The sequence below is a fragment of the Triticum urartu genome, chromosome 5A, assembly GCF_056163025.1.
Source record: "Triticum urartu cultivar PI428250 chromosome 5A, HENAU_Tu73, whole genome shotgun sequence".
In the NCBI taxonomy this organism is placed as follows: Eukaryota; Viridiplantae; Streptophyta; class Magnoliopsida; order Poales; family Poaceae; genus Triticum; species Triticum urartu.
Genome location: NC_141877.1, coordinates 475682855 through 475754513, shown reverse-complemented (window position 1 = coordinate 475754513; position 71659 = coordinate 475682855). Strand labels below are relative to the sequence as shown.

General features: G+C 49.2%; 2 protein-coding genes, 1 long non-coding RNA gene and 2 pseudogenes across 4 annotated transcripts; 2 read left to right on the top strand and 3 right to left on the bottom strand.

Moving 5' to 3' along the window:
- Window positions 1–7821: 7821 nt before the first annotated feature.
- On the bottom strand, window positions 7822–8824 carry LOC125556334 (auxin-induced in root cultures protein 12-like). The gene has a single exon (XM_048719085.2). The coding sequence runs from the start codon at window positions 8755–8757 to the stop codon at window positions 7963–7965; it is 795 nt and encodes a 264-aa protein (XP_048575042.1). The 5' UTR covers window positions 8758–8824; the 3' UTR covers window positions 7822–7962.
- Window positions 8825–22817: 13993 nt separating this feature from the next.
- LOC125527380 (cytochrome b561 and DOMON domain-containing protein At3g25290) lies at window positions 22818–24561 on the top strand. Its single transcript, XM_048691892.2, has 3 exons — window positions 22818–23672; window positions 23765–24019; window positions 24111–24561. Exons 1-3 carry the CDS (start codon window positions 23052–23054, stop codon window positions 24390–24392), a joined length of 1158 nt encoding a protein of 385 aa, XP_048547849.2. The 5' UTR covers window positions 22818–23051; the 3' UTR covers window positions 24393–24561.
- Window positions 24562–25791: 1230 nt separating this feature from the next.
- LOC147972063 (uncharacterized) lies at window positions 25792–27831 on the bottom strand. Its single transcript, XR_015603376.1, has 3 exons — window positions 26768–27831; window positions 26311–26506; window positions 25792–26218 (listed from the first exon to the last, which is right to left on the bottom strand). It is a non-coding gene; the product is annotated as an uncharacterized LOC147972063 (long non-coding RNA).
- A 23897-nt stretch (window positions 27832–51728) lies between these two features.
- Window positions 51729–53072, top strand: LOC125556332 (protein RADIALIS-like 3 pseudogene; annotated as a pseudogene). Its single transcript, XR_015603375.1, has 2 exons — window positions 51729–52066; window positions 52687–53072. The product of XR_015603375.1 is annotated as a protein RADIALIS-like 3 pseudogene (transcript).
- A 6684-nt stretch (window positions 53073–59756) lies between these two features.
- Window positions 59757–59895, bottom strand: LOC125511815 (small nucleolar RNA Z247; annotated as a pseudogene).
- Between the last annotated feature and the right edge of the window lie 11764 nt (window positions 59896–71659).

Sequence of the window (71659 nt, the reverse complement as noted above, 5' to 3'; positions counted from 1 at the left end):
TTCATACCTTGTAACACAGGCAAGAACCCCTTCTTAGATTGATCCATATTGAACTTCTTCAATATCTTATCAAGGTATGTACTTTGTGAAAGACCTATGAGGCGTCTCGATCTATCTCTATAGATTTTGATGCCTAATATATAAGCAGCTTCTCCAAGGTCCTTCATTGAAAAACTCTTATTCAAGTAGGCCTTGATGCTGTCCAAGAGTTCTATATCATTTCCCATCAATAGTATGTCATCTACATATAATATGAGAAATGCTACAGAGCTCCCACTCACTTTCTTGTAAACGCAGACTTCTCCATAAGTCTGTGTAAACCCAAACGCTTTGATCATCTCATCAAAGCGAATGTTCCAACTCCGAGATGCTTGCACCAGCCCATAAATCGAGCGTTGGAGCTTGCACACCTTGTCAGCATTCTTAGGATCGACAAAACCTTCCGGTTGCATCATATACAATTCTTCCTTAAGGAAACCATTAAGGAACGCCGTTTTGACGTCCATTTGCCATATCTCATAATCGTAGAATGCGGCAATTGCTAACATGATTCGGACGGACTTCAGCTTCGCTACCGGTGAGAAAGTCTCATCGTAGTCAACCCCTTGAACTTGTCGATAACCCTTAGCGACAAGTCGAGCTTTATAGATGGTCACATTACCATCCGCGTCTGTCTTCTTCTTAAAGATCCATTTATTTTCTATGGCTCGCCGTTCAACGGGCAAGTCAGTCAAAGTCCATACTTCATTTTCATACATGTATCCTATCTCGGATTTCATGGCTTCTAGCCATTTGTCGGAATCTGGGCCCGCCATCGCTTCTTCATAGTTCGAAGGTTCACCGTTGTCTAACAACATGATTTCCAAGACAGGGTTGCCGTACCACTCTGGTGCGGAACGTGTCCTTGTGGACCTTCGAATTTCAGTAGGAGCTTGATCAGAAGTATCTTGATCATTATCATTAACTTCCTCTCTAGTCGGTGCAGGCACCTCAGGAACATTTTCTTGAGTTGCGCCATTTGCCGGTTCAAGAGGTAATACTTCATCAAGCTCTACTTTCCTCCCACTTACTTCTTTCGAGAGAAACTCTTTCTCTAGAAAGGACCCATTCTTGGCAACAAAGATCTTCCCTTCGGATCTGAGGTAGAAGGTGTACCCAATAGTTTCTTTTGGGTATCCTATGAAGACGCATTTTTCCGACTTAGGTTCGAGCTTTTCAGGTTGAAGTTTCTTGACATAAGCATCGCATCCCCAAACTTTTAGAAACGACAGCTTAGGTTTCTTCCCAAACCATAATTCATACGGTGTCATCTCAACGGATTTCGACGGAGCCCTATTTAAAGTGAATGCAGCAGTCTCTAAAGCATAGCCCCAAAAAGATAGCGGTAAATCGGTAAGAGACATCATAGATCGCACCATATCTAATAGAGTGCGATTACGACGTTCGGACACACCGTTACGCTGAGGTGTTCCAGGCGGCGTGAGTTGTGAAACTATTCCACATTTTCCTAAGTGTGTGCCAAACTCGTGACTCAAGTATTCTCCTCCACGATCTAATCGTAGAAACTTGATTTTCCTGTCACGTTGATTCTCAACCTCACTCTGAAATTCCTTGAACTTTTTAAAGGTTTCAGACTTGTGTTTCATTAAGTAGATATACCCATATCTACTTAAATCATCAGTGAGCGTGAGAACATAACGATAGCCACCGCGAGCCTCAACACTCATTGGACCGCACACATCAGTATGTATGATTTCCAATAAGTTGGTTGCTCGCTCCATTGTTCCTGAGAATGGAGTCTTGGTCATTTTACCCATAAGGCATGGTTCGCACGTGTCAAATGATTCATAATCAAGAGACTCTAAAAGTCCATCTGCATGGAGCTTCTTCATGCGTTTGACACCTATGTGACCAAGGCGGCAGTGCCACAAGTATGTGGGACTATCATTATCAACCTTACATCTTTTGGTACTCACATTATGAACATGTGTAGCATCACGTTCGAGATTCATAAAGAATAAACCATTCACCATAGGAGCATGACCATAAAACATATCTCTCATATAAATAGAACAACCATTATTCTCGGATTTAAATGAGTAGCCATCTCGAATTAAACGAGATCCCGATACAATGTTCATGCTCAAAGCTGGCACTAAATAACAATTATTAAGGTTTAAAACTAATCCCGAAGGTAGATGCAGAGGTAGCGTGCCGACGGCGATCACATTGACCTTGGAACCATTCCCGACGCGCATCGTCACCTCGTCCTTTGCCAGTTTCCGCTTATTCCGCAGCCCCTGCTTTGAGTTACAAATGTGAGCAACTGCACCGGTATCAAATACACAGGAGCTACTACGGACACTAGTAAGGTACACATCAATTACATGTATATCACATATACCTTTTGTTTTGCCGGCCTTCTTGTCTGCTAAGTATTTAGGGCAGTTCCGCTTCCAATGACCGCTTCCCTTGCAATAAAAGCACTCAGTCTCGGGCTTGGGTCCATTCTTTGGCTTCTTCCCGGCAGCTTGCTTGCCGGGCGCGGCAACCTCCTTGCCGTCCTTCTTGAAGTTCTTTTTACCCTTGCCTTTCTTGAACTTAGTGGTTTTATTGACCATCAACACTTGATGTTCCTTCTTGAGTTCTACCTCCGCTAATTTCAGCATTGAGAACAACTCAGGAATGGTCTTTTGCATCCCCTGCATGTTGAAGTTCATCACAAAGCTCTTGTAGCTTGGTGGAAGCGACTGGAGGATTCTGTCAATGACCGCATCATCCGGGAGATTAACTCCCAGCTGAGACAAGCGGTTATGTAACCCAGACATAGTGAGTATGTGCTCACTGACAGAACTATTTTCCTCCATCTTACAGCTGAAAAACTTATCGGAGACTTCATATCTCTCGATCCGGGCATGAGCTTGAAAAACCATTTTCAGCTCTTCGAACATCTCATATGCTCCATGTCTCTCAAAACGCTTTTGGAGCCCTGGCTCTAAGCTGTAAAGCATGCCGCACTGAACGAGGGAGTAGTCGTCAACACGTGTCTGCCAAGCGTTCATAACATCTTGGTTCTGTGGGACGGGTGGATCACCTAGCGGTGTTTGTAGGACATAATCTTTCTTGGCAGCTATGAGGATGATCCTCAGGTTCCGGACCCAGTCCGTATAGTTGCTGCCATCGTCTTTCAACTTGGTTTTCTCTAGGAACGCGTTGAAGTTGAGGACTACGTTGGCCATTTGATCTACAAGACATATTGTAAAATATTTTAGACTAAGTTCATGATAATTAAGTTCATCTAATCAAAATATTAATGAACTCCCACTTAGATTAGACATCCCTCTAGTCATCTAAGTATTACATGATCCGAGTTAACTAGGCCGTGTCCGATCATCACGTGAGACGGACTAGTCAACATCGGTGAACATCTTCATGTTGATCGTATCTTCTATACGACTCATGCTCGACCTTTCGGTCTTCTGTGTTCCGAGGCCATGTCTGTACATGCTAGGCTCGTCAAGTCAACCTAAGTGTTTGCATGTGTAAATCTGTCTTACACCCGTTGTATGTGAACGTCTGAATAAAACACCCGATCATCACGTGGTGTTTTGAAACAGCGAACTGTCGCAACGGTGCACAGTTAGGGGGAACACTTCTTGAAATTATTATGAGGGATCATCTTATTTACTACCGTCGTTCTAAGTAAACAAGATGCAAAACATGATAAACATCACATGCAATCAAATAATAAACGTGACATGATATGGCCAATATCACATAGCTCCTTTGATCTCCATCTTGGGGCTCCATGATCATCTTGTCACCGGCTTGACACCATGATCTCCATCATCATGATCTCCATCATCGTGTCTCCATGAAGTTGCTCGCCAACTATTACTTCTACTACTATGGCTAACGTGTTTAGCAATAAAGTAAAGTAATTTACATGGCGTTTCTCAATGACACGCAGGTCATATAAAAGAATAAAGACAACTCCTATGGCTCCTGCCGGTTGTCATACTCATCGACATGCAAGTCGTGATTCCTATTACAATAGCATGAACATCTCATACATCACATATAGATCATTCATCATTCATCACAACTTTGGCCATATCATATCACAAATCACTTGCTGCAAAAACAAGTTAGACGTCCTCTAATTGTTGTTGCAAGTTTTACGTGGCTGAATTAGGGTTCTAGCAAGAACGACTTCTTACCTACGTTAAAGCCACAACGTGATTTGTCAACTTCTATTTACCCTTCATAAGGACCCTGTTCATCGAATCCGCTCCAACTAAAGTGGGAGAGACAGACACCCGCCAGCCACCTTATGCAACTAGTGCATGTTAGTCGGTGGAACCGGTCTCACGTAAGCGTACGTGTAAGGTTGGTCCGGGCCGCTTCATCCCACAATGCCGCTGAAGTAAGAAAAGACTAGTAGCGGCAAGAAAGTTGACAAATCTACGCCCACAACAAATTGTGTTCTACTCGCGCAAAAAGAACTACGCATAGACCTAGCTCATGATGCCACTGTTGGGGAACGTTGCAGAAAACAAAAAATTTCCTACTCATTTCACCAAGATCCATCTAGGAGTTCATCTAGCAACGAGTCATCGGATGCATCTACATACCTTTGTAGATCGCGCACGGAAGCGTTCAAAGAACGGTGATGATGTAGTCGAACACGACGTGATCCAAATCACCGATGACCAAGCGCCGAACGGACGGCACCTCCGCGTTCAACACACGTACGGGACGAGAGACGTCTCCTCCTTCTTGATCCAGCAAGGGAGAAGGAGAGGTTGATGAAGATCCAGCAGCACGACGGCGTGGTGGTGGATGCAGGGCGTCACAGTAGCAGGGCTTCGCCTATACTACGCGAGAGAGACGTAACGGGGAGAGAGGGAGGCGCCAGGGGCTGGGGTATGAAGTCCCTCCTCTCCCCCACTATATATAGGGGTGCTTGGGGGGCGCCGGCCCTAGTAGATGGAATCTACTAGGGGGGCGGCGGCCTAGGGTGGGGGGCTTGCCCCCCAAGCAAGGGGGCGCCCCCTTTAGGGTTTCCCCTCAACCCTAGCCGCATGGGCCCTAGGGAGGTGGCGCCCCAGCCCACTATGGGCTGGGTTCCCTCCCACTTCAGCCCATGGGGCCCTCCGGGATAGGTGGCCCCACCCGGTGGACCCCCGGGACCCTTCCGGTGGTCCCGGTACAATACCGGTGACCCCGAAACTTGTCCCGATGGCCGAAACAGCACTTCCTATATATAATTATTTACCTCCGGACCATTCCGGAACTCCTCGTGACGTCCGGGATCTCATCCGGGAATCCGAACAACATTCGGGTTACTGCATATACATATCTTCACAACCCTAGCGTCACCGAACCTTAAGTGTGTAGACCCTACGGGTTCGGGAGACAAGCAGACATGACCGAGACGACTCTCCGGTCAATAACCAACAGCGGGATCTGGATACCCATGTTGGCTCCCACATGCTCCACGATGATCTCATCGGATGAACCACGATGTCGAGGATTCAATCAACCCCGTATGCAATTCCCTTTGTCAATCGATATGTTACTTGCCCGAGATTCGATCGTCGGTATCCCAATACCTCGTTCAATCTCGTTACCGGCAAGTCACTTTACTCGTACCGTAATGCATGATCCCGTGACCAGACACTTGGTCACTTTGAGCTCATTATGATGATGCATTACCGAGTGGGCCCAGTGATACCTCTCCGTCATACGGAGTGACAAATCCCAGTCTTGATCCATGTCAACCCAACAGACACTTTCGGAGATACCCGTAGTCTACCTTTATAGTCACCCAGTTACGTTGTGACGTTTGGTATACCCAAAGCACTCCTACGGTATCCGGGAGTACACGATCTCATGGTCTAAGGAAAAGATACTTGACATTGGAAAACTCTAGCAAACGAACTATACGATCTTGTGCTATGTTTAGGATTGGGTCTTGTCCATCACATCATTCTCCTAATGATGTGATCTCGTTATCAATGACATCCAATGTCCATAGTCAGGAAACCATGACTATATGTTGATCAACGAGCTAGTCAACTAGAGGCTTACTAGGGACATGTTGGTGTCTGTTATTCACACATGTATTACGATTTCCGGATAACACAATTATAGCATGAATAAAGACAATTATCATGAATAAGGAAATATAATAATAATGCTTTTATTATTGCCTCTAGGGCATATTTCCAACAGCCCCACATGGCGGCTGGAGGCGGAAGGGGGTCGCCGGCAGCGAGAAATGTGAAGAAGGGGGGTGGAGAATTGCGTGGCTCGGCGGCGGCGGGGGGATAGGGTTCGACCCGCAAACGCGCCGCGAAACCGTAGATATGGTGGTCGGGGTGTGCGGTTTGCGGGCCGCGGCAATTTTTTTACGGGCCGGGCGAGTATGCGGGCTCTGTTCTGGCCGGAAAATTGGGCCGAGCCCGCATACTCGCCGGAATTTTGCGAGTTCGCGGTTTTTGCGGGGTTTGCTAGAGTTGCTCTTAGCCTCCAAGGAATTCACGACTAGTCTCACGGCTACATCATCATTCGATTACACAAAGAAAATACATACTATGCGTAAAATTGAAATTGGTGCATGTGTTCAAATAAATTCCACTCCAGAAAAGAGACACATAGACTTTGTATATGCAACCAAATTTTAGCAAGAATATTGACATTACACCAAAGAGACATACCTTACAAGAAGAAAATGAGTTATCCCTTTATTAGCTGAAGCCCACATGAATATTCAAATAAGGAAGGATTCAAATTCTCATTTTTTACTAAGATTTGATGGATTTTCATACTCCTTCCATTCCTAAATATAAGTCTTTTTAGACATTTCAAATGAACAACAACATACAGATGTATGTAGACATATTTTAGAGTGCAGATTCACTCATTTTGCTCCGTATGTAGTCACTTGTTGGAATCTTTAGAAAGACTTATATTTGAGAACGGAGGGAGTAACAAATATCCTCGCTTCTCTTCATACCCTGCAATTCACCCTAGGACAGAAAAACTTAACTCTCTTTGCCTAAGTGGGTGTAGCAAAACTCATTAATACTCCCTCCGTCTCAAATTTTTTGTCTTAGATTCGTATAGATAAACATGACTTGATACATCTGTATTTAAACAAATTTAAGACAAGAATTTTGGGACGGAGAGAGTACTAGCATATTAGAAAACCAACCAATTTGCTAACTACCTCGAATAGCCAAATTTCTGTGCAAGTTTATTATGTAGCAACTTGACCTCCAGGTTTCTGAATGGTGAACATTTGAGTGCAGATAGCAAGATCGGATCACCACAACGATTCTTTTCGAGTTGACTCCCTCGATCAAATGAATCATTGCTGGTCTATATATAGGTATCCCTCTTCACAATTCTATTATTTTAGAGACTGATTGTGCATTTGTTGTGGCGTCCCTTGCAACAGAGAACCTTGATAGATCAACGTTGGTTGATTTGAAGAAGGAAGCTTTGAGCTTATCCAAGTTGATAAATAACTTTCAAATGGCTAAGATAAGTCGGACCGCCAATGTGATGGCTCATTTAATAGCTAAGTTTAGTTTTGACAATAGATCCGATGATATTCTTGTTAATGATGTACCGCCCTGTGTGGTGAATTCTGTATCGAACGATTGTAAGTTTCGAGATGTTTAATTAATGTAACGTGGTGTTCAAAAAAAATGAATCAGAATATGCGCTTTGCTTAAAAATTAAATGCAAGCCAGAGGTTTGACCCAACACATCCGGCCACTGCCAGTACTCTCAACAAATCAGAACACCCTCTTTGAAAATGCAGCGATCACTTTTTATTTCAACCCAGACAAAAAATAAACAAGACAAGAGCAAAAATATGTATCCGTGTCCAAGAGATAATAAAACTAGCTCGATCGATCCTACTCCATGGACAGATTCATCTCACTCACATCACACAATCGCCACGAAACCCGCCAATGCCAGAAGCACGATCAGCACCGGAGCCGAGGCGTGGGTGGTGGACGCCGCTCCCGCTGGCGGCGACTTCTTCCCGCCTGACGGCGTGGGCAACGACGGCGCCTCTGCCTCCACGCTACCAGACTCAGCGGACGAGTCACCGCCAGCAGGAGCCGGGGCGGCCTCCGGCGCGCCGGCACCGGCGAGCACGAGCTTGCCCTTGGCATCCAGGTTCTCCTGCGCGAACGCGTGCTTGGCCGGCACCCCGCCGGCCACCGCGGACCCCACTTGCCAGATGTGGTTCACGGACTCCATGCCCTTGGGCAGCTGCAGCGTGCCGTAGAGCCGCACCTTCCCGCCGGCGCCCTCGTCGGCGGCGAGCCCGGTGGCCTTGAACGCGATGGGCGTGGACGTCGCGCTGAGGGGCTTGTACCCGGTGAGGTTGTACGTGTTGACGACGTACGTGGCGCCGCTCTTGAAGGCGAGGAGCGCCTGCGCGCCCTTCATGCCGTCGCCGGTGGGGTTGATCCCCCACGACACCCAGCCGGCGCCGCTGGCCGGCTTGGCCGCGAACGCCACGGAGAGCGACGAGGCCGCCGCGTCGTAGGTCCAGTGCAGCGCGGCGCCGAGGGCCGGGAGGTCCGCGCACGTCTCGTAGCTCTTGCCGGCCGGGAACTTCTCGCTCTTGCAGGCGCCGCCCGCGGCCGCCGCCGGCGGGACAAGGACCAGCAGGGCCGCCAGCTGGAGAATGGCGCGGCGGCGCCGGTGTTGCTGCGTCGCGGAGGCCATCTTCTGCGCGATCGAGTTGGTTAAAGAGCCTAAGGTTTTTGCTCTTGGAAGCAGCTTGGGAGTGTGAGGAGGGGAAGCGCCAACTTGGTGGTTTAAATAGCCAACGAGGAGGGTAGGTGCAACGTATTTGGAAGATCGTTATGACCAACCAGGAGTTGACCTGTGATCTCACGTTCACAACGGCTAAGGGAAATACTATAACTGATTTAGTTGAGTGGTATTACATCGAAAGTACAGGGCGACGTGTAATGTGGCAAGAACGCACATTTGAGTATTTTTCAAAGTTGAGGCACGAAGCTAGGAACATACGCAAATGGTAAGCATATGCGTCACATCGACCACAACGTTAATTGCTCCTTAATCACGCAAGTCAACCGTATTAACTAATCCACGGAAAAAATGTACTCCCGAAAAGTCCTAACAAGGTTTATGTTGGAGTCACGTTTCATTTGAATTTTTAGAAACAATGCAAGGAAACCCCGAAAACAAGAGATTCACCCCCTTAACAATTTCACATGCTCTTGCATGAGTGTCTAGACTTCCCTACTTAAAATAAACTAGTTACGCACGTCTCAAACAATTATCAAGTGAGTTCATATAGTATATTATTGAAACAAGTCTTGAAAAAAATATCAAAGGGATACAAAATGTTGTCATGCCAATCAAATTGTATTTTCAAATGTGAGACATCTTTGTGATCCAACAAATACGCGAAGAATCAAGTGTCCAGCCATGATCACCACCCTTTTTAAACGAACTGATTTCTGACTCTCTCCGAGATGAGTTTGCACATAATCAAAACGTCACTTCAAGGACATACAACTTGTATGATAGGAAATATAAGCCGACCTATGACCACAGCAATTTGTATCTTTACGTAAATGAAAAACGCTTTGCAATAACTAACTGAAATGTAGAAGTGGTGAAATAAATGCGATGAATCATTAGTCCTATCATGTTATCAGTTAACCCATTAACTGATAACATGCCATATGCAGCAGTGACTCAACAATGAATCATCTCCTCTCCTACCATGTTATCATTTAATGAGAACAACATATAAGAACCAAAGAACAATACAAACAAATCTCTATTTTGGAGAGCCAAATCAACAACCAAAGAACAATCCCTTCATGCAAAAATAGTGCTACCTCGTACAGAATGAACACTGCAACCAACAACTATAGATTCGAATTCATCCAATTAAAGAAAAAAATCCCTGAAAATTTAATGAAAAACTTGGTTCCAGGGGATAGGAGCCCCCACTTTCTCTTCTATTTTTCACCCAAATTTATTTTTTTGCCTCGGCCACATGTTAGCCCCCACTTACCTTCCCTGCCCCATCACCAAGGCAGGCAATAAACACAGTATTATCATACAAGAATGCACACAACTCTATAAACAAACAAATATATGTTTTCCTCTTCTTTTTCTTCCTTTTTCTTTATTTCTTCGTAATTCTTTCACTTTCTTTGTGGAGCGTGGAGGACTGGACTTCCCGGCGTTGGCGCATGGAGGTTTGAGGTGTGGTGCAGGAGGCCGATCCGGCGGTTCCGGTGGCATGCTTGGTTCTTCATCTGCGACGAAAAGATGAGCTGGTCTGTTATATTGCCTGAACTTTTCGTAGAAAGTGTGTGATAAGGTATCTACATATTAACAATTGCCAGAAAAGAAGAGTAAAAGCAACAAAAAATGCACTAAACCCATTGTCACACTTCAGTCGTACAAATCAATTTGCCCGATGAAGAAAAATATATACATTAATAACAAGAAACATTTAGTACTCATGCTAGCTTATCTGATGGGATATAGTGAAGAAGCACAAAGGATAAGCAGCATTTAGCAATGATAAGAGTATATTTGATACCTAAATTTACCTGCCAATTCATCACAGATATATTTAATACCACTATACAGAAGATGACAGAATTAAAGGGAGACCCAATGATTCCAGGCAATTACATTGATCACCCTACTGACATAAGATCGAGCAAAGAATTAACATCAGCTACGGATAGCAAACAATTTCTGTTAAAAGAGTAAATGAGCATGCCCCTGTAGCTTGCAAATGAGCATTACACAAGCTCTTGCATTTAATTAGAACCTGGGTTAGCAGGAAGAAACAAATAAAATGTAAATAAAGAATAGCTTACCTTCAGACTTTGGTACATGATTTTTCCTAAGAAGGCAGGGAAGATGAACACAATATGTATACTCAGTAGTCGGGCTTGATGAATTAACAACCTAACAACAGCAGCAAAATAATACATTAGATTCAGAAAATCATCTATTGTAGCAAGCCATGAATCGACCATTTGAATTATCTGTCGAGGATAATGACAACAACAAGAAAAACACATATTAAAATCACAGACCACAAATTGACACATAGGGTACACTCAAGTAAGTGTGAACAAATGTACTTGTCAGATAGTAGTGTCATACAACAAACTTTAGAATTTAGTACATCTCTGAAATCAGGCCAAAGTCTCATAACATAAAATCGTCTTCAGTTAGTAGTGTCGTAGATCAAATGTCAGTCATCTTTCCAATCACACATATGAGTAATTGCTTGAGAGATTAAGCCAGTTGTTTGCTCTAAAACAAAAGGGAAACCATATAGTAGACAGTCAGTTGCTTTCTACAAAATGAAAGGGAAACAAAAAAGAAATCAATCTCAAAGCCTACCGCCTGAATAATCTTGAGAATAGGAGGATCCTTTAATGTGTAGATCCTTCGCAAAGGCCCATTGAAATATACAAAGATCATCAACGCGCAAAGCATTCTCATATGAAAGTACTCTAAATCTTACATGCTACATTTCCTCAATACAGTAATTGGTCCACTTTCATGAACATCAATTCTATGGTTTCCATTGGTTGTAAGTACCATGATCTGACATTTTACAAAATTCAGCAATATTTCACAGATTGAAATGGTAGGTTATTCATCTACATAATCAGGAGAGGAGTATGTAGCAGAGGAGTTCCCGACACGGCACGGATCGTGTAACAAAGACATCAATAATACGTTCAATTTCTGGTACATACAGTGAGGGAAATCCTCTGCTTGCAAGAGAAACCAATCTTCTGAACCACTTGATAATCCAGTAATGAAATTTATATTTTATAGTCTACAAGGTCAAAGAGTTTGATGAGCATGACAGAATTTCAGTGGCATTGCAATAACATTACCAGATTATATTGGTCGTGCAGAAACCACTTTACTAACTCAAATGAAAGGGGGAAAAGCATAATGAGGATGAAGTTCTTGCGCAGAATGGCACATAAAAAATATACCACGATTTTTTATGCATTGAACCTGACACTCACAAGTCAAGAAATACCTCTCCAGTCAGAATTATTAAAACTGCAAAATACAATATCATGATTGCCTGAGATCCGATCATGAAAGGTCAATTATCATAATCTACTTTTCATACGTAGTAAGTGGTACTCAAGGTATGGTGTCACTGTGATAGCCCACTTAAAAATAATTTCGTTAAATAGTTGCAAGCTAAAGAATTTAAGATCATCTTAAATCATTCAGTTAAACATTTCCATGCAAAAGAGTTTCAGCCCCTCCCACTTAATCTTGTTTTACTGGCAGAGTTGGAACTCCACTCCTATGTACTCCCTCCGTTCGGAATTACTTGTCGCAGAAATGGATGTATCTAGACATATTTTAGTTCTAGATACATCCATATTCGAGACAAGTAATTCCGAACGGAGGGAGTAAACACAAACAACTGAGTTAAACATGCCACAAATGATTTTGTTACTACCTCAAGGCAGGTGTGCAGAAAGAATATTGCACTTCTTACCAATCTTGTGGATCTGAAGTTTGAAATCAACATTTGGACACTGGAACTTGCGAGCTGTGAAATCTGCCAAAGAAATGAGAAAAAAGCAACAGTAAATGATTGAAGAAAGAGAGGCCTATATCGGAATCAAAGTAGATCAAACATTGTCAACCAGTACATCCCGATACGTTTTGGTCGCCCCTAACCACACTGCGCTCTAGGAACTATCATTCACATATGCACGCTTCAGATTTCAAAGAACACAATTTGAAGAAACAAGATGTGAGATTGGCGACAACATCACAGTTATCGTCGTACACTCCGGGATCCAAATGTACAACGCAGAGGAAACACGACCTCACCCGCGCTGTACGAAGACGTTCCACCACTCGGAAAGCTGCCCTGGTCCTTGGCCAGGTGACGGTGCCACTCTGCCTCCAGTGCAGAGCATCGGACACGGTAGCCGCCACGGCACCGTTGCGCGCCTGTCCCACAAGAGCAGTCACGCCCCGCACCCAGCGTTGCATCCGTGGCCGCCCACTGCGTGTCGCGCCGCCGCCGCTGCTTGAGGGAGGAGAGGGTCCCCGCCGTCACCGGCGCAGGCCGAGCCCACTGTGTCCTGCGCCGCCGCTGCTGCCCGAGGAAGGAGAGGGACCCCGCCGTCGCCGGCGCAGGGCGAGCCAGCTGTGTCTTGCGCCGCCGCCCGAGGGAGGAGAGGGACCCGACGCTATCGACGCAGGCCGAGCTTCGTCCGGCGGCATCCTATGGCAGCGGCGAGGATAAGAGAGGAGGGAGGTGTGGGGAACGGCGGAGGTGGGGGCTTGATCCTCCCTAGAGCAGTGGCGGTGGCGGAGGGAGGGCGATAGGAACGACAGAGGCGGGGATAGATGGACGCTACGTCCTCGCATAGGGATTTTGAGTACTACTCGGGACGGCAGAGTTTTCGTCCGCCCAGAGAAAATGCTAAACGCGATTTTGGCTCAGGGTTAGTGTAAGCTAAACGGTTAGATTAAATTAAGTGATCTAATCAAGAGGCTGTAATTTCTCCGTGCTGTTGTGTGTAGATTAGTCTGGGTGTAGTTAGCAGTGGATATGTTTGCTTGTTTAATAGTAGTATAGATGTAAAGTTCTACCATTCGGTGCATACTGACATGGCCATGGTGTGAAACCAACCACGTCCAACCAAAGAGATTTTTTTTTGACAAAGGGTGGATTTTATTGGCTCAAAACGGAGCATCAAGAAGATACATAACTTAATGAGCACACACCCGGTCTCTGCATAACTAGGATGCACACAACCAACATCAACTCACACATATGCGAAAACTCACCGGCGACAAGCAAAGTCATATAAGACCAAAGCTATGAGTAGGCGAGGAAAAAAGGAAAAAAAGCCCCAAAGCGATCAGATCTAGGACCGACAAACTAGAACAGAGACCGTATCCGCACCAACCATCTCATGACACCACGTTGACGACGAGGTTCTTCAACAGCAACGCCTTCAGGAAGGGAGCAACGCTCAAGCACCGTCGTCGCCGGATTCAACCACAAGCTCGGAATTTAGGTTTTCACCCTGAAGAATCAGTCCGAACACCGAACAATGCCTTCAACAAGGTAACAACATAATAAATATCGCCAATGCCAACTAAAGAGATGGAATGATTTTTCAAAGTTATAAGGGGCGCGAAGCTAGGAAGATATGCAGATGGTAAGCATTTCTGTCACATCGAGCATGTCGTTAATTGCTCGCTAATTAAATCAGCCATATTAACTAATCCACCAAACAGTCGTACTCCTAGAAAAGTTCTAACAAGGTTAAACATCCTAACAAGGTTTATATTGGAGTCATTCATTGGATTTTTTAGAAGCAATGCAAGGAAAACCTAAAACAAGAGCTAGATTCACTCCCTAACATTTTACATGACCCTACATGAATGTTTTAGGCTCTCGTACTCAAAAAGAGTACAATGAACAAATGTGGGCGGTCAACTGGGTAAGCCTGTGCCCAGGAAAGAAAGGACTACGGAGGGATTGAGAGAAGCTTTCATAGTGGAAATAAAAAAAGAAAGGTTCTACTACTTGTATGGGTGGTAAGCCATCTCAAAAAGAATGAAAAAAAGGCATATGGTTTTGTCATCTGCATTTCTTTGTCCAACCTTACTCAAGTTCTCACCTCCCTCTTTCCATTTTAATTTTTTCTTCCATCTCCCATTTTTTTCCATTGGTTTCCCTGAAACCGCCTCAACTGCCCACACTAAACCCTAAACCAAATATTTTTTGTGTATTAAATAATGTTTTCTTTTTTAAGCCAATAAGTGTTTACCAAATAGTCCCTTTGTCCCATAATGTAAGAGCGTTTTTGACACTAGCTCTTATATTATGGAACAGAGGGAGTAATTTATAAAAAATATCCATTTTTACACAATCACATGAATATGGCAGGTAAATCTCAGATACGTACTAGAACATGCATGAGAAATTTTTCTAGTATATACAAGGAAGCACAACTATTGGGACGATGTTCCAAAAAAACCACAAAAGTAAGGATTTTTTTTTCACTCAATTAACCACAGTGCATGCCTTTGGTGGCGAATGGTGACAACCCACCCAAATCTGGCATTTCAATCCAGTTTATTTTAAATAGTTTAAAAATCACATTTCAAGGAACCCCATGCTTCATTTCTTGTGAATTCCTACAGAATTGACTTTTACCCCGTGTATGGAGAGAGAGAGAGAGAGAGAGAGAGAGAGAAGCAGTACCTGGAATGTGTAAAAAACACATTTTAAATAGTTCAAAAATCACATTTCAAGTTTCAAAAAATTGATCAAATGATGCATGGGATTGGTGATTTTTACAGAATTGATTTTTTGAGGAATGTGTAAAAACCACATTATAAATAGTTCAAAAATCACATTTCAAGTTTCAAAAAATTGATCAAATGATGCATGGTATTGGCGATTTTTAAGAATAGATTTTTGAAGCATGGGTGCATTGGGGACCTTATTTTAAATAGTTTAAAAATCACATTTCAAGATTCAAAAATTGCAAAATTAATTCTACATGATCATATGGATATATGTTACACATGTGTAAAGTTTGGTGATGAAATAAGTAAACATGTGAGCTACAAAAATGACAAAATTGTGATATATAAATGGTAAATAATACATGCACTGTTCATCTTCCAAAATCACAATTTTTTCATTTTGGTGTGACTCGCATGGTTACTTATTTTATCATCAGAATTTGCACATGCGTAGTATACATCCATACGAATATGTTGTTGTTTTTTTTAAAAAAAATTGAATTTCAAAATATTATTTTGGTACTATTCTAACTATAGTCTCGCTCGAGCTCGTCAACCAAAGTGACTTTTTGTGCAACCCCGTGCTCCGTTTCTTGTGAATTCCTACGGAATTAATCAAATGATGCATGGTATTGGCGATTCTTCTAGAAATGATAAAATGATATGCACCAGTTTCTCTCCCATTTTCTACGGACCATGAAAACCGTTGGAACATATATCTACACAATTCCAACCAAACCAATAAAATTCCCTCCCGAAAAAGTTTCAACCAATAAAATCACGTGACCTCTGAATGGACTCTAGGTCAAGATTACTCTGTTTGATTAGACTAGTCACAACGAGAGTAACTTAACTAGTACTAACATTACACATTTCAATACAAGATTGCTTATATGGCAGCTAATTAATGAGGAGAGAGGGGTTTGTGGTAACTTAGCTAGTTACTGTAACATCACATATTTCAAGACATAATGAGTCTATAGCCTAATAAATGATCTCTTTCATAATACCACTCATATGTTACTATCCACTATGAAAGTAGTAACATAGACTAGTAACATCGGCAAATTACTACTCCATGTTACTCCTCACTGTGAGCAGTCTAACCATGTTGCTCCAACAGACTCCACATGCATTAATTGGTTCGGGAGCAGCGAGCATATGTACAATCTGGACTAATTCAATCTTGGCCACATGACGAGAACGTGAGGCCCAATCATCCAGGGGCTACGTGCAGGTGGCGGCAAAAGGAGCTGGATACGGAACCCCCTCCGGCTCTCCCCCTCCGCCAAGTTAGCTAACCTAGGGTCCGGTCGTCGAACGCTTGGGGCTCCGCGATGGAGTTGACCCGTAAACCACGGCGATCGCCGGCCGATCGATGGAGCACGTCGTGCGGTGTCTGAAACCTCTCCGACATTTGCCAGTTCATGGGTTACGTCGCCATGACGGTTAGATTATGCACGCGACTGGCTAGCTACGTACAGGTTCGTTTACATCGTTGGGTTGGGTTAGGCTAGGCTCCCAATAAGATTCAACTGTCAATCTGACATGGAGGAGGATACCTGGAAGCAGCAGCAGCCCACCGTCGTTGACTCGTCGCTCCTACACGGTGCTTCTACTGGTCTACACCTCGTTCACCGGAGGTTTAAACAAATGTTTGCCCATTCTAGGAAAATATTATGAGTGTGTGCGCATTTTACAACGTATCCATTAACTTTTTAAAAGTTCGCACACATTTAATAAAATATTAATGCAAAACAAAAAAATATTTTCGCATTTCAGGTATATGTTCATGAAATTCTAAAGGTTGTTCACGCATTATTAAAACAATGCTCATAATATTTTATGAGAACATGTTCATAATATTTTTAAAATTTCCCCCCATTTTAAGAAAATATATAATCCAAGAAAATGTTCAAATAATTTTAAAAACTGTTCATCATGTAGTTTGATAAAAATTTTCTCATGTATTTAAAAAAATTCATAATTTTTTAAAAGTTTCCATACATTTTCAGAAAATCATATAACCAGAGAAAATATTCAAACAATTTTATAAAGTGTCATCATGTATTTTGATAAAATGTTCCTCATGTATTTTAAAAATAATCATCGTGTATGTTCCTTACATTAACTATTAGTTATACTACATTGTGTATTTAAAAATATGTATACATATTTTAATGTTAATATTTTACATAAATATTTAAAATCCCGTGAACAGTTTACGAAACACTATTCACATTGTAATAAAATAGGTTTCTCAGGCACTAAAAATTTGCTCATGTATATTAGAAAAATGTTCATTGTGTGCTTAATTTTTTAAATAGATTAACTCAAATGCATTGACCGTGCATTGAAAAGTGTTTACTGGGGTTTTACAAAAACTCATTGTGTATTTCAAAATATTAATCGTATATCTAAATAATTTTCATCATTTATATCTGAAATTTATCATCTATTATTAAATATTCATCAAGTCTTGAAAATATATATTCATCATGCCTTTTAAAAATGTTCATCTTGCATTTAAATAATTTATCACATATTAATAATTATTCCTCGTGTATTAAAAAAACTATCATGTTCGTACCAGAATTTTTTTCTAAGAAATAAACAGAAAAGGATACATACATAAATTAAACACTAAAATGAGGAAAAAGATAAAGGAAACATGAAAAGGAAAAAATAACAGATTAATAAAAAAAGTAGAATTTTTTTGGCCAAAAAAGCCCACAGAAGACCCAGGAACCTCCTATACCGCGCCTTCTGCACCAGTAAGCCAGCCGGCGCTCACGCAGATGAAGTTGGCCGACCCATTATACACGAGCGCAGTTGCTGGTTGACAACTGGCCAGGTTGTTGACTGTTGACCTTTACATAGTAATTCATACAAAAAATTTATAAATTATATTTTTTCAAAATTTTATATTTTTTCATAAACCTGAAAAAAGTTCACAATTATTAAAAAATCTAGTAAATTATAAAAAGATACACCGATTTTGAAAAATGATCACGAATTTGAAAAAATCTTTGATTTTGAAAAATAATTTCACGTACTTAACAAAGTTCATTTATTTTGGAAAAAGTTCATCGATTTTGAAAATAAATTCACATGTTCGAAAAAAGCACATCAATTTTGGAAAAAAGGAGAATAAAAAAGATAAGTACAACGGAAGAAAAGGAAAAAATAGAAAAAGAACCAAATTAAAACGGTTCAGAAAACCATTAAAAGATAGTCAAAAACTCCCAAAACCAGGTGGAAGCTTATAGAAGCTTCATCAAATCTGCAGGGTCGTTCCCGAAAAAAAGGAATCAGTGTGGCGCAGGACGTTCAGGCTGTGTGGTCGAAGAAGAAAAAAAAGTAGTGCGATCCCAAGTGGAGGAGCGGGTGTGTGCCGGTTTACAGTTTGTACTGTAACCTGCGGGAGCTCCTAAGCCGCGCTTTTGGCGCCGCTAACAGGTAATGGCGCCCGCGCGCCGCCCACCTGGGCCTGGCCCAACAAAGTCGATGTGCCCGGTTGCCACAACCTGAACGAGCGAAAAAGCGCAGAAAAAGGTCACCCTGTCCAGGATTCGAACTCAAAGCATTAACTTCACGTACACATAACCAGTAGACCTACTTGACTCTAGTGGATGAGGAAAGTATCAATAATATAAGGACATGCGGCCGCGCTATTTAATGCACTTAGTTTTCTGGATTATTTAAAATAACCGTGAACTTCAATAAGTTCATCACTTTAGAAAACGTTCATCATTTTTGAAGAAAAGTTCACAAATCTGGAAAAGGTTCATCGATTTGTAAAAAAGTTCATCGGATTTGAAAAGAAAAATCACAGATTTTGAAAAAAAAATCATTCAATTAGAAAAAAAGTTCACAGATTTTCAAAAAGGGTTCATAAAATCGAAAGAAGTTCATTTTTTTGAAAAAAAAAGTTTACCAATCATGAAAAAAGTTCATCAAGATTGAAAAAAAGTTCATCGATTTGAAAAAGAGTTAACGGGTTTTCAATAAAGGGTTCATGAATTCAAAAAAAGTTCAATTTTTTGAAAAAAAAGTTCATAAAGTTGGAAAAGGTTCATCGATTTTGAAAAAAAGGTCATCGATTTGAAAAAGAGTCCACAGGTTTTCAAAAAGGGTTCATGAATTTGAAAAAAGTTCACCAATCATGAAAAAAGTTCATCAAAAATGGAAAAAGGTTCGTCGATTTTGGAAAAAAGTTCACGAATATTTTTTTGTAACTTAAAAAACTGTTCATCGAAGTTTTTTAAAAAGTTCATCAAGTTTGAAAAAAAGTTCACTAACTTTGAGAAAAGTTCACCAAATTTGAAAAATATTCATTGAATTCAAAAAATGTTCATAAAATTTGGAAAATTCATATAATTTGAAAAAAAAATCATTGAATTTGAAAAAGTTAATCAAATTCGAAAAACGTCCATTGAATTTGAAAAAGTTCACCAAATTCGAAAAAATTCACGAATGTTAAAAAAATGTATTTGAAAAAAGTTTAGCAAAAAAAAACTGTTCCAAAAAACGAATAAGGAAATAAAATAGAAAAAAACCCAAACGAAAGCATTCCAGGAAAAAAAGAAAAATAATGAAGAGTATAAGAAGGAAAAAGCTTTGAGTAAACAAGTCAAGGAGAGTGGCTTGTTGGTTGTGACAACGAACACTACTCTAGGAGATTGGGAGTTCGAGTCACGTTGCACACGCACTCTTTTTGCGCCTCTAAAACAGAAAAAAAAAGTAACGTGGGCCAGCCCAGGGCAGTGCGTGGGGTGTGCGCCCTGTACGGTTAAGCCTATAACGGGCGCTACGGGCGCCGTTTAGGAAATGCCGTAACCTGCACCTTAAGCGCCGAACAGGAAACACTGAAGACCGTAGCATAAAAAAACAAGAAAACTGTTGACTGCTAGGCCAGCCCACTTCGGGGAGACCCAATTTAACGCTTCAGACAGAAATGCCCCTAAAAAGCGGACTGGGCCGGCGCACTAAGCAGTCATCGCTCGGCTGACTCGCTATTTGTTTGCTGGCTCGGCTCAGTTTGCTTCTAGGTCAAGAAAAAAAGGTTACTTTATGGTTTTCAAAAAGCTGGTGGACTAAAAACATTTTCATACATTTTAGAAAATATTTCCGTAATTTTATTAAATTTCAGAGATTTACAAAATATTAATGATTTGTTTTCAAATGTTGATGAATTTACAAAATGTTCAATGATTTGAAAAAATATTCATGAATTTGAAAAATCTTCATGGATTTTAAAACGTTCAAAGATTTAAAATATATTCAGGAATTTGCAAATATACAAAATGAACCAAGAAATGATATGAACAAGGACAGGAAACCAAGTACAACATGAAGAAAAACGAAGAGAAGGAGAAAACCCTGCACAAGCTTCTCAAAACCGACTAGAAGTTTCCTAAAACCGATAAAGGCAGTAAGCTAGATGGGTCGGCCCGTTACTAAAACTAATGCTAGCAGGGGTGTTCTACGGAAACACTAGTATCGAAATTACTAGTTAAAGGGTACCGCTTGCAAAGCTTAAATTGCCTCTGATGTTGATAAGTAGCGCAATGTAAGTGCATCATTTATCGCAACCAAAGAGTTTCGGTGGAATTTTTTCCATGGGAGGGATGAGAGAGCTGGTTTTACGCGTTTTTTTCTTGATCCAGTTTTGAAAAATGAAGTATCTCTTGAACTGTGCGTCTAAATTATGAACCATTTTCCTTTGATGAATCCTTTTATGAACAACTGAAACCATATTTGATTTGAATAAAGTGTGCCACAAGTTTAAAAAACACGCACACACACACCATAATATGACTATTTTTAGTGAAAAACCTAAATGATTAAGAGTGGTCGAACATTGGGGTTCTCCTACGGGAGTCTCATAGCTTATGTCATGGTAACGTTGGGTCGTTTGAGTTTGCTTTCCGTATGCATGATTGTAACAAGGTTGCCCATGAAGCCCTGGATGGCCCTTTTTCTTGCGAGAGAACTTTCCAATCTATCCATGAATATTGCTAGTACAGAGAACACTAAAGGTAACAAAATTACAACCAGGTTCATGGACCATCCAGTGACAACTACAAACACTGGAGCGAGTCAAAGGCGCGTCGCCATCATCGTCCCTCCCTCACCGAAGCCGGACAAACCTTGTTCTAGTAAACAATCAAGAAGTCATCGTCTTAAGACCCCAAAGGACCAGCGCACCAGAGCAGCAACCATCGCCGATGAAGAGGTTGAAGATCGGAAAGATCAATCCTGTAACCACACGAACGAAGACGAACAAAAACTGAATTCAAATAGATCCATCGAAGACCAACACCGACCGAATCCTGCGAGACCCGATGGAAACACACCTCCACACATACTACGGCGACGCTATTCGCACCATCGGGGGCGCGAGAGACATTATTCCTTCTGAGGGACATCGCCACCGCCACGTAACCCTAGCCAAGATGTTGAACCTAACAAAAAGAAGAATGAGGTCGCTCTCGCGGATGGGGGGCCGAGATCCTCCGCACCTCCTCGGTCCAAAGGCCATTGGAGGTGGGACGGATCGGCGGCGGTGCTGGCGGGAGGACGAAGGACTCTTCTTGAGCAGGAAAGACGACCTAGTCCCTGTATGGTTTAAGGCAGGGGTTGCTATCATGACATGGACGAAGCAATCTCCAGACATTCTCTCTGCTATGTTCGCCAGCGATATTGCTGAGCGAGTTTAGTCTTGGGAATGACACGTTCTAGTTTAGAAAACGGAAATGTGATTAACCGAGAGCAAGTAGAGTTTGATCAAATCACCAAGTGGTTTTTTTTTTGTGCGGGAGGAGTGGGTTGCATCACCTTTAATTCCTACTATATCAATAATAAATTAAGAACTTCCCTCACAATAAAATAAAATTGAAACGTACTGAGATAGAATAAAGAACGTCATTAAGCTCATCATTTCTGGCTTGACATCAAAGCCATTGTGGCGCAACAGCACATCCAATCCTCGGCCCACGGGAGCATCGCCTCCTTGCTCAGCTCCAATTTCTCTTGAGGGGCGTTACTAAAAAAAAACTTCTCTTGATATTCTAGAAGGTACTTTTTCCATAACCTAATATAAAAACATTTAGATTATTATTTTAATGATCTAAATGCTTTTATATTAGTTTACAGAGGGAGCATGCCATTCTTGAGACTCCATATCACCTCCATCATGTCACCATCGTCGTACACACATGTTAGTCCGTGAAGCCGAAGGCCGCATCGAGAAACGGCGATCATTAACCAGGATTGAACAACAAGGGATCTAGCTCAACTTCAGTGTTAAAGGGACCATTTTTTCTTTTCCATTATTCTTTTGTACTCGGGCTTTCCAGCAACCAGTTTATGCTCAGGGTGCTCATATGCTCATCATGGTACTGTATTTTGTGCGTGTCCGGTGGTTAGGTTTCACTACCGATGGTTGAAGCTTTCTACCATCCGCGGCCGCCCGTCCTGCTTTCTTCCTGGTTTTGTCTACACCTGTATGTGACTGTATCCACCGGCCACCGCCACCACCCGCCCCCGCGGCGCTCCATATCAACCTCAGCCAGCGCCCACTACCAGTCGCGCCCAGTTCGAAACACCACCTTTATATTTTCACCACGCCGTTTGAGCCGATCCATCTCCAAGTCCAACTGCTGCGGAATCCGAAAGAATCCATGGCCATGCTCGTGCTCGCGCTGCTGCCCCTGCTCGCCGCGTCCGCGTCCGCGGCGGGCGGCTGCGCGGCCGACGCGTCATTGTCGTCGCCCAACGGAAACGCCTACGCGGCCTGCAGCGACCTGCCCCGCCTCGGCGCCACGGTGCACTGGACCTACGACCGCGCCGCGGGGTCCCTCTCCGTCGCGTTCGTCGCCGCGCCGGCCGCCCCGGGCGGGTGGGTGGCGTGGGGGCTCAACCCGTACGGCGAAGGCATGGCCGGCGCGCAGGCGCTCCTCGCCGCGCCTTCTTCCTCGTCCGGCGCGTGGGCCGTCCGGACGTACAACATCTCCGGCTACGCGCTCGGCGCGCCCGGGCCCATCGCGTTCCCCGCGACGGGCCTCGCCGCGGAGATGGGCGCCGACGGCCGCGTCAGGGTCTCCGGGACGCTGAGCGTGGGCCAGGGCGCGTCCGTCCTGAACCAGGTGTGGCAGGTCGGGTCCGCCGTCTCCGGAGACGGCGTTCCCGCGCCGCACGCCATGGGCGGCGACAACCTCGCCGCCAAGGCGAAGCTAGATCTGGTCAGGCAGACCAGCACCTCCTCCGACTCCGGCGGCAGCGGCCTCGCCAGGGAGCGCAATGTGAGCTAGCTCTCTTCAATCATCACCTGATGAGTCGAAAGCAAACACCTTATCCTGACTGACCGACTGACTAAACCATGCATGTTGTTCAGATCCATGGTGTCCTCAACGCCGTGAGCTGGGGCCTGCTGCTGCCCATGGGAGCCATCTTCGCGAGGTACCTCAAGACGTTCAGGTCGGCGGACCCCGCGTGGTTCTACCTCCACGTGACCTGCCAGATCATCGGCTACGCCGTGGGGGTCGCCGGCTGGGCCACCGGCATCAACCTCGGCAATGCGTCCAACGGCGTCACCTACGGTCTCCACCGCAGCATCGGCATCGCCGTCTTCGCCCTCGCCACCCTACAAGTAATCATCTATCTAACCAACACTTCCCAAATTCAAATTGAACTCGATCGTACCGATGCTAAATTTCGTTCAAACTTGAAACGGCGTCCAGGCATTTGCCCTGTTCCTGAGGCCGAGGAAGGATCACAAGTGCCGCGTGTACTGGAACGTGTACCACCACTCCGTGGGCTACGCCGTCATCATCCTCGGCATCCTCAACATCTTCAAGGGCATGGCGATCCTGGGCGTGGAGCAGCGGTGGAGGACCGCCTACGTCGCGGCCGTGTGGGTGCTCGGCGCGGTGGCGGTGACGCTGGAGGCGGTCACGTGGAGCATGGTCATCAGGCGCCGCGAGGCCGAGCAGCACGGCAAGACCTTCCACGGCGCCGCCTAACCCAATGGCCGCCTGCCGCACACCGTGTAGTAGCTAGCTTTGAGATCATACGTACGTACTGAGATCTGGCATTTGTTCATCCATTCTTGCTGTGTGTAGTAGAGCTGGTGGGTCTTGTGGTTTTGGCGCGTGCCCCTATTTTTGTACCGTACATATATGCGTACGTAAATTATGGGACTGGCTATATATATATATATAAGTTACCTTAATAATATATTTTGGCATCGTCAATTTTTTTATCCCTCCGATTTAAATCCAACGGCTGCGGTTTTCCTTCCTCCAGCCACCTTCCTCCTCCTACATGCCGACTGCGCTGTGCCTCGTCGCACGACCCCTCCTCAATCCACCACCTCCACCGGTCTGCCGACGCTTCAGGACATCCATCTAAACCCCCTACCACTCTTCATTTACGATGCTGATAGTCCCCCCCCCCCCCCCCCCCTCCTCTCCCTCGGCATCCCGTCAAGCTCTGACTCTCCTCCATTAGCTACGCTGCTGCCACCTCATCCCCGCCTTCGGGTTGCTCTCACCCGAGGCCTCACCGCGACGCCTCCGTCAAATCAACTATCGCGAGATGCAAATTTAGGCAACCTAAGAATAGGAAATGCGGTAAATTATAGTACTACGGTGAAGATTTGTTGGTTGTGTTGATTTTATCAGCAGTCTTGCTAAGTCTCGATCGATGCTATATTCATAAGATGTTACGTTGAGATCCATGCAAAACTTCTTTTTTCTCTTACATGTTATGTCACTTGACTGAGACTTGGTTAAATCCCAGTCGACTGAGACCTAGCCACACCCTTTATCAGTGTCGAACTCAGTGTGGCCACTTTTTTCTCTACCCGGCTGGCCAGGATCGTGGTTGATCATCACGTCCGCACCTGGGGTGCATGCCCTTTAGCAAAAGAGAAGCTGGGCGGGCGATCCGTTGCGTGCTCGGTGGACCATGCATGCATATCTACGTACTCCTACATGGTTGGTGAAGTACAAACGAAGACAGATATTTTTTTTTTTTGAAGAGAAACCGAAGACAGATATGGGAACGCAGAAAAGGATCGGTTTGCCCGTCAAGTAGCGTTCTTCGCTACGCTGATACAGTGCCTCAGAAGAAACGCACACGCACCCTTGAGCAGAAAGAAATGGCGTAGCTCATGTTGTTTAATTAAATGGACCCATTGCCGTAGTAGACTAGCAGTATGTGCTTTCTGTTGAGATTGCCCTTGAGAAAAAAAAATGAAGGGAAAAAGCATAAAGTTCGGTAGCAGCAAGCATCTTTCTCTCGTGTTTTTGCCTTTATTTCGAAAAAAGGGAAAGGAATATTTGATTCGGTGCCGTTTTACTTTGTTTTAGTTTACTCATTTCATTTCAAAGGTGATTTCGCTTTGGATAACATAATAAGCTAGCTGAGGCGCCCTTTTCTGACGGCGACGAGTTAACCATCAGTAGCTAGCTTTGGATAAATAGTTGGTAGCAGGATCGGAGCAGCCAAGCATCATCCACACTACACCACCACAACAAGAAAACTACAATATGCACAAACCCTGACGCCGGCGAGGCTGCACATTTCAGTCAGTGTATCTGATTCCACCTACTAGCCCGCCAAAAGCCACATGCACCACACGTTCGCCTCTTTCCTTGTCAGTTTCCAAGCTACAGTCTGATGGCACCTTGTTTCATCGGCGAAGCTACCTGGGAAGCCAGTTCGACGAATGCGACGCTCTCGCGGATTTGCTTCAGCCTGAAACAAAGGCTGGAGGGTGGCCATCCTCGGGCTAGGGTTGGTGGGGGTGGTGTAGGGGACGCCGGAGGCAACCAAGCTGAAGCAACTGCGAGTCAAAAGAAGATCTGAGCTGCTGCGTAACCGGAGAGAACATGCAGCTGAAGCAAAGCGCCAAACAACAAGTGACGGATAGTATACAGCTTAGGAGGCGCTATCATCCACCAACAACTTGGCAAATCGAGCAGCCATTTGCTGGGACTTGGGACTGGTTGGCAGGTGGCTTGGTCAGTGAGCTACAAGTTCTCACTTCTCACCGGCACTTGGACTGTTGCCTGCATCATCATGGTTCCCGCTGAAGGTGATCACATGAAGCCAAAACTGCTCAGGTTGATTCCTGCGTAAGAATAATTTAGGACATCAAAAGGCTGTAATGACAAAAAAGAGAGCAGGCCCACTAACCGAACGGAAGGCAGTAAGGCACATCATGATAAAGGAGTTATGAATCATTTTTTTTCAGAAAAAAAAGTTAAAACCATCGATCTATGCACACAAACATCTTTATTAATTATTCAATAAAAATTTGACAAGAATATGCATCAAGCCATCCGAAGCCACCACTCACACATACAAACTCGATAATGTGGAGTGCTCTTACTCCTCATATCTAAAACCAGTGTCGTCGCGGATCCATCCACATAATGTATCAGAACAAATAGCGGGCGCTGGACACCTAAAGCGTACATCCCTCGCACACGTTTTAGAAGTCACCATCATCATTGGACCGCTGATCCATCTTGAGGAGAGAGATTCACATCATCCTTGTCAGTCCGACCATCCGTCAATGCCACCACGGCACCCAACGGCGTCACCGCCCTGCGCTCGTCCATCCACGCACGAAGAATCTGGAAAATCTGTCATGTGTAGCACCTGCCGACCAGGCATGACAGAGTGTAGCACTTGTCGGCTAGGCATGACTTGACATGTCCAGCAAAGCTCTGTGCAAGACGAAGCCGCTCCACCTCCTGCCTCTGTCTTTCAGCGTTGCTCCACAAATGTTGCTCCCAAGAGACAAACGAGACCACAGTACCGTCATCGTCCGATCTAGTCCTAGGGTCTCCCCCGGAGCAGCACGAGTGAGTCGACAATAGTTACACGACGATGACTTCATCAAGGCAACGACGCAGAACGTCGCCATCGCCCGCCATCGGCTCGGTTTTCACCGGCAACTATGTCTCCCCAACTCGCTACCGAGACTAGATGACGGATCTCGAGATCCGACCACCCAGTCTCAGGCCGACCACCTCCAATGAAGAAGATGGCCATCACCACCATAATCCTCGTGATGCGTGGCAGACCTGAAGTGCCTCCATGAGCCATCGCCAAGGCCGATCGATGAGAGGCAGCACAAGAGGACGTAACAACAGCAGAAGAGCCCCGCCTACCACGCCGCCGCCTGCTGCCAATCCCGCCGTCTACAGCAAAGCTCCTCGACGCATCTCGGACGCCACTGCCCGCCATCCACATCATAAGGGGGTGGAGATCTGGCCGCCGCTGCCGACCCAGATCCGCGGACGCGAGAGGAGTTCCGCCGCCACCACGCCACAGGGCCGACGCCCAGCGACGTTGCCGGTGGCGGAGGGAGGGGGATGCGCAGGGGTCGAGGGGAAGATGGGTGGTGGCCGCCCGGTGCGGCCCGGCGGCGGCCGCACGGGGTCTGGAGGGGGGTAGGGTCGGGGTTAGGCCAAAAGTCAGGAGTTATGAATCATGCAATGACTAAAGATATAATGGATATCATCCAGGAACGATCGATGTTCTTTTTTTTTCTGCATACAGAATTACAGTAAGAAATATACATGCTCCATAACTTCTGTTAATATATTTGTATCGTTCTTTTGAAACTCGAACAAAGATGAAATTTTGTCACAATAACATCTACTAATCGCAACTGCAATATGCAGCACACATTCCCACATATGTTTTTTGGAAACAACATCCACAAGGACGAACGAGCAGCAAGCAACTTCAGTGAGACAAGTGCACACAAGGACTGATTAACAGGAGCAGTGTATATTAGTTTCCTCTTGTCTATTCACTCGCTGGTCGGTTGTAGTACAAGTGCACACAAGGAATAGTGCCGCTCCAGGAGGTTGGCCTTTGGTTACAGCAAGAAGAACCGGGACCCGAAGGAGCTCGCAGATCTTGTACTAGTCCTTGCACAGAGAGACATCTATCACCTGCCATGCTACCCTGTGGTTCCAAGTTTGGGTCGCTACTGAAATGTACGTGGTGCCACTGGCTGTTACCTTCTGGTTAGCGTCGCCAATCTTGCACACATTGATGATGTACTTGCCGCACCATGGAGCGTCCCGGCCGGCCCCCAGCAAGCCTAACCTGCATGGAATTTTCTTAGAGCTGAATTTCGATGGTTTCAAAACATGTCGGCAGAGATTAGTTTCTTAGCTCTGCCCACTTGACAGTTTTGCAGCTGTTACAACTTCTGCAGAAAAAGATGGTTTCGGTACCCCGAAGTGTAACATATGTTACTCAAATCTATGCAAGTTATGTGATGTAAATGAAAGGAAGAATACTCCTGAACAGCATTACATGTGACCAGTTCTGCAGAAGAATGAGCGAAAGTTGCTGACAATTAATGTGACCTGTACTGAGCCTATCACCTAGCTTAATCAACACACTTTTACCCCTACGAATAAGTGTGCTAGTGAATGGTCCAATTTCGAATACAACTTGGGATACAAGGAAATTTCCGGAGGAAGGACGAGAGGAGATAGACAGATTCAGGTTTCTGTTCATCGACATCGTCCTGGCGCTTCCTGCTTCTCGCTGGGCCTCAAATATATGGGCTATCTTCCGCTTCCTTCTGGTGGCCTTGGGCCTTCTTCCTGAGGTGGGCTATGTCATAATGTTCCATTCGAAAAATAGAATGGCACAGGGGCGATTATCAACATGGGAGCTGCTACGCGTCAGCCGGCGGATCTTTTTAAAAGATCCGTCGCCTCGCGAGGCGTCTAATATAACAAAATAAATCGGTTCAACGACTTTCTCTTCTTTGCAACAATGATATTGTTGCAGGAACACTTGTAACAGAGATTGTGTTGCAGACTTTTTTGCAATATAGATTGTGTTGCAGGAATATATTTGTGCAAAATAGGTTGTGTTGCAGAATTTTTGTCGTGTCTTCACTTTTTTTTGCAACAAAGGTATTGTTGCAGAAAAACTTTGCAACTGTGGTGTTGTTGCAGATTTTTTTTTGTCTTCACCTCTATATGGTGTTACGGAGAAAGTTTTGCAACATGACTGTTGTTTCTGCAACAGGCTGGATGTTGCAAAACAAAGGCAATTGCGTACAGAAGAGAGGTTGGGAAAGAGAGGTTGGTCTAGTAGGCCACGTGTCTATCAAGGAAGGCGGTGGACGCCCGTGCTAGATCCGCCGGTTGAGCGATAGCCTTTTCCTTATCAACATACATTCAGATCTAATGTGAAGGACCAACCAAGGAATGCAATGTCATAACTGGATGCAACCTGCAGACGTTTTTTCTCCTAGGAATTGCTCGAAATCGGCCAAATTGACGGTCACCCGCAAGAACTGATGTTGGGGATTTTCATCCACCTTCCCAACTTCTGCATATCAACCCACTGTAGTTTCATGCTCACCCAACTGCTGAAAGTGTTAGTGTGAGAGTCGGTGCTTTTCTTATGACAAACTCATGGTGAAGTAAATGAACAAGTGAAGCCACAAAAAAGTGAAGCCACATGGACAAAAATACTACGGGCAATCAGCTTCTCTGTAATGGCATTCCCTGCGTTCCCGCCTTGCTGCATCAAGCCCTGATGCACCTGCAACTTGCAGCAAAGAGTCAGGTTTCTACGGGATCCTGCCCTGCGCATTTCGAACATACTGCGATAAGATTCAAAAGTCGAACAGCTAGCGTTTCCGGCCACTGCACCAGTCATTCCTCACCAACGTGGCGCCTTCCAGGCCGGTGGGCAACATGGCGACGAGCTGGTGACTACGTCTGCACACTCTCGGGCAGCTCTATCTGATCGACGTGATAAGCAGATGCGCATGCCTCTTGGAGGTGCAGTCGCGATCAGGGCCACGCGCAGAAATTCGCCTTTCTTGTCGGTGCCCGCGCTATGGCCGGATCAAGCGAGATACTAGATAGAGAGATAGGCTAGCTAGGGTGGCGGGTGGGTATAGGAACGATCGAGCCGAGAGAATAATCTATGGCACATCAGGATTGGGATGCCCTTTTTGGCTGCGGGAAAGGAGCAAATATTCTGAATCCTGGCTGAAGCGATGTAGAGACGGCCTGGATTCCAGTCCCGCAAGTTGGTGCCTGGAATCTGAGAGGTTCCATTGGCAGATTTGGGATCCAGTTTGATGCAGACTCCAGGGGGTGGCTGCGTGTACGTCCGTGGTAGTAATCTCCGTGCATGCTGCGAGGTTGCTAGGTCACAGCAGAAGCGAGCTGACGAAGAGAATCCAACACGTACGTTAAGCAACCAATTTTATGTCGTTAGAACCCTAGCATGAGCATGAGCTGTGCCTAGCAGAAATTCGCCCTAAGTATAGCTGACAGACAAGATGCATTTCAGAAAGGAGGTTCAGAAATCAGAATTTGACGGGGGAATCCTGAAACCGCGCTTTAAGCAGATTATGTTCCAGGGAGATCGATCTGCCCAGCCCAATATAATGCATCCCCAGTCTACTCTGTACTGGGGCAGGATGCCCGGTTTCTTAGGTCCAAGGCGAGCACCAGACGGACCCGAGCAAGTCCACGTGAGCTCGCTTCTCCCGTAAACATCGAGCATGTGGCAGTGAGATCTTTGCGTGGTGGCGTTGGGAAATCTTGCAATTCCATGGCCCCCGTGGCCAGCCGAGGAGCATGAGCAGAGTCACAGGACCATGGATAGAAGGCATCGCAACCTGATCATGGCATAAAGTCAAATTCCTTCTCCAAACACGTCGGAGTCGTGGGTGGGAAGATCCATTCTTTCCTTTTGGATCTAATAAGGCCTGGAACATAGAAGTTGGAATAGATTCTGCCAACGGGCGGCTACACATTGGATGGCTGGGATTGTGCCAGGATGCAAAGCCGCGTCACCAGCAATCGCTACAAAGAACCTTGGGCTGCAAAAATGCGCTAGTATATTCGACAACATGCAGTAATGCACACAGCAAGCTTTACGTCGAAAAACAGAAATGAAGTTCGGTTTTGCGATGATACTTGGACATGTTTGTAGCTTAACTTTGATCGCTTTGGCTATGTAGAATAATATGGTCTTTAATAATACGTGAACATACGAGTTCCTAGACCTTCCGCTGATGAGGAAGGAAGCTACGGTGTCAAGGGAAGATCTCGAGCACACTTATTCGCTGCCAATGTCATTGCGGTCGAAGCCACAATGCCAGCCGACCGGAATTCTAACAACTAAGGCCTAAACCTACATAAAAGGCGACCTCCCAAGGCGGGGCTCCATTAACCCTCCTATTCATTGATAGTCGCGAGGCCGTCATGAGGAGAGGAGTTGCTAGAGAATGGCGACAAAAGGGAGAACACCCCGGGAATCACCTCTGTTTGTTTCCTTGGATACAATCTGTTTAGCCATGCTAGGAGGAGCATCGATAAGTAACTCCAGTTTGACAACGATCGACACAATATTTATGGTTCATCTGACAAATGTAAATACAATCAAATTGTGTCCGTGTACTTAATAGAGAGTCTCATTTTTTTTGAAAAGAAGGTTGAAACCCATGAGTTCTGCATCATTGTGATGCACATAGTCATTTTTATGAAAGTTGATGCAGCACGACGAGTCCAAAGTCACAACCAAGAGGAGTACATAGCATATGAGACTATGTTAGAACCATTATAAGATATGAATTTAAACCTATGACTAAGTTGACTTCTTCCGCAACAACACCTTCAAGAAAGGATAAACGTTCTTGTCCGCGGTCGCCATGTCCGGCCGGAGATGGTAAAGTAAATGATTTTCATCATGTTTGTTGCAGGTGATGGCGACAACAACTTCAACACGTTAATCATACAAGTTCTTCGTTGCTAAGCCCGACTACTAAAGATCATAACACGATATTTCACCCCAGACATGAAGCGGCGTTCCAATCACCATCTTGATGATGGATCTTTCAAAAGTCGCCCCAGCCAGTACTCCATGTCATGCCGGAGTGGCGTTAGCAGGCGGGTGGGATGTATTCCCACCGTAAGCACGGTCATGGAGCTGTGAGGCTAGGCCTGAGCCCTTAGCCTCAGAGGATTACTTGCACATTGCAGATGAATTGTAAATACAAGACATTATTGAGATTGATACTTGAAGATGAATGATTATAGTCTTAAGTGTAGGCAGATTGCGATGTTTTCTCAATTTCAAGTGTAATGGCCAGGGAGATGGGGATTATGGAGATGGTGATGGTTGTTGCAGATGGCCATGGTGGCACCGACTGCATAGGGTTAACTTGATGGATGAGTGACTCCTCTTGCCAAAGGGGTTTCCTCTTCATTATATGCTTCAGACGGGCGGAATAGGGTTTCGGGGCACCTTTGATGCGAATTGACTCCAGGCGCCTTCACGAAAGTCATCAGGGATGGCATCAAAAAGATGGTGGCAGCAGGTACGACCGCTGATACGAGTGCTCATGATCGTACCAGACGCCGTCGTCTCCTCTAGACTCTGGTGTGCGCATCCTTTTGATCGAGATCAATCACCACACTTATTATCTTACATTTATAGCTTGATTATGCACCTAAAATGGCAAATTCATGCAGGGAACAAAATAAACAAAGAGATTTATAATCTTTGCATTCATTAGTCTTTAGTAAATCAAATCAAAGCGATTATCTCAAAAATATAGGATTGTTTGGTTTAAACACGGTAAAAATGACTGCAAAAATACACTGATCAACCCCCCCCCCCACCCCCAAGCTTAAATGTTAATCGTCCTAGAGCAAGAAACAGTATCACAGTGGAAGTTAACTAAGAATGGGATGTTTATGGTGAAATCTTTCTATATGGATCTGATTAACTCTGGCCCCCTCTCAAGGTCGATGCACATTTGGAAGGTTAAGATTCCTTTGCGTATTAAAATCTTCATGTGGTTTGTCCACAAGCAAGTGATACTTACAAATGACAACTTAATTAAGAGGCGATGGGTAGGCAGTCCGCGGTGTTGTTTTTATGATCATGATGAAACAATACAACACTTATTTCTTGAATGCCCACTTGCCAAGTTACTTTGGAGAACGATTCATATAGCTTTCAATATTAATCCTCCAGTAGATATTGCGTCTTTGTTTGGGACGTGGTTAACTAGGGTTGAATAGATTACTGCGGCTCGTATTCGGATTGGAATATGTGCGCTATTATGGGCTATATGGAACTGCAGGAATGATATGATTTTTAACAAACACCATACTTTAACTTTTTGCAGGTCATTTTCAGAGCTACAGCTTGGATCCGTACGTGGTCCTTACTCACTCCTATGGACTCCATGAAGCCTTTGGTTACTGGGTGCAACCAATGAGAGATGGTAGCTCGGGTTATATTCAACCGGTTTGGATGGCGCTCGCATAACAGGATAAGAGTCTAGGGAGCTTATCCTTCTTATTACCGTCCTAGTTATCATTGTCCTCATGTATTTTTCCTTATTTCTTTTTGCTCCGTTTGCGAGCTGTAAGACTTTTATGACGATACTTTCTGGATGATTAATAAGATGGCCGCATGCATCATCATGATGCAGAGGCCGGGGCATGCCTCCATTTCCAAAAAATAAAATAAAATAAGGAACTCAGTGTTTAAATTGAAATAACAAAAGATTTTGGTGCACTTATGCTCGATACTCCTAGATAGCCCACCACTTTGTTCACCTGAAAACTTAATATAGTTGTAGTGGCGACAATGGTTATTATGCAAGCTTGTTAGGTCAAGACAATTAAAATAAAGTCTTTGTTAACTTGATCAAAGTAGCCAACTAGCAATTACTATATTTCGTCTAGCTACCACTTTCTTGCTGGGAACACTTGGGAAGAACTTTGTAATGAAAAGATAATTACATACATGAGAAGCAAGTGAAAGAAAGTGTGGTGCTAGAGTAACTCACTAACACCCACGAACATCACCTCTCAAGGCGCAATAGTGCTCCTTCATTCATTCTTTGCTGGAACTTTTTTTTTTAAGTTACAAGACCATGCCAAAAAGTGTGAATGTGCATTTGAGTTATTGTTGTGGGGAATACGGCACTCATGACTGATACTAGGTTTTATCCCATATGTGTGTATGATAACTGGACAGAGGAGTACCCATCTTTTCACAGAAATGCATCCTCTTGATAAAGCCAAAAATTAAACCATTATAACATTTTTGGTACAAAACATTAACCAACTCAATAGACTAAATCCAAGTTAAACTCTGCTTCATTCATAGGCCAGCAGAGTCGTTAGCATTTCTTGAGATGAGCATTAATGGTTCAGTAAGGCATGCATAGAGCAATATCTTATGTAATTGCACAACAGTTTTGGCATGTAATAATCTCAATCACCTCTAACTTGATTCCTCTAGACAATTCTATCTGTAAGCACTATTGAGTCTATCAAATTAAATACCATGGAGTCAAGTGTCTCTAATACTAGCTTCTTTAACACAAATTCTCAATATCCAAGTTTTTTCAAAATACTTTCTTGTGGTCCATGATTATCTTGTTATCCTCACTTCTTATAAAATTGGCCCCACAACAAGTCTTTGTTAACTAAATGAAAGAGAAGAATAGCTACTTAACTAATTTAGCCAAGAGAATACAAACTTTATAATTATTTTCAAGACCTACCCCCACCTAGATATATCACACATGCTCACTACTACAACTAGAATGGGTATTTCAAGCTCGTAAAAAGAGGGGTAGGACATACCTCACGTCCATAATGACTCCAAAATGACCCAGAAGAAAGGCTACAGTAGCACTTGCAGATCAGCACCTACCTCCGAGAATAAGATTATGCGAACTCCTTTTGAGATTGTATTTGATGCTTGTGCTTCCATGCTGTCTTCACAGGTACTCAAAAAGTCAAGAATATGGATGCTTCAAAGGAAGGTTGAGGATTGCTGAAGATCAACGCAGTGGCAATGATGAGGATTTGTGCAACGAGGCATGATGCTCAAAAGTCTTCTAGCTTTGTTGCATTAGTTCCAAATAGCTCAGACAACAACAACCAAAGTAATAGTTAATAAACATCCATGATCACGAAAGAAAGCATAACACCATTGGCAATATTACCAGATATTATTGGGGCATAGACGAGTACCAAAAACCGAGCCTACAATAAGCCAAACAACTCTACCCACAACCCACTTGACAGAAGAAAAAAAAAGATGCTGAGCAGACTCATATTGATCACAACATGAACAGTTAGGATTACCACTCCATTTTCTCCTTTTCATAACATCTCTAGCCGTGCAACATTTTTGAATAACTGGAATGAGAATATCTGGGTATTGAGGGGTTTTAGCTTTCCAGATGCAATTATAATTCCTCCCCTAGAATCTCATGCCATCATATCATATATTGATTTAGTTGTAAAAACAAGTTTCTTGCCTAGCCCTAGTAAACCTCATTACCATCACCAGGTGTGAGTAGATTCCTCAGTTCATTCTTAACACCTCCCCATTGTTGGTGTAAATCAAGTAATAATCCCCTCAAGAAGGTATGTAGACTCATTAGCTGCAAGACAATCTCTCGTTGTGCAATCATGATGGTTATATGTGTTGAATAACATAGGATACTTGTCACAAAAGGGGGTTTATCATTAAAAAAATTGATGATCCAAAATGCTTCCAAAATTAGTATTTTTAATAATAAAACAAAAGACTATTTTGGAGTATCGATTTTGTCCCCCCCAGATCTCCATGTGTCGGGTGGTGGGTGCGACATATGCCAGCGGGTGGCTTATCTTTGTGGGAACCAGTAAGACATCGCCGGTGCCTGGAAACGGGATAAGGCGAAGACATGCACGCCGGCGGATCTTACCCAACTTCGGGGCTCTCCGAGGAGATAACACCCCTACTGCTGCTCTACGGGGTCTCCGCATGATCACTCGATGAATCAAGTAGCTACACAACGCTCCTTGAGCTGTTTTGGGGGGAGGAGGAAGAAAGGGCACGACTAGCCTGCTTCTTCTCCTCGAATGGTGTCTAGAACTAGCAGGGGGTCGAACACTTTGCATGGGTGCCCCGGGGGGTTTATATAGGCCTACCCCCCGGGGGTACAATGGTAATCCGGCTGGGCGCGGGGCCCAGCCGTCTGTGACTGCACTCGCCGGCTTCTGCGCCGACTGCTGGGGCCCGCCGGCTGGTGGGTCCCGCCGGCTGCCAACTCCTTGGTCACTGTGGCTTCATCTTGCTGACGTGAGCTTCATCGTGGTAAGCGCGGCTACAGTACCGCCGCCTGCCGGGCGATCGCTGTAGCCTTACCGTGTCTTGTCTCCTTAATGGGGCGTCTTCTTCGAGGGAGGCGGCAAGCCGGCCGCGGGGAGCCGGCTCCGTCTCGGGCCGGCTGGTCGGAAGCGTGGCCGCCTTCGGCCGTCCCTCCGCGCGAAGGGGCCCACCGCCTGTGGGCCGCGCTGGCGGCCCGTCGTGGGTGACGCCAGGGTCAACGTGGCTACAGTGCTGCGCCGGACGGGTCGTGCCTACCTCGTACGGCGCACTGTGCCAAGCGTGCCCCGGGATTCGGGGGTGGCAGGCTCTCCTGTAGCCACGCCCCGTCGCACCACCGTTAGGTGGGTGCAAACTTTGTGGGTACGGTCTTGACTGCTTTATGGCGAGCCGGCTCGAAGGAGTCGGCCTTCTCACAGCCGGCTTCTTGGAGTCGGCCCTTTCATGAGGGCTAAAGTCGGACCGCCTTCCGAAAGCCGGCCTTGATCTCTGCCGGCTAGTGGAAGGCGGCCCCAGGTCTTGGGTTCTCGAGAGCCGGGCAAGCTCGTAATTTTTGCAGAAGGGCCAGGGGAAGCCGGCTAGGCTACCCATGGCTATTTCCTCCGACAGTAGTCCCCGAAGCTGATCGAGCTCCGAGGCGAACAAGGGGACGAGAAGCTTGGTCAGCTTCCTATCCTGAAGGGCCGGCTTCGCGGGCGTACGCCGACTTCTAATAACCCGCGTAAGCGGGAGGAAAGGGGGCCTGCATGCTGACCACGGGCCCTCTCGCGGCCACGTGGCGGCAGGATCCTACGAGCGCACGCACGCGATGGGACGCCGCCGCAGGCCCGGGCCCGCCACTCGCGAGCCTCGGTCCGGGCGCGGATCTCCCGTGGCCCATAGGGCCGCTCGCCTTCTCAAGGCAGTTTCGCCTTGCCATTAAGGATCGGTAATCGCGGGACGTGGGAAGTGGGCACGATCGACCCCCACGCTTCCCCACGCCACGCCTCCTCGGCTCCGCCACGTGAGCCTATAAGTAGGGGGAGGAGGGGGAGCGACAGAGGCTCGCGCGCTCCCTCCCACTCCGTCCCTCTTAACTCTCATCTTCTTCCTCTAGCTGTCGCCGCAGCCTCCTGTCTCAGCGCCGTCGCGCCTCCACGCCACCTCGCTCTCATGGCCTTGTCAAGCTCCTGGGACGGCTCCAACATCCATGAAGATCACGTGGAGTTCCTTCGCCAGACCCGGCGCCTGCCCGGCGCCGACCGCGTTCAGGTCCGCTTGGCTCCCGAGAGGGAGATCTCGCCGGCGCCGGAGGGGGGCGAGCGGGTCGTCTTCCGCTCGCACTGCCTGCGCGGCTTCGGCCTCCCGGTGAGCGGGTTTCTTCGTTCCTTCCTCGACTTCTACAACCTCCAGCCGCATCACCTCATGCCCAATGCGGTGATGCTGCTGTCGGCCTTCGTCTCCCTCTGCGAAGGCTTCTTGGGGCTGCTCCCCACGCTGGAGCTCTGGGGAGAGTTCTTCCAGAGCAAACTCGGCACAGTCGTCGCCGGCGTGCCCGCCCCCTGCGGCGCCTTCATCGCCATGAGGAGGGCGAGCGAGAACAATCCGTTCCCGCCCATCCCCCTGATCCAGTCGGTGAAGGTCTGGCAGAGATCTTACTTCTACGTGAAGAACGTCGCCGAGCAAGAGGACTACATCAACCTGCCGGCTTACGTAGCCGGCCCGCCGGCTGGGAGGCAGCCCTCATGGAGCTTCCGATCCCGGTCGTTGTCTCCGGCTGGGAACGCCGCCATCTCCCGGCTTTGGGTGCTGATTCAGTCGGAAGGCTTACGCGGGGCCGACTTGGTGGCCGCCTTCGTGGAGCGCCGGATCCTTCCTCTCCAGAGCCGGCCCCATATGATGTGCCAGATGAGCGGCCGCTTCGACCCAAGCCGGCTGAGCACATGGGAGATGCCCCATGCGAAGGTGGCACTCATGGTCAACTACATCGCCAACTGCAAGCTCAGCGGGGACTGGCAATACGGCAAGGCGCCGTATTCTCGCGCAAATCCTCCACCCGTGGTAAGTTTTTCTCTTTATCTTCTTTTTCGTCGTCAGCCGGCTTCGCGACAGCCGGCTTCTGACCAGCCGGTTCTCTGTGCAGAACCCTCTTCTCCCGCCGCCGGCTGGGGCGGCAAGGATCGAACGCCAGTACGCCGCCGACCGCACGGTGGATGATGTCGACGACCCGGACTTGGGGGCGGCGGCCATGGAAGACGCCGTCGTGGGGGACAGCGCCGAGCCCGGAGGCTCAAAGTTCACCGCGAGCTTCGAGGACTGGCCGGACGACTTTGAAGCCGAAGTCGCTCCGCGTCGCCAGCCGGCGGCCGACCAACAGGGCGCCGGCTCGTCCGTCGCGCCGGCTGCCGGCGGCGCGCAGAAACGTCGGGCCGCTCTAGGCCTCTTCGGCAGTTGGCCGAAGAAGTCCAAGCCTTCCGCCGCGGCGACGAAGCGAGAAGAGGCGGCCGCGAAGGCGGCCCGCTTCCGTAAGGCCGTGAAACAGCCCCAGGCAGTCTCGGCGTAAGTCTTCAATTTCCTTGCCGCAGTCTCATTGTCGTTCTCTTTTTCTTCAAACGTCTTCTTAACTTTTCCTTGCTTGCTGGACAGGGCGCCGCTTTCCCTTGAGCGGGGCCCGGGCGGCTTCGTCGTGGGGCCGGCTGGAGGGTCTTCGAGCTCCCGCCGCGTGGACCCCCGCGCCGATCTCAGGGAGGCCACAGAGCGGAACGCCCGCGAGGCGCGGGAGGAGCGCGAGGCGGCGGAGAAGGCGGCCGCCCAGGCGGCAAAGGGGCAGGCCGAAACAGTAGCCAAGGCCTAGAGGGAGGCGGCTCTCGCAGAGACGGAGGCGGAAAGCTCGCGCGACCAGCCTCCGCTGCTCGCCGTTCCCCTCCGAGCCGTGGCCCCCAACACCCCGTTGCCCATTGCGGAGGAGATCATCCAAGACCCGCCGCTGTTGGAGAGGGAGGAGGAGCCCGTGGCCTTGGCCGGGAGAGCGCCGCCTGCGGCGCCAACCGGAGCGGGCCTAGGCGGTCAGTCATCAGCGGCGCCGGAGGAGCCGGCCGGAGGCGAGCCAGAGGGCCGGGCCGGCCTCAAGGTGCAGCTGGCGATGGGCCGGCGTGCCGGAGGAGGCGCTGCTCCGCCGGAGTTGCGCCGGGCCACGGGCGCAGGCCAGCTGGCTGGAGATCTGGAGGCGGCCAGCTCCGCCGTGTCCGAGTGGACTCCCAGCGGGGGGACCGGCGAGCTGGAAGCGGCGGCTCAAGGGGTCCGGAGCCGGCTACGAGCTCAAGCCGCCCTGCTGCAACAGCTGAACTAGGAGTTCTTGTCGACGCGAACCACTGTCCGGGTGAGTCCTTTGCTCTTGGCTGCTTTGCTTTCTTGATTTCTTCCGTGGGGGCGCGTCAGTGCACCCACTGGGTGTAGTCCCCGAGATTCGGGCCGACTGCAGCGCAGTCGGGTCGGATCTTTCTTGACGGCCACCTTACTTTGCTTTCTCTTTGAACTTTCAGGAATATCACAACCTTCGTGTTGCCGCCTTCGACTCCCAGGCTCGAGAGTTGAGCCGGCGGACCGACGACCTAGCCGACAGCCGAAGTAAGTACTTGGTTTGTTTGTCTCCTGTGGGGGCGCGCCAGAGCACCCACTGGGTGTAGTCCCCGAGATTCGGGCCGACTGCCGCGCAGTCGGGTCGAATCTTTCTTGACGACTCCTTTCTTATTGATTTTTCTTCTTCTTTGTCTTCAGGGGCCAACGCCGACTTGAGGAAGGAGCTTGGCGAAGCGAAGGCCGCCCTTTTCTCCAAAGAGGCCGAGTGCACTGCCTTGGCCCAGGAACGGGATCGCCTGGCCAAGAAGCTGGCCGACCAAGAGGAGAGCCACAAAACGGCCCTTCAGGCGGCGAAGGAGAGCGAAGCCGCCGTGCTGGCGGAGTATGAGATAGCGGCGGCGACCTGGTCCGAGACCCGGCGAGGCCTGGAGGAAGGCTACGGCCGGATTGAAGACTTGATCGACGGTAAGCTGCTTTCCACGGCCTTCCCCCGTCCCTTGCCGTCTGGGTTTTTTGACTTATCTTGGACTGCTGCTTGTTGTTTCTTGCAGATTACTTCCCGGGCTACTCCGTCTTTGCTGCCCAAACCATCGAGGCTCATCGCGAAGCGCGCCGTCAAGCGGGGGCCGACATTGCGCCGGATGCGAACCGGACTCTTGAGGAGCAGCTTCTGGCTGTCCAGGCGCGGCTGCAGCCGGCCCACCGGATGCTCCGCCGGCTCCAACGTGCCGGGGCGCAAGTGCTGGCCGCCCTCTGGCCTGGCGAGACGATCCCCCGCACCCCGAGCCGAACTGCCGACTGGCTGGAAGTCGCAGTCGGACGCTTCGAGGCTTGGAAGGCGTCAGCGGCCCGCCTCGGAGCCGGGCGGGCGTTGGAATTCGTACGGGCTTGGTACCCAGGACTGAGCCTGGACCAGCTGCGTACTTGGCGGATGGAGGCCGACGCGAAGCTGGAGGAGGTGAGGCCGGCTATCGCCCAGCGAGCTTCAACGATCGCCGAGTGCACCGACATCAGCGTTTTCGCACCCGAAATCGATGATGACGGTGTCGCGCAGCCGGAGGAGTGGTTCGGGCTGAACCCGGCGGTGGGCGAGGACTCGGCGGAGGAGATCGCCTCCAGCGACGAGGGCGAAGAGGACGAAGACGACGACGGCGGAGACGTCGAGCCGGCTGGTGGAACAACCAGCCGACCTCAGGCCGACCGTGCCTCCAGCAACGAGGCGCGTGGAAGCGCACCCTCTGCGGGAGGCGGCGACCAAGCCGAAGTTCGTCAGCCGGCCGCTCCTTCAGCCGGCGCGACCGTCTCCGCCAACCAGTCGGCCGCTCCGCCAGCCTGACCTGCCGTCTTTATCTTTCCTGCTTTGTTGTCTTTGAACAATCTTTTGTTAAGTTTCGTAGTTCCACCCACTGGGGGTGTATCCAAACTATGTTGAATGCTGGCCTCTTGGAGGTCTTTTTATGTAAATATTACCACGTGCATGTTTGGTTTCCATTCGCGTATGCTTGTTTGTCCTTAGGCTTTTCCTTTGCCGCCTTCCCTCTTTGGGGAGGCAAGTACTTGAGATTTCTTGGATTTAAAGTAAAGTGAATGGAAACCGGCCGGCCGGCTGCTCTGGTAGCCGGTCGACAGTGTGGGAGAAACCGGCTTTGTTATATTAGTCCGTTAGTCCCTAGCCGTTTTTCGTGTGGGCGGTCGTTCCTACCTTTGACCCTTGCCAGTCGGACAGTCGATTCTTCGAACTGCGACTTTGGCAAGGGAAGGCTTGAGAGCCGGCACACTACTTGTCTGACTGCAGGTAGGACTTCTAATATAACTTCAGTCGGCCAGTCCCCGAGCCGACTAGTCGGACTCGGTGCCGGACAGAATAAGTAAAATGATACGACAAGCATGATATTTTCATTCATAAATAAGGGATGGCAGTCCCCGAGCCTTCCTCGGGGAGCCTATTGTCTTGTACTTAATACAAAAGTTGGCGTGATACGTACTGCCTTTCAACTGTAAAATCTTCGAAGGAGGTTGGCGTTCCATGGCCGTTCCGACTCCTTGCCGGAGTCGTCTCTCTTGCGTGCCTTCGGCTTCTGCGCGTCGATCAGGCAGTAGGAGTCGTTGCCTAGAGCTCTGCTGATGACGAAGGGGCCTTCCCAAGGGGCTGAGAGCTTGTGCTGGCCGGCTGTTCGCTGAATCAGCCGGAGTACAAGGTCGCCCTCCTGGAAGGATCTTGGCCTGACCTTCCGGCTATGGTAGCGGCGTAAACCCTGCTGGTAAATGGCAGACCGGCTGAGGGCTAACAGCCGGCTTTCTTCCAGCAGGTCGACGCCGTCTTCTCGTGCTTCCTTGGCCTCCGCTTCCGTGTACATGGTTACTCGAGGCGAGTCGAATTCGATGTCAGTTGGGATGACCGCCTCGGCACCGTACACAAGGAAGAAGGGGGTGAAGCCGGTTGACTTATAGTGCGCAGACTCCAGAGGACAGCCGGCAGCTCATCGAGCCAACAGCCGGCCGAGCGCTCCAGAGGTACAACCAATCGGGGCTTGATGCCGGAGAGGATGAGGCCGTTGGCTCGCTCGACCTGGCCGTTTGACTGCGGATGGGCGACGGACGCTAAGTCCAGCCGGATGCCTTGGGCTGCACAGAAACGCGCCAAGGCTCCTTTGGCGAAGTTCGTGCCATTGTCGGTGATGATGCTGTGCGGCACGCCATACCGAGTTGTTATGTCTGCGATGAAGATCACAGCAGTCGGCCCATTCAACTTCTTGATCGGCTTTGCTTTAATCCACTTGGTGAACTTGTCCACGACGACGAGCAGATGCGTCATGCCGCCGCGCGCCGTCTTGAATGGGCCCACCATGTCCAGTCCCCAAACGGCAAAGGGCCAAGTGAGGGGAATGGTCTTGAGTGCCGAGGCCGGCATGTGTTGCTTGGAGCTGAAGAGCTGGCATCCCTTGCAATGCTTGACTAGTTCTTTGGCGTCGTCCAAAGCAGTCGGCCAGAAGAAACCATGGCGGAAGGCTTTGGCGACAAGTGATCTTGAGGCCGCATGGTGGCCGCACTCTCCTTGGTGAATGTCTGCGAGGATTGCAGTGCCCTTCTCTTGCTCGACGCATCGCTGGAGGACTCCGGTGACGCTGCGCTTGAGTAGTTCTCTGTTGACGATTGTGTACGCTCCGGCTCGACGCTGGACTTGTCTTGCTTCTGTTTCGTCAGCCGACAGGTCTTGGTTCACTAAGAAGTTGAGGATGGACTGAGCCCAAGACGGAGCCGCGATTTCTTCTACTGCCAAAGTGGCTACTGCCACCAGGGTGGGTGGGCTGGGCGGTGAGGTGCTGGAGTCGGCCGCCGGCTGTAGTGCTGGTGCAATCCCCGGGCCGGCTACCGCAGTCCCCGGGCCGGTTACCGCAGTCCCCGAGCCGGCTGCCGAAGTCCCCGAGCCGGCTGCGGGGGTTTTGGGGTCGGCTACTTGATTCTTCGAGCCGGACCTGGCCGCATCGGGGTCAGGCGGCACGAAGATGGAATCGGATTCCGGAGACGGCTTGATAGACGGCTTGAGTAGGCGTTGTAGAGCGACGCCGGTTGGAATTGCTTGCCGGGTGGAGCCTATTCGGGCCAAGGCATCGGCTGGCTCGTTGTCGGCTCGAGGTACGTGGAGGAACTCGCACCCTTCAAAGTATCCGCTGAGTTGTTGGACCAGGAAACGGTAGCTCGCCATGTTCGCGTCCTTGGCGTCCCAGTCACCGGATGACTGCTGGACTACCAGGTCCGAGTCGCCATAACATAGGATCCGGCGAATGCCAAGCTCTTTGGCAAGCCGGAGCCCGTGTATGAGCGCCTCGTACTCGGCCACATTGTTGGAGGCGGCGAAGTGGATCTGTAGCGCGTATTTGAGCTTGTCGCCTTTGGGAGAGGTAAGGACGATGCCGACTCCCAAGCCGGTGCGCATCTTGGACCCGTCGAAGTGCATGCGCCAATGGGTGGAGTCCGGAGCCGGCGACAGGTACTGGGTCTCGGCCCAGTCGACGAGGAAGTCGGCCAGTGCTTGGGACTTGATGGCGGTGCGGGGCTGGTAGAAGATTGTAAGGGGCCAGCTCGATTGCCCATTTCGCGACCCGGCCGGATGCATCCCGGCTGCCTATGATCTCGGCTAGCGGGGCAGTGCATACGACCGTGACGGGATGCTCTTGAAAGTAGGGCTTCAGCTTCTTGGCGGTGAAGTACACGCCGTAACACATCTTTTGGTAGTGCGGGTAGTTCTGCTTTGAGGCGGACAGCACCTCGCTCAAATAATACACCGGCCTCTGGATCGGCTGGGCTCGGCCTTCTTCCGGGCGCTGGACTACGATGACGGTGCTGACCACCCGGCTGGTTGCAGCGATATAAAGGAGCATGGGCTCTTTCTCGGTCGGCGCCGCGAGGACAGGCGGCGTGGCCAGCATCTTCTTCAACTCGTGGAAGGCTTGGTCGGCCTGGTCGTTCCACTCGAAGTGAGTGCTCTTCTTCATGAGGCGGTAGAGGGGGAGGGCCTTCTCTCCGAGCCGGCTCATGAAGCGGTTCAAGGAGGCCAAGCACCCGGTGAACTTCTGAATGTCTCGAAGCTTGGTGGGGATCGCCATTCTCTCGATGGCCTTGATCTTCGCTGGGTTGCATTCGGTGCCGCGTTCGGAGACCAGGAAGCCTAGAAGCTGGCCGGCTGGCACCCCGAACACGCATTTCTCGGGGTTGAGCTTGATTTGGAACCGGCGCAGGTTCTCAAATGTTTCCTTGAGGTCCTCCAGCAAGGTGCCACGCTTCTCCGTCTTCACCACGATGTCGTCCACGTAAACGTGGGCATTCCTGTCGAGCTGCTTGAGGAGGCACTTCTGCATGCAGCGCTGAAAGGTGGCACCGACATTTCTCAAGCCGAATGTCATAGTCAGGTAGCAGAAGGCTCCGAACGGCGTGATGAAGGCGGTCTTCAGGCGGTCATCCGGGTCTAGCTTTATCTGGTGGTATCCGGAGTAAGCATCCAAAAAACTCAACAGCTCGCATCCGGCTGTGGAGTCTATCACTTGGTCTATCCTTGGCAGGGCAAAAGGATCTTTGGGGCAGGCCTTGTTGAGACTTGTGTAGTCTATACACATGCGCCACTTGTTATTCTTCTTCAGCACAAGGACCGGGTTGGCGAGCCACTCTGGAAAGAAAACTTCCATGATAAAGCCGGCCGCCAAGAGCCGGGCTATCTCCTCCCCTACAATCCTGCGTTTCTCCTCCGACAGTCGGCGGAGGGGCTGTCTGACTGGCCTTGCGTCTTCTCGAACATGTAGTTTGTGCTCGGCGAATTTCCTCGGAACACCCGGCATGTCCTTGGGGGACCACGCAAAGATATCCCGATTCTCACGGAGGAAATCGGCGAGCTCGCCTTCCTATTTGCTGTTCAGGTTTGCCCCGATGACGGCAAACCTCTCTGGATGCTCGGGGTCAAGGGGTATTTTCTTTGTCTCCTTGGCCGGCTGAAAAGATCCTTGGGCATCATGCTCCTTGGGGTCGGGGGACACGGCCGACTGCTTGCCGGCTATGGCCACGACTCGGTCCAGCATCTTCTTCTCTTCGGGGATCACAAGGGACTCGGCCAGCCGGCTGCTGGCCGCGGCGCACTCGGAGGACTTCTTGTAGTCGCCGGCTACGGTGATGACGCCTTTGGTGCTTGGTATCTTCATCTTGAGGTATGCATAGTGGGGGACTGCCATGAATTTGGCCAAGGCAGGTCGGCCCATCAATGCATGGTAAGGGCTCTCCAAGTCCACCACTTCAAACCAGATCGCTTCCCGGCGGAAATGCTCCTTGTCCCCAAAAAGTACATCAATCTTGATTTTGCCAATGGGGGCGCAGGACAGGCCGGGTACGATGCCGTGGAACACCGTCTGAGTGGGCGTGAGCTGTTTGGTCTTGACGTTCAGCTTCTCCAGGGTGTCACGATACAGGATGTTGATGCTGCTCCCGCCGTCTATCAACACACGGGAGAAGCGAGCGGCGCGTCTGTCCGTCGCAAGGGTGGCTTCCAGGACCAGAGCGTAAGAGCCGGGAGACGGCATCACCTCCGGATGGTCGGCCCGGCTCCAGCTGATGGGCTTTTCTGACCAATGCATGTGTCCAGCGGGGTCGGCAGCGACCACGTTGACTTCCTGGTGCTCTCGGCGCTTGCTGCGCCGGTCCTCGGGCTGGCTGGTGAAGACGACATAGGTTGCTTGCTCATCAGGGAACTCGTCGTGCACGGCTCCGACTGCGGGCCGAGCGGCCGGAGGCGGCGGGCGGGCAGGCGGAGGTGGCAAGAGCCCCTCGCCCTTAGAGATTCTGGTGAGCCAGTTGCACTTCCGGGTAGTGTGGTTGGACGGCTTCGCGCCGCTGTGGAACTTGCAAGGGGCGTCGAGGGTTTGCTCGTAGGAGAAGGCGGGCTGCCAAGCCGGCCTGCCGCCCTTGGGCTTCTTGGGCGCCGGTCGTTCTTCAGGCAGCGCATCTTCGACCGTGGCCACCTGCCGGCTGGCGGGAGGCGGCGCGGGGCCCTTGCGCTTGTTGTCGTTCGAGTTGGGGTGTCGGCCGGGTTCTCCAGCCGGCGTCTTGGGCGCCGGGTTGAGAATCTTCCCGGACGCGTCTACCCGAAGCTCGGTCTTCATCGAGGAGTCGGCGGTGGCGTACTTGTCCGCTATGTCCAGAAGCTCGTCGAGGGTAGCCGGCTCGTCGCAGAGGAGCTTGTGCTGGAGGAGGGTGCCTTCTCGGCATCCGGCTGTGAAGTATTCTATGGCTTGCACCTCGTGCACCCCTTCACAGGAGTTGCGGAGCTCGGCCCAACGCGTGAGGTAATCGCGAGTGGACTCGGCGGGGCCTTGTACGCACAAGGAGAGTTGTCTGGGCTTGGGAGCCCGCTTGTAGGTGCTGGTGAAGTTGCGGATGAAGGCTTCTGTGAAGTCTAGCCAGCTGTTGATGCTACGCGGCCTGAGGCTGTTGAGCCAGGTCCGCGTCGTGCCCTGCAGCATGAGGGGCACGTACTTCACGGCGACTCGCCGGTTGCCGTTGGCTATGCTAACTACGGTGGAGTAGTCGATCAACCAATCTTCCGGCTTCACGGAGCCGTTGTACTTGGGCGTGTCTTTTGGGAGCGAGAACCCTTTGGGAAAGGGCTCATCGCGGATGCGGGGGCCAAAGCAAGGCGGGCCGACATCGTCTTCTTCTTCCAATGCCAGGGATCGCGCCAGGCGGTCGAGCCGGTGACGGGCGTCGTTCTCGCCGATTCCTTCGGGGCGGCCCAGCCGGCCGCTGAGAGTCAGGTGCGCCACTGGCGGTGAGGCGGGATATCTCTCTCCTCGGGGCGGAGGCGGAGGCGGGTCGCCCCGCCACTCCATGGCTCAGGGATGACCATCCGCGTCCCGCTCGATGGAGATCCGGGTCCGGCTGCGGCTGGTAGCCAGCTCCTTCTCGCGTCGCGCGCAGGTATTGCTCGTAGTCAGCATCCGGGACGTCGCGCCGTGCTCTCGGCGCGGAGGAAGGCTTTCCGCGCGAGCGTCGGCTTCGTGCCGCCGCGCGGCGGCGTCAATCAACTGCTGGATGCGCCGGGTCATGTGGGGAAGGTCTTCGGCCTCCAGGCTGTCCAGCTCGTCTACGGCCGCCTGGGCGGCACGCAAGTTCTCGAGTGGAGTGGCATAGACCGGGCGGTCGACTCCCAGCGTGTCGGCGATGACGGCGCCGCGTTGCCTGACAAGGCCGGCCCGGCTTGGCCCGCCCGGGGCCGGCGTACCGAAGGCGGCGCGGTCAGCCTCGTGCCGGTAGGCCTCAGTGAGGCGTCTTACGGAGGCTAGCCTCCGGCCCTCTGCGAGGAGAGCGAGGCGGCGGGCTTCCAATGCTTCGTCGTTGGCGTCGGCCGGGAGAGGGGCGGACAAGTCGTGGGCCACCGCGCGCGAAGCGTCGCGGGCGCTCTCGTCGGCCGGGCCGCTGTGGCCGACAACCATCACTTCGGCGATGACAGCATCGTGGCCGTCGGCTCGAGGAAGCGGGTCGTTGTAGATCGCGATGTTGGTGGGGAAGGCGTCGTAGGAGGCCGCGTCGGAGTCGACAGGCATCGGGTCGGTGGAGCCAACCGACTCCAGGTCCGCAGCGGGCTCGCTGGAGGCATGGAGCCGGCCGAGAAGGTTGGCGGGGCGGTCAGCGCCCGCATCGGAGGCGAGTTCGTCGGAGGTGAAGGTCTCGTCGGGGAGATCGGCGAGGCCGCTTGCCGCGCAGATGCTGGTGACGCCTTGCAGCGCGTCGTGGCAAGCGCCATCGGGCGTGCCGGGCTGGCTACGCTCGCTGGGGAGGAAGAGGGTTCCCGTCCAGAACAGGTCTCCGGACGACGGTGCGCCTGGCCCCACGGTGGGCGCCAAATGTCGGGTGGTGGGTGCGACATATGCCAGCGGGTGGCTTATCTTTGTGGGAACCAGTAAGACATCGCCGGTGCCTGGAAGCGGGATAAGGCGAAGACATGCACGCCGGCGGATCTTACCCAACTTCGGGGCTCTCCGAGGAGATAACACCCCTACTGCTGCTCTACGGGGTCTCCGCATGATCACTCGATGAATCAAGTAGCTACACAACGCTCCTTGAGCTATTTTGGGGGGAGGAGGAAGAAAGGGCACGGCTAGCCTGCTTCTTCTCCTCGAATGGTGTCTAGAACTAGCAGGGGGTCGAACCCTTTGCATGGGTGCCCCGGGGGGTTTATATAGGCCTACCCCCCGGGGGTACAATGGTAATCCGGCTGGGCGTGGGGCCCAGCCGTCTGTGACTGCACTCGCCGGCTTCTGCGCCGACTGCTGGGGCCCGCCGGCTGCCAACTCCTTGGTCACTGTGGCTTCATCTTGCTGACGTGAGCTTCATCGTGGTAAGCGCGGCTACAGTACCGCCGCCTGCCGGGCGATCGCTGTAGCCTTACCGCGTCTTGTCTCCTTAATGGGGCGTCTTCTTCGAGGGAGGCGGCAAGCCGGCCGCGGGGAGCCGGCTCCGTCTGAGGCCGGCTGGTCGGAAGCGTGGCCGCCTTCGGCCGTCCCTCCGCGCGAAGGGGCCCACCGCCTGTGGGCCGCGCTGGCGGCCCGTCGTGGGTGACGCCAGGGTCAACGTGGCTACAGTGCTGCGCCGGACGGGTCGTGCCTACCTCGTACGGCGCACTGTGCCAAGCGTGCCCCGGGATTCGGGGGTGGCAGGCTCTCCTGTAGCCACGCCCCGTCGCACCACCGTTAGGTGGGTGCAAACTTTGTGGGTACGGTCTTGACTGCTTTATGGCGAGCCGGCTCGAAGGAGTCGGCCTTCTCACAGCCGGCTTCTTGGAGTCGGCCCTTTCATGAGGGCTAAAGTCGGACCGCCTTCCGAAAGCCGGCCTTGATCTCTGCCGGCTAGTGGAAGGCGGCCCCAGGTCTTGGGTTCTCGAGAGCCGGGCAAGCTCGTAATTTTTGCAGAAAGGCCAGGGGAAGCCGGCTAGGCTACCCATGGCTATTTCCTCCGACACCATGAATACCATTCCATCACGAAATTTGCACATCGGTTAAAAACTCATCAATGTTAATCGCAATTTTTTCCTATTGTTTTTTAGATTTTACTGTCCACCCAGGTGTATGTGAGCTTCGAATCAGAAACTCCATGTCCCCTCAGATCGGTAATGTTTTGTTTTAGATGCTGTTGATCCGTTGGCATAGTGTAGGTTCTATGTTAGGCACTAACAGGTTTTCGCTCCATAGTGCACACATTTCGATTGGAGGCGTGCATGGTGGGTTTCTTGTTAGTGCACAACTCGCTCTTTTTCCCTTTCTCGTTTCCTTCTGAATCTCTCGTACAATTGTATTATCTGAATCTGTTGTAAAAAGAAGTTTCTTGCCCAGTAAACCTTATTACCATCACCAAGTGTGCGTAGATTCCTCACCTCATTCTTAACACCTTCCCATTGTTGGTGTAAATCAAGTGACCATCCCCTAAAGAAAGTAGACTCATCAGCTGCAAGACAATCTCGAACTGTGCAGTCATGATGGTTACATATGTTGAATAACACCGGAAACTTGTCACACAAAGGGGGTTTATCATTCAAAAAAAAAATTGATGCTCCAAAGTGCTTCCAAAATAGTATTTTGTTTTATTATTATTTTGCAATTTAAAAAACTAAATTTGGAAGCATTTTGGAGCATCGATCTTGTCTTTTCACCAGATCTCCGTGAATACCATTCCGTCACCAATTTGCACACGGGTTAAAATAAATCAATGTTAATCGCAAAATTTTCCTACTATTTTTTCGGATTTTACTGTCCACCCGGGTGTATGTGAGCTTGGAATCAAAAACTCCATGTCCGCTTAGATCTGTAATCTTTTGTCTTAGATGTTGCTGATCTGCTGGCGAAGTGTAGCTTCTATGTTAGGTGCTAACAGATTTTCGCTCCGTAGTGCACATTTCGATTGGAGGCGTGCGTGGTGGGTTTCTTGTTAGTACATAACTCACTCCTTTTCCCTTTCTCGTTTTCCCTTCTGATGAATCTCTTGAACAACTGTATTTTCGTTACAAGAGTAATGAAAAGGGGTTAAGCACGGTTGAAGAAAATAAAAAATGGCGCCGGGGTTTGGAACTGGGCTTCCTTAACCTTTTAGAGAAAAGACCGTTGCCTGACTTTAAATTAATAAAACCATCAGGCAATGAGAGTCACAATCAAGCCAAACCATACAACAACAGTATTAACCCACAACCAAAAAAGAACTGCCACAAGGCATGCAGGCCCGAGGATAACCCAAAAGGACAATTTAACTAAGGGAAGGCATGCTGAAGGAAAGCAACAGGAACTATGATGCCCTGGCCCGTTCCCTTTCGGAGAGAAAGATAGCAGTTGCACGCAAACTATCGATGAGGGCCTCCAATGCCGCCTTGTCAGCCTTCTTAATCAGAAATTTCCACTGCTGCAAAAGCATGGATAATTTGAAGATAACGTTAGCCACCGAACTAGGGAACACCTTTTCAATACTCGCTCTGTTTTCATTTAATCCGCGTATTAGTTTTGGTCAAAGTCAAGCTTTGTAAACTTTGACAAAGTTTTTATAAACAAAAATATGAACATACACAATAACAAATCAATACCATTAGATTTATTATTGAATGTACTTCCACATCATATATATTTATTATGGTAAATATTTATATTGTTTTCTATAAACTCGATCAAATTTTATAAAATTTGACTTCAGTCAACTCTAATATGCAGAGTAAATAAAAACGAAGGGAATAGTAATTTGTTTCTGGTAGTCCACAGGTGCCATGCATTTTAGACGTCGACGTGGATCGATCGTGCTCCTTTGTCCGCGCAGAGGGGGTGCGGGATCTACCAATTATGCGCACCCCTATGTGTCATTCCAAGCGGATCGCAGCACCAGAATCTACATTCCCAAGGAAGCACCTTCGTCCAAAAAAGTTCAGAATCAGAATCTAATTAGCCACACTGACCTTTCAATCGTCAAGCCGATGGCAATCCCGATACCATTCGAGCAACAAGGCGAGGCCGTCGGGGCGGCGCCCCAAGCGCCTATAAATAGCGGGCACCGAAGCAGCACAGCGATCATCAAACCATAACCGCCGGAGCTTCTCAAGTGCAAAAACCATCAGTCAGCGCAAACGTAGCTCAGTTGGAGATGTCTTCTGGGTCGAGGAGCTCATCCCGCGGCGGCGCCAACCCGGAGTGGAGCAAGAAAGAGAATAAGCTGTTCGAGGATGCACTCGCCTACTACGGCGAGGGCACGCCCGACCGCTGGCTCAAGGTGTCCCGCGCCATGGGCGGCACCAAGACGGCCGACGAGGTGCGCCGCCACTACGAGATCCTTGATAGCGACATCAAGCTGATCGACTCCGGCAGGGTCCCTTTCCCCAAGTACAACACCCAGGGCCAGGGGGCTTGGAACTGATTCATCAACCAAGGTAACCAAAACCCCAACCTGATCCTTGTCTCTTTTCTACAATTTATGTGTGGAAGATATATAGCGATCTCAATCAATTGTCATAATAAAGGTAGAGCATGCCCTAGCTAGGTTGACGTTCTCAATTAACAAAGAAACAGCAATGGAATGCCGCTTGTTGTCAATGCTGTCGATTCCTTGGCTGTTTCTGCTCCAGATGCACTGCAAACATCAGTGTGATTGCACTATTATTATTGCACATAATTTAAGCCCGGACCAGGAACCTTGAACATGAACAGCATCATGCACGCACAATTTGCTTGCATGGATGCGCTAATCTTAGAGACCCCTTTCTTAGAGTTCCTGCGTCCCTGCATAAGGCTGGGAATTGAAGTCTGTTTTGCACACCCTTTAGGGCCAAAAACCAGATTGCAGCGGTGCATATCCCAGATTGCAGAACATATATAGAGAGGTATCCAGTGGAATTCATTTTTGCCAAGCCTAGCATTCACACAAAACTATCCAAATAAGGGCATGTTTCTCCTATGGAAATGCAAATGTTAATGTAGCCCAGTTCTAGATTTGAGAAGTTGAGATAAGTTAACTTACAAGGTACCTCTCTCGTTGTATTTTTCTTTCCAGGAGGAAAGCTTCTGAATTCTGAAGATCCTGCAAACAGGATAATGTGTTGATAACCTAGTCCTTAGCTGGGACTATGTTACTGAAGCAAGCGTAATTATGTACCGTATAACGAAAATTGTGGGCACTTGGTTAGGAATAAAAGAAGAAAACATATGTGTGTACATAATATAATATTAGGTTTGTAAGCAAATCAATTGCGCTTGGTCTTGCAGACGGTAGCTTGTATTTTTCATTGTGTACAGTATTACTCCTCCCCAGTAAGTTTTGGAGTAAACAACAGTGATGTAAATTCCCAGTACTTGTGTGTACTGTTTATGAACTTGTGCTGGTAGAATATTCCTGTTTGCCAATATCAGTTGGTTCAAGACTCCGATGTTTACTTTGTACTTTACATGTTATCACTATTGATCCCTTCCAACGAAGATGGAGTAGATGTGGGTATGACTATGTGCCATCTGATAACTTGTGTACTCCCTCCGTTTTACTTATTTCGCATATTAGCTTTGACTGAAGTCAAATTTTGAAAAGTTTGACCAAGTTTATAGAAAACTATATAAACATTTATAATAACGGCCGGATGGCATTCAAGTGTGTCCTAGATCTTACCTTGACGTGGTAGCTCCCTTCCTCATCAGCGGTAGATCTAGGAGATCGTACGTTCCTGTATTATTAACGGCCATATTATTTCTACATAACCAAAGCAACCAATGTAAAGCCACAAACATGTTTAAGTATCATCCCAAAACCGAACTTCATCTATGTTTCCAGCCTTGGATTGGGCAGTGGTGGCCCCATGTGCGCCGTACCCTCCATGGAGGTGCCGTCTTGGAGGTTTGGGTTTTAGGGAGAGTGTGGCTGTGGGCGGTGGGCTCCAGAGGCTCGAGCGATGGCGGTGGTGTGGAGGTTGGAAGTTGGAGTGGCGTGGCGTCAACCGCGTTGACGACAACGGGTCTTGGCGGCATTGTGTAGCACAATCTTAGCGACGGATGCGAATGGATGGACGAGGATAGGGCGGTAGCATGTTTTCAACCGTGGCGGCGTCGATGGTCGGTCCTCCTGGCAAGTATAATGTGGATCTCTTTCCTCGAGATGAGTCAGCGGATCGATGGGGTGGCGACTTTTGAAGCGTGTGCATGTGGTGTACGCATCGGGTCCGCTGCATCAGGACTATGCTCCGGGTACATCGTGCAAGCAGACCAGTGGTGAGCCCGGTTCTAAATGGTGGGGAGTGATGCCATTCCCCGTTGTCGAGTTTGTAGGTTTGGGTGGTGGCTTCGAGTTATTTGGTGTATGTTCTCGTCAGACCTTTGTTAAATAATTTAATAAAGATGAATGTATGAATCTATTGATTGAGAGGCCGGGGGTTTTAACCTCCATTTTGGAAAATAAATCTCATGTTTGTTGTGTGCTTCTTGTTTGCAAAGATGCCATTGTGCTTACGGTGGAGCATGGTTTTCACTTTTCAATTTATTATTGTTGAGACTGATTGCCAGACGGTGCAGAACCTTTCGAAGATGACAAATCTGGAGTTCATATCATGAAGGGGATGAGATCGATCTCCAATTCTTCACTACTCTGTAAACTAATATAACACCTAGTAGTGATCTAAACGGTCCTCTCAAGTGACGAGGAGGACAACGGAGGAGGCAATGACGTTGGCGGCAGCGATGATGATGTCGACGTTGAAGAATGGTGAAGAATCTTTCTCAACTATGATGACGATGGCACAGGGCCTAACCCCATGGGTGTTGGGATGTCTAGAGCGGACTGGCTGGCCCTCGTGAAGTCAGATTAGTAAGGTGTAAGTTTGTGTTTCAACTAGACTATGTTTTGGTGGATTGTTAATGTGAATTATGTGTATAATTTCGGTTAGAAGATCTATGTCCACCATATCCAAATCGAATTTACGTGAATTACTCCATTATATTAAGGAAATTGGCTAGGTCCGGCCAACAGTTAGTGGAGTAAAAATACCCCACTAAGCTTTACTCAGCAGAATACTCCTTATTTTTAGAAGATCGGCTAGTGTTGCTCTAACCAATAGAGTGCTTTACGGTGCCGCTTACAAAAATAAAATAAAATATACTACCACATTTTTGCAGCAACGTTCTCTGTAGCAGTAGGTAGCTGTTGATGCACCTTGCATCCTGGCATAATCCCAACCATCCAATGTGTAGCCGCCAATTGATAGAATCTATTCCAACTTCTAAGACCAAAAAGAAAGAATGGGTCTCCCCGGCCACGACTCCAATATGTTTGGAGAAGGAATTTGACCATATGCCATGATGAGGTTGCGACGCCTTCTATCCATGGTCCTGTGACTCTGCTCATGTTCGGCGGTTGGCCACGGGGGCGATGGCATTGCGAGATTTTCCAACGCCACCATGCAGAGATTCCGCTGCCACATATTCCATCTTTACAGGAGAAGCTAGCTAGCTAGCTCACGTGGAGGCGCTCCGGTCCTTCTGGTGTTGGCCGTGGACCAAAGAAACCGGGCATCTTGCCCCAGTACAGTAGATCGGGGAGGCATGGGCCGAACAGATCGATCTCGCTGGAATATAATCCGCATAAAGCGCGGTTTCAGGATGACAGGATCCCCCTGTCATATTCTGATTTTTGAACCTCCTTTCTGAAATGCATCTTGTCAGCTACTTTACTTAGGGCAAATTTCTGCTAGCTAGGCAGAGCTCATGCTTTCTGAAATACATAAGTACGCTGCTTGATCAGCTCACCTCTGTTGTGTACTCCCTCCGTAAACTAATATAAGAGCGTTTAGATCACTAAGGGAATACTACGTACCTACGAGCCTCACAACACGGAGATCACTGTTCTTCTAGTGGTTTTGTACTGGGTTTGTACCCGTGGTCTATGCTTTGTGTCTTGACTAGCTCACGCAGCCACTGAAAGAATTGGTGGAAGCGTATGCACTCTGGCAGGGACGCGTACGTGTTATATAGCACAAGATTATAAGGTTCGGCCGGTGGTTATTAGCCTTGACCTTCGTTCCAAGTTATACACAAGATAAGGAGATAGATATCAATCTAGTCTAACCACCGGCCATGTTTACAACGGATCACACATACACAATATTGATACAAGTTGACACGACTACAAGTCTATCGTCTAACATCCTCCCTCAATCTGAACGTGTCAAGGTTGAGATTGTTCTTGAACGCTTGTAGTTGTCGAACTTGTAGAGGTTTTGTAAAACCATCAGCAACTTGATCCCCTGTTGGAATGAATCTGATCTCTAGCATTTTTCTTGCAACTCTTTCTCTAACAAAATGAAAATCAATTTCTATGTGTTTCGTCCTTGCATGAAGCACAGGGTTAGTAGAAAGATATGTTGCTCCAAGATTATCACACCAGAGACAGGAGATATGTGGTCTTTCGACGCCCAACTCATCTAGTAGGGTTTCTACCCACATTACCTCAGCTGTTGCATTTGCAAGAGGCTTATATTCTGCTTCAGTGCTAGAACGAGAAATTGTTGCTTGTTTCTTTGCATTCCATGATATGAGGTTAGAGCCAAAGAACACAGCAAACCCACCAGTAGATCTCCTATCATCAGGACATCCTGCCCAATCTGCATCAGAAAAAGCACTTACTGTCGTTGAAGGTGACTTGCATATTCTGAGACCTGTTCCAGCACTTCCTTGAATGTATTCACATCTGTCCAGTGTAAGGATGTAGGAGCATGCAAGAACTGACAAACCTTATTAACAGAGTAAGCTATGTCAGGTCTTGTTAAGGTTAAATATTGAAGTGCACCAACTATACTTCTGTATTTGGTTCCTTCTTCTGGGCTCAACTTTTCTCCTTCATGCAATGATAATTTTTCAGTTGTAGACAGAGGTGTTCTTGTAGGTTTGCAATCCTTCATGCCTACACGCTTGATTATGTCTCTAGCATATTTCTCTTGAGTTAACAGAATACCATCATGTGCCTTTTTAACTTCAATACCTAGAAAGTAACTTAGTTCTCCTAGGTCCTTAAGAGCAAACTCATTTTTCAAATTCTTAAGTAAAGCTGAGGTGGCTTCTTGTGATGAGCTAGCAACAATTATATCATCTACATAAATGAGCATGAAGATGATCACCTTCCCTTTCTTGAAGAAGAATAAAGAAGTATCTCCCTTTGAGGGTCGAAAGCCAAGTTGTTGCAGTTTCATACTCAATCTAGAGTACCAAGCCCTGGGTGCCTGTTTCAAGCCATACAGAGCTTTGTCCAATTTACACACATGTTGAGATTTGATGCCATCCACAAAACCAGGTGGCTGTTGCATATAGACCTCTTCCTCGAGAACGCCATGCAAGAACGCATTCTGTACATCCAATTGACGAAGGCTCCATCCCCTGGAGACAACAATGGACAAAACAAGCCTGATAGTAGCTGCCTTCACAACAGGAATAAAGGTGTCCTCATAATCAATACCATAGCGTTGTTTGAACCCTTTAGCAACTAGTCTAGCTTTATACCTGTCTATGGTACCATCATAATTCCTTTTTATTTTGTACACCCATTTACAATCTATAACATTTCTTCCTCGTTTAGGTGGAACTAGATGCTAAGTGCGATTTCTCATAAGTGCATCATACTCTATCTCCATAGCATGTTTCCAGTTTTTATCATTTAAAGCTTCTGTTAAATCTCTTGGCTCTCTAGCAGCAGCAAAGTTCACAAACTTGAAATTTTATCATACCTAGCTGTTCCATCCTTAGGAACAAGCGGTTTGAAGATACCTTTCTGCGAGCGTGTACTGGGCCGTCCTATATTCACAGGAGATCCTGTTGCCGCAGAGGATTCGATACCTCGTACCTCTGACGAGCGCACCAGCAGATCTCCCTCGACTGCCGCTCGGTCGGGCGTGGGATCACGCGCTGGTGGCGACAACGACAGGTCAGGCCCACGTGCAGGCGACGGCGCGCCAGGCGATACGTGCCCAGGAGACCATGCGCTGCCATCATCACTGCGGGGTGACGTCGATGGGTCAGGCCCAACGTGTGGGGACACACCAGCCAACGCGGTTTCTCCAGACCGCGTGCCCATCTCGCGCCGCGTGTCACGTCCCGACGCGCCAGCCTCAAGTCCACCACCCGCGGCCCCAGCGGCGGCGACAGGATCCGCCTGGGGATCCGTCCGCGCAGGGGATCGCGCAGGAGGTGTGCTGCCAGAGGATCTCTCGGGATCAGAAGCAGCCAGAGGATCTCCCTCGTGTCCCGTGCCAACCTGGTTTGGACCTATTTGCTGCATAAAATCATAGGCTAGACCAGGATTTTCTGCCGCATTTTTTGCATTTCGCTCTGCAACACAGTTATTAGGATTAGTAGTACTATTAATCACATGATCATCACCATTTTCTCCCCCATGATCAGAAGGATTAAGCAGCTCCGGTGGTAACAAAAGGATTTCAGCACGTAGTCGAGCACCTGCATTAGGATGGAGAGTGGAAAAGGGAGAGGTGTTTTCATCGAACACTACATCCCAAGAAATATAAACTCGTCCTGTAGATATGTCAAGACATTTATAGCCCTTGTGCAAATTACTATATCCAAGGAATGTGCATTGCTTGGAGCAAAACTGGAGCTTGTGATTATTGTATGATCGTAGATTAGGCCAGCATGCGCATCCAAAGATGCGAGTGAGAGGATTTTCGAAATTTATGACTTTGCTAGGCATCCTATTGATTAGATAGGTAGCAGCAATGAAGGCCTCATCCCAGAACTTTAATGGCATGGAGGCTTGAGCAAGCAAGGACAAACCAACTTCGACAATATGTCGATGTTTACGCTCAGCTGATCCATTCTGCTGATGAGCATGAGGACAGGAGACATGATGTGATATTCCAATTTTTGTGAAAAAAGAATTCAACTTCTCATACTCTCCACCCCAATCCGTTTGAAGGGCAAGAATTTTTCTATCAAATTGTCTTTCAACGAGGTTTTGGAAGTCATGAAATTTCTGAAAAACTTCAGACTTATGTTTGATTAGGTAGATCCAGGTAAATTTACTGAAATCATCAATGAAACTCACGTAGTATTTTTTTCTTCCTACGGTTTCAATGGCAGGACCCCATACATCAGAGAAAATGAGTTCCAAAGGAAACTTTGATTCACTAAAAGATTTTGGATAAGGCAACTGGTGACTTTTGCCTTTTTGGCATGCGTCACAAACAAGATTATTCTCATTATTACTATCACACGGGAGTTTATTTTCACTAAGAATCTTCCTAACAACAATGGAAGATGGGTGACCAAAACGTCGGTGCCACCAGTCCAAAGATGGTCTAGTGACACTTAGCACTTACTTCCTGACGTTTCCTCCGGTGTGTTTGACAGGATAGAGACCTCCTCTACCCCTGCCTCGAAGAAGGACCCTCCTCGTTTCCAGATCCTTTACAAGGAAAAAATGAGGGTGAATTTCAACAATGGTATCATTATCAATGGCAAGTTTACTTGCAGAAATTAGATTTTTTGTGGCCTCCGGAACATGAAGGACATCATTCAAAAGAAGATCACGATCAGGGGTTGAAATAGTTGTATGACCAATGTGATCGATAGTCATACCTGATCCATTTGCGGTGTGGATTTGTTCGCCACCGGTGTACCTCTCCCGGACGGTTAGCTTCTCCAAGTCGCTGGTGATATGGTCAGTGGCTCCGCTGTCCATATACTAGTTCGTGTCCATGCCGTACTGGGGAGCCGCCGCCACGTTCACCGAGCACTCTTCCCCTCCTTGATAGGAGGAGTCATAGCGCTTCCAGCACTTCCATGCTGGATGCCCGAGCTTGCCGCAGATCTGACAAGCAACCTTGGCAGCGGGATTGTTGTTGTAGTTCCCTCCGCCACCACCGTTGTTGCCCCCCATGTTGCCGCGGTTCGGCTGCTTGTTGAAGTTGCCGCGGCCGCGGTCACCACCGCCGCCGCCGCCGCCGCCACCGCCTTGCCTGGGGAAGTTGCGGCCGCGGTCACCACCGCCACCGCCGTTGCTGTTGTTCTGCTTGTTGGAGCGTCCGCGGGAGGCCGCGTTTGCAGAGGACTAGGAGGACCCGCTGCGCAGATTCATACGTGTCTCGAAGCTCAAAAGCTGCGAGTACAGCTCGGGGACGGTCACCGGCTCGACCCGAGAGCACATGGCAGAAACCACGGGGTCGAACTCCTCATCGAGTCCAGCAAGGATATGAGACACAACATCCTCCTCATCTACTTTCTTTCCTGAAGCAACAAGTTCATCACATAAAGATCTAATCTTACCAACATATTCAGTGATGTTGGAGTTGCCCTTCTGAAGATTTGCCAGTGAAACTCTGACATTGACGGTGCGGGCGCGGGTGTGCGAGGCCAGCATCCCCTGCACCGTGTTCCAGAGCTCGGCGGCGGTGTGGCAGGTTGCCACTTGGATGGCCATCTCGCGCGGCAGGGAGGACAGCAGGTAGGAGAACACCTACTGATCCTTCGCGTACCACGCGAAGAACTCCGGGTTGGGTGCCTTCGACTTGGTCTTGCCATCGTCGGAGGTGACTTCAACATTCAGAGGGGGCACTACCTGGTCGATGTTGAGGTAGCCCTGCATTTGCGCCCCCCTGATCGCAGAGAGCACAGTTGCGCGCCATAGCGCCTCGTTCCCTCTTGTGAGCTTCTCGGTGACGCTGTGTACAAATGGTGACGAGGGGAAGGAGGTGGAGCTTGAAGATGTCGCCATGGATGTGAGCGAGGCAGGCTCTGATTACCATGAAAGAATTGGTGGAAGCGTATGCACTCTGGCAGGGTCGCGTACGTGTTATATAGCACAAGATTACAAGGTTCGGCCGATGGTTATTAGCCTTGACCTCTACTCCAAGTTATACACAAGATAAGGAGATAGATATCAATCTAGTCTAACCACCAGCCATGTTTACAACGGATCATACGTACACAATATTGATACAAGTTGACACTACTACAAGTCTATCGTCTAACAGCCACCACGTACAATCTGCATCAAACTAGATCCCAAACCTGCCAACCACTACCAGAAAAACCGGGGTTGCCGACGGCCAAATCTATGCCGACGGCTCCCGTCGGCATCTATGGACCTATGCCGACGGCCAAGGATAGGCCGTAGGCGTAGAATAGCCGTCGGCATACATCCATCTATGCCGACGGGGCCGTCGGCATAGACGAGGCCGTCGGGACCGCCTGAGATACGCCTACAGGGCCCGTCGGCATAGGACAGGCCGTCAGCATAGCCCAGGCCCACCTGCCCGGTCAGCCCTGACCATTTGACGGCGTTGATCCTACGCCGACGGGCGGTAATGGCGGCCGTCGGTATATCTGTGGCAGAGGTATGCCTACGGCATAGCCGTCGGCATAGGCCCCTTTGCCACGTCAACGATCCGTGTGCCACGCCACGTCATCGATCCGTGTGTGCACAGATATGCCGACGGCCTTGCCGTCGGCATATGTTTACTTTACTTAATTTTTTATTTTTACTTTGGTTATCTGTGGCAGAGGTATGCCTACGGCACAGCCGTCGGCATAGGCCCCTTCGCCACGTCATCGATCTGTGTGCCACGCCACGTCATCGATCCGTGGGACAACCTACGTCATCGATCCGTGTATTTTACTTTATTTTTTTATTTTTACTTTGTTTTATTATTTTTACTTTATTTTAGTTTTTGCTTTTGCATAAGATAATTATGCCTTATCTAAAAAAACATACCCAATGGTATATCGATTGCCCCCCGTTATGAACGTCGCTATCGCCGTGTCACGGAGGGGGGAAACGGTCGACACGGAAGGGATTCTGGTTGGTGGGGGGATTCGGGGTGTAGCTATGTCACCGAAACATCGCACGGGTCCCGATGCATATGTTAAAGTGTTCATGCATGCGTAGACGCCCGTCTTGGGGCTCCGGGATGTGCCCCCCGTCACGGACGGCGCTGCCGCCGGCACCTGGAGGCGGAAACGGACGCGTGGGGTCTACACGGAGGGGATCTTGCTGTGGGTCTGGCCCGGATGTTGCTCCAAAGTGTTCCTATGGGCTGACCTAACACAACCGGGTGGGGAGGTCCACTGGTCAAAGCCCGTCCGTGCAAAGTCAAAGGGCTAGATCCCGTGGTCAAACGCTACAAGGTTAGGTGGGACGGGGGCACTGGGGGGGGTAGCAATGCCACCGGAGCGTCGTACCGGGCCCTCATACATGCAGGGTGGTGTGGTGGCATGTCCGAAGAGGCGGGACGCGTCTCCGGTGCGTGCCCCCCCCTCACGGACGGCGATGACACGGTAGTAGACGTTCTGCGGTAACGATGCGGCGTCAATATTACTAAATACTCGGAGCGCGATAAAATCAAGAGTTTTTTTGCACGACGTGGGCACATGTGCTATAGGAACGACGGTATTTTTTCATAATTTTTAGTGATGGAGAAGTATCCGAAAAATTCCCTCTACGCGGATTGCCCTTCGCGCGTCTACGACTGTGGCCGGCGGCCTCCAGGGGCTAGCATGCCGCCAAATCTTGCATAGGCGGCCTCTCACAAGTCTGGAAGTGTTGTGGCGGTTGCAAACGCCCGACACGCGTGTCCGGGGTGTGCCCCCCCTCACGGACGGCGCTGCCGCCGGCACCTGGAGGGGGGAAACGGACGCGTGGGGTCTACACGGAGGGGATCTTGCTGTGGGTCTGGCCCGGATGTTTCTCCAAAGTGTTCCTATGGGCTGACCTAACACAACCGGGTGGGGAGGTCCACTGGTCAAAGCCCGTCCGTGCAAAGTCAAAGGGCTAGATCCCGTGGTCAAACGCTACAGGGTTAGGCGGGACGGGGGCACTGGGGGTAGCAATGCCACCGGAGCGTCGCACCGGGCCCTCATACATGCGGGGTGGTGTGGTGGCATGTCCGAAGAGGCGGGACGCGTCTCCGGTGCATGGCCCCCCCTCACGGATGGCGATGACACGGTAGTAGACGTTCTTCGGTAACGATGAGGCGTCAATATTACTAAATACTTGGAGCGCGATAAAATCAAGAGTTTTTTTTGCACGACGTGGGCACATGTGCTATAGGAACGATGGTATTTTTCATAATTTTTGGTGATGGAGAAGTATCCGAAAAATTCCCTCTACGCGGATTGCCCTTCGCGCGTCTACGGCTGTGGCCGGCGGCCTCCGGGGGCTAGCATACCGCCAAATCTTGCGTAGGTGGCCTCTCACAAGTCTGGAAGTGTTGTGGCGGTTGCAAACGCCCAGCACGCGTGTTCGGGGTGTGCCCCCCCTCACGGACGGCGCTGCCGCCGACACCTGGAGGGGGGAAACGGACGCGTGGGGTCTACACGGAGGGGATCTTGCTATGAGTCTGGCCCGGATGTTGCTCCAAAGTGTTCCTATGGGCTGACCTAACACAACCGGGTGGGGAGGTCCACTGGTCAAAGCCTGTCAGTGCAAACTCAAAGGGCTAGATCCCGTGGTCAAACGCTACAGGGTTAGGCGGGACGGGGGCACTGGGGTAGCAATGCCACCGGAGCGTCGCACCAGGCCCTCATACATGCGGGGTGGTGTGGTGGCATGTCCGAAGAGGTGGGACGCCTCTCCGGTGCGTGCCCCCCCCCTCACGGACGGCGATGACATGGTAGTAGACGTTCTGCGGTAACGATGCGGCATCAATATTACTAAATACCCAGAGCGCGATAAAATCAAGAGTTTTTTTGCACGACGTGGGCACATGTGCTATAGGAATGATGGTATTTTTTCATAATTTTTGGTGATGGAGAAGTATCCGAAAAATTCCCTCTACGCGGATTGCCCTTCGCGCGTCTACGGCTGTGGCCGGCGGCCTCCGGGGGCTAGCATGCCGCCAAATCTTGCGTAGGCGGCCTCTCACAAGTCTGGAAGTGTTGTGGCTGTTGCAAACGCCCGGCACGCGTGTCTGGGGTGTGCCCCCCCCCCCTCACGGACGGCGCTGCCGCCGGCACCTGGAGGGGGGAAACGGACGCGTGGGGTCTACACGGAGGGGATCTTGCTGTGGGTCTGGCCCGGATGTTGCTCCAAAGTGTTCCTATGGGCTGACCTAACACAACTGGGTGGGGAGGTCCACTGGTCAAAGCCCGTTCGTGCAAAGTCAAAGGGCTAGATCCCGTGGTCAAACGCTACAGGGTTAGGCGGGACGGGGGCACTGGGGGTAGCAATGCCACCGGAGCGTCGCACCGGGCCCTCATACATGCGGGGTGGTGTGGTGGCATGTCCGAAGAGGCGGGACGCATCTCCGGTGCATGGCCCCCCCTCACGGATGGCGATGACACGGTAGTAGACGTTCTTCGGTAACGATGAGGCGTCAATATTACTAAATACTTGGAGCGCGATAAAATCAAGAGTTTTTTTGCACGACGTGGGCACATGTGCTATAGGAACGATGGTATTTTTTCATAATTTTTGGTGATGGAGAAGTATCCGAAAAATTCCCTCTACGCGGATTGCCCTTCGCGCGTCTACGACTGTGGCCCGCGGCCTCCGGGGGCTAGCATGCCACCAAATCTTGCGTAGGCGGCCTCTCACAAGTCTGAAAGTGTTGTGGCTGTTGCAAACGCCCGGCACGCGTGTCTGGGGTGTGCCCCCCTCACGGACGGCGCTGCCGCCAGCACCTGGAGGGGGGAAACGGACGCGTGAGGTCTACACGGAGGGGATCTTGCTGTGGGTCTGGCCCGGATGTTGCTCCAAAGTGTTCCTATGGGCTGACCTAACACAACCGGGTGGGGAGGTCCACTGGTCAAAGCCCGTCCGTGTAAAGTCAAAGGGCTAGATCCCGTGGTTAAACGCTATAGGGTTAGGCGGGACGGGGGCACTGGGGGGGGGGGGGTAGCAATGCCACCGGAGCGTCGCACCGGGCGTGTGGTGGCATGTTCTAAGAGGCGGGACGCGTCTCCGATGCGTGGCCCCCCTCACGGATGGCGATGACACGGTAGTAGACGTTCTGCGGTAACGATGTGGCGTCAATATTACTAAATACTCGAAGCGCAATAAAATCAAGAGTTTTTTTTGCACGACGTGGGCACATGTGCTATAGGAACGATGGTATTTTTTCATAATTTTTGGTGATGGAGAAGTATCCGAAAAATTCCCTCTACGCGGATTGCCCTTCGCGCGTCTACGGCTGTGGCCGGCGGCCTCCGGGGGCTAGCATGCCGCCAAATCTTGCGTAGGCGGCCTCTCACAAGTCTGGAAGTGTTGTGGCGGTTGCAAACGCCCGACACACGTGTCCGGGGTGTGCCCCCCCTCACGGACGGCGCTGCCGCCGGCACCTGGAGGGGGGAAACGGACGCGTGGGGTCTACAGGAAGGGGCGTGCCACCTCTTCGGACATGCCACCACACCACCCCGCATGTATGAGGTCCCGGTGCGATGCTCCGGTGGCATTGCTACCCCGCCAGTGTCCCCGGCCCGCCTAACCCTGTACCGTTTGACCACGGAATCTAGCCCTTTGACTTTGCACGGACGGGCTTTGACCAGTGGACCTCCCCACCCGGTTGTGTTAGGTCAGCCCATAGGAACACTCTGGAGCAACATCCGGGCCAGACCCATAGCAAGATCCCCTCCATGTAGACCTGACGCGTCCGTTTCCCCCCTCCAGGTGCCGGCGGCGGCGCCGTCCGTAAGGGGGGGGGGCACACCCCGGAGATGCGTGCCGCCTCTTCGGACATGCCACCACACCACCCCGCATGTATGAGGGCCCGGTGCGACGCTCCGGTGGCATTACTACTCCCCCACGGCCCCCGTCCTCCCGTGATAGACCTCACGGACGTGGCTGCCGCCGTGTCCCGGAGGGGGGAAACGGCCACGTCGGGCCGACACGGAGGGTATCTTTGGGTGGTTTGGGCCGAAATGATGTTTGGGGGTGCAGCACATGCTGTAACAAAAAAATAAAAAATAAAAAATGCCGTAACAAAAAAAATAAAAAAATGCAAAGTATCTATGCCGACGGCTTAGCCATCGGCATAGCAGCGCACATGTCCACGGATCGATGACATGGCAAAGGGGCGGGCCTATGCCGACGGCCAGGCCGTCGGCATAGGGCCGAACTTATCCCTTGCGGTTCGCCCCCACCACCCATACGCCATCCATCTCCCCCTTCCTCCCCGACCCACACCCGCGCCGCCGCCCACCACTCCGCCGCCCGCCCTGAGCACGCCACCGCCGGCCCCGAGCCCGCCGCCCCGCGCCGCACCAACCCCGGGCCGCCCCGCCCCGCCCCGAACCCGCCATCGCCCGCGCCTCCCCCGTCTCCCGCACCCACCCGCGGTGCACCACCGTCCTCCCCGCCCCGCGCCGCACCGCCGTCCTCCCCGCCTCGCGTCGCGCCGCCGGCTGGATCCGCCCACGCCGCCGTTGTCTCTACGCGGATCAGCCCGCACCGCCGCTGTATTCGCCCGTCCCGGCCTCCCTCGACACATCCCCTCACGGCCGGCCCTCCCTCCCCCGACCTCCATCCCCGCCCTGACTTCCATCGACCCTGCCCCGGCGGCCACTTCGTCCGTGCCTGCCCCTCCGCCGCCTGCTCTGGCCCGTCGTCCGTGCCTGCCCCTCCCCCCGAGCCGGCCCTCCCCCACGGTGAGCTCCCTCCCTCCCTCTCTGTAGATTTTTTTTTTGATAATTTTGTTGTTGTTCATAGTTATGTAACTAGATGGATGGATGCATAGTTAGTTGATAGATGATTTGATGATAGTTACAAATGTGAGAAATGCAAGAAAAGCAATTTTTTTAACAAGGGGCATGACGTTAGATGATAGATTTTTTGATGATAGTTGCAAATGTATGATGATTGTTACATGATAGATGATGATGTTAATGATGATAGATGATGATGTTGATGATATATAATGATTTTTTTTGCGGAAGAGATGATATAGGATGCTGATTTTTATGATTCGATGATTGTTAGATGATGATGATGATGAATATATTGTGATGTACTTAATTATTGTCACGGTGCAGGTTCTGTGGTGTTCCATCTCGGTGGAGTGATTGTCGTAGGAGCTATTGGTCCCCGGTTGTCCTTCCGGTGTTCGACTACTTCCTCTACAACCGAGGGTGAGCTACGAATCATGTGACTAGATTTCATTCTCAAGTCAACTGACGTAACCTAGGCGTCTCCCGTCCTGTCGGGGATATACCCCGCTGTGTAAACCGGCCGGAAGTTAACCCGGCCGGGCTTGGCGGTTTATCTGAAGACCCTGCTGACACCTGGCGAGTTACTGGTGACCCGCCCTGACCTGGCGGTTTACAAGCAACCCACATGGTCATTATGACTCACTAGTGATCCGGCGTGCGGGATCGACGGATTACAAGGCCCAAAACCCAGAAGGCCGGTTCACGTTTAACGCTGGGCCGGTTTAAGAGGAAAGGCATGAGGAACATTATCTTACAAGGAGCTAAGACCTGGACTTGTATCCGGTTTGTATTAGAGATAGACCAGTCCTAATCCTAATAGGACTCTACATGTAACCCACCCCTCCAACATATATAAGGAGGGGCAGGGCTCCCCAAAAGAGACAAGATTCACAAGTTCCACAAGTTAGACAAGTTAGATTTAGACAATAGCTCTCGAGATAGAGCATTCTTGTAACCGTGGTCATCATCATCAATATCAATGAAGCAGGATGTAGGCTTTTACCTTCACCGTGAGGGGCCGAACCTGGGTAAAACATCGCGTCTCTCGTCCTGCTCAACCCCTCTCAAGCTACCACATAGATGCGTTGGCCTCGCGACTAAGTCCTGACACTAAGGACATCTGCCGTGACAATTCCACGACAGTTGGCGCCCACCGTGGGGCTTGCGCACGGTGGTATTGGGTTCTTGAAGGAATTTCTCTAAAAGGATCGAGAAGTTCGCAAATTTCCGGATGAAAAAGAAGTCGACGCAGAAGACAACATCATTAACAAACAGTCAAAGCGACGTATACAAAATTTAAAGATCAAAGGAGAAAATTAGGGTCGTGTTTATGCGCCAGCGCATACCACCAGATGATCCATCGGGGCTGGATTAGTTTCCGTTGTCCCTGAGGGTCGAAATCTTGCATCTGAAATCAATCGACACGAGGTGCAACTCGCCGAGACCGAAAGACTTTGGCGGTTCTGTCGTCCGTGTCCAAACCCAACTCGGAGCATCATTATTGCATGGCGTGGCACCCTAGGTTTGCTGCCAGCTTTTTAAAAAGGACCAAGTGCTACTAGTACAAGTTGGATGTGAGAAACAATCATCCGGGCGCTCGCATCAAGTCCCAAGGCGTATCAGCGTACGCTGTTGCTGCTACGTCCAGGAGCATGGAGCAAAGATAGAAGGAAAGGTACTACTTCAGGTAGTAGTGCGCGTGAAGCAGATACGTCACCACAGTGGTCAACGGCCGCCGCCGCTTTAACATGCAGCCGGCTTACGCTGTCTCCGCCGGCGGGCTGACTCGCCTCGTCTCTGCTTTGAGCCCTTTGCTGCGCGATGAGCCGCTTCCGCTACAGCCAGCGTTAAGTCACCGCTCGCCGAGGGCCGGCCCTTGTTCAGCAGTACTGCACGTCCAGCCACATCAAAATCGTCTTCGCTGCTTCACCACTCGCCGCGCTTCACTCCCAAATTTATTGATGGATATTACATATGAATCATCTGCCATACGAACAAATCAGGTGTTATTTTTCTAAACTTTTACTGGTACAACTAAATATCATCCAAAGCTTTTTCGAGATATGCTATGCTATACACAGGTCAACGGATCATGGCCAAGGTATGATCCGGTCCTCATGCACCGGCGTCGGAGGCAACGTATACATCTGCACCGCCCGTGCCGGACGTTTAAAGACCTGGAAAATAACCCGGAGGGTTTCTGCTTGAACCGCCGGGACCATATTGAGTCGCCAGACACGTAAACCGCCTCTGTCACGACGAACAGATCATCCGTTGTCCGAATAAAAAACATTAGGTGATATCCATCTAAATCTAATTTCTTGGTATATATTGTTTTTATCAAGGGAACAATTACTTTGGACCGGATATTATGATATGCAGGACAATTATTCATTATAAAACATGGTTTATACCATGGGTACGGAGTACGCGCTGGCAACGTCCTGCCCGGTGATCGTCCATACCACATTACACGGTGAATGGACGCGTACAAGTTGCCACCCGTACAGCCCCGTTTACATCAATTAGCCGAGACTGCGCCTGTGATTGGCTCATCTGTCCGCTCTCGCGGCCGGTTCACACGTGCGCGTCGGTTTACAACGCTGCGGCCGATTCTCCCGTCCGCACCGGCGTACAATGCCGCGGCCGACTTGTCTGTCTGAGCCGCCTCTGATGCTGCGGTCGTCCTTGTCATCCGTCGTCCAAACAAATCAGGTGATATCCATCCAAATTTGATTTATTAGCACAGGTTGTTTTTGTCAAAAAACAAGTTTATCTTTGCCTTGGTCTGCAATATTGTTTATGCAGGGCGACAAAAAGTGATATTATACCGCGGAGATGGAGGCACGCCAACATCTGTCGGCCCAGGTGGTCGTCGTTATTCAACGAACAACCATACCGGCTTACAGCGTTGTGGCCATCTCTCGCGACCGCACCGGTTTACAACGCCACGGCTGACTCTCTCGTCCACACCGGTTTAAAACGCCGCAGCCGAAATATCTGTCAGCACCCGCGGCCGACTCGGCAGTGATTGTTTTCAGTTTCACCATAGTGATCATCAACTCCACGGTGGATAACCCCTGGCATGATATATCAGGTGAAACCCATCCAATATATTTTATATTGCCTTTTTTAAAAGAGCAATTACTCCGGTTTGCAAAGTTGTTTAATGCAGGACCCTAAACCTCCATATTGGTGCAAATTTAAAGGCCGTCAGAAAATTTCCGGCTTAAAAAGAAGGATTCCGGTTTAAAATCCGGTTCAAGGGAAAGATGTCTCCCACAAAGCTTTGAAGCTCTCTATATCCGGTTCAAGATCCCGGTTCAAAGAAGAATTTATCTCTTGCAAAAGTTAAAAATTGCCAAAGAGGACCTGCTGCCATGATGCGCGGTTCAAACATGGGTATCCCGCCTTACTGGCCTGACATATTATTGATCACATGGGGGCTTCTACTTCATAAAGCGGGGTCTCTGTTCTTTTACATCATGTGTGGTTACACGGAGTTGTTCTAAAGCGGCCTCCGGTTTACCCCCTGAGTTTGCTTTTTAAAAGCATTGTGTTATATCACTTGGAGGATTGGTCGTGTCCGAACCAATACCATACCTCTTGATAGGCGAGAGCCACCAGATCACTTGGGGACTTGGTCACGTCTGAACCAATCATGCCTCTTGATCGGCCTAAGGCCACAGAATCACTTGGGGGCTTGGTCGAACCCGAACCATCGCCATGCCACTTGGTCGGCATAAATGCCACGGTTTCATTTGGGGACCTGGCTGACTAGAACCATAGTTACACCTAACGGGAGCTTGGTCGTGTTCGGCCATGGTAGCGCCATTTGATCAGCTCAAATAAACCTTTTTTGCAAACGGTTTTGTCATTGCTTTTGCTTCGCACTTTTCTTTAAAAGATTTTGCTTTCTTTTTATTGCGTTTTTTAAACCGACAAAGTTTTCAACCAATCAATTGACGGAACACAGTTCACGTCAATCCGGAGACTATTTGCCCGGTTTGATCCTTGTTGTTAACATCCTCTTATTGAGTAACATGGTGTTTATCACAGCCCGGCACGGTTTTATCATAAACCGGCACAATGGAAGGAGTTATCAGTACTCAATATTTGGGTTATTACCCTTACTATAAAAAGTTGGTAAAACCAACAATGTGATTCAATGTCACAGGTATGATATATTTCATATTTGATTATTCTTAAGTGCAGCCTTGGTTATAAACACGGGTTATATGTTGGGCATTATGACCCGTCCGGCGGTAAACCGCCAGGACACTTTAAACTTGTTGTATGCAGAAACAGGTTTGTTAAACCGGCTTGGCTTTGGACTATAAGTCGCAAGTATATACATTTGGATTGCGCCATTGGAATCATGCGCTTATAAATCATTGGATTATATTATCTTGAATAGCCAACATGGCTGGATTTTTATGGTTATTAATAACCAATATTATTGAGTTTTCAAAGTCACTTTAGCGCAATGGCTATTATTTTATCAAAGGATATGATTTATTCTACAATGGAAGGAATAGTCCCGAGTCGCTGCAGGCTTACAACCCGACACTTGGGGGCTACATTATTCAAATTGAGGTTACATGCAAGTCTCATGTCGCTGCAAGCATGCACCATGACACTAGAGGGCTAATGCAAAGTCATTTTTAGTCTTATTGAAGACCCGACTCATCATATTATAATGAGCCGGCCCTTGGGGGCTACCAATTGCTCCTGTCAACAATTCAAGGTACACAAGTTTTTATCCATTATATTGAAGGGTCCACTCCTCAGTTGGTAAAGCACAAAACTCTTAACCTTGTGGACGTGGGTTCAAGCCCCATGATGGGAGTTACATCATATGATGTTATTTTCAATTAAGTATATATAAAGTCCCAGCTCAATATCATCTTACTGAACCGGCCCTTGGGGGCTACACTGATTGAAGTTTTTATAAGCAATTACAAGTCCCAGGTTGCTGCAAGCATGACAACCCGGCACATGGGGGCTACATATATGGAGTATTCAGTTTATATGATTGAGATGAACTAATCAGATTTCTTCAAGGCTGAAACACTTATTGGAGCAAGTCTTAAGTTATCACTATGTTCTCCTCTTAAGACTTGGGGGCTACAGGTATTATGCATATAAAGGAGGAACATCTTCATTTTATCAGTTTTGAGCAAATCAGGAAGATCAATTACATGACCCGGTGTCAATAACAATTATGACCCGGCACCATCAATATTTATAAACCGGCTATTTTGGTAATATTGAACCGACAAGTTTTACATCTTCAAACCGGCTGAATTGATGGGTTTTGTAGTAATTTCAAAAATTTCCTACGC

What these genes read in the sequence shown, in the direction of transcription:
- LOC125556334 (XM_048719085.2), bottom strand. Translation starts at nt 8,757, where the DNA reads ATGGCCTCCGCGACGCAGCAACACCGGCGCCGCCGCGCCATTCTCCAG.
- LOC125527380 (XM_048691892.2), top strand. Translation starts at nt 23,052, where the DNA reads ATGGCCATGCTCGTGCTCGCGCTGCTGCCCCTGCTCGCCGCGTCCGCG. An exon ending in GCCTCGCCAGGGAGCGCAAT is followed by an intron (nt 23,673 to 23,764) that starts GTGAGCTAGCTC and finishes CATGTTGTTCAG; the next exon opens with ATCCATGGTGTCCTCAACGC. An exon ending in TCGCCCTCGCCACCCTACAA is followed by an intron (nt 24,020 to 24,110) that starts GTAATCATCTAT and finishes AACGGCGTCCAG; the next exon opens with GCATTTGCCCTGTTCCTGAG.